Source organism: Seriola aureovittata, chromosome 5 (assembly GCF_021018895.1).
Source record: "Seriola aureovittata isolate HTS-2021-v1 ecotype China chromosome 5, ASM2101889v1, whole genome shotgun sequence".
NCBI classification, from domain to species: Eukaryota; Metazoa; Chordata; class Actinopteri; order Carangiformes; family Carangidae; genus Seriola; species Seriola aureovittata.
In genome coordinates this window covers 26,024,541-26,085,488 of record NC_079368.1, presented here as the reverse complement: position 1 = coordinate 26,085,488, position 60,948 = coordinate 26,024,541, and the positions used below count along the sequence as shown (strand labels likewise).

Here is a 60,948-nt window from a genome sequence, read left to right as displayed (position 1 = left end):
CCTCATGTGTATCTTTGTGCCTTTGAGGTTCCTCTCCCATCCTGCAGGTGGCACACTGGTGTTCATTTTCCTAACCACTTGATCAGGAAAGAAAAGGATGAGCAAAACAAATAAACTCAGCTCTAGCACATACAGAATAAGAGACAGCAGGTGAGGATTTAACAACTATAAAAATACAAATATGTTTATGCTTATGCTGAAAGGCAAAACAGCAGTGAGCACATAAACAGAAGAAAGCATAACAGGAAAATAAGAGAAGCTTTTTGGCAATCAACATCAACTGAAAAGTAAATCCAGTTTTCCCCAGCTGAGGACAGAGGTGTCTCTTTCACATTCAAGGAGAGGTATGCTGTTGCGTACTTGTGAACTTGTAGTTTTGCAGTAGTTTTGTGTCTTTGTGTAATTATGATGGTGGAGTATGTAAGAACATTTGGCCCAGAAGTGGAGAAATGTCTAAAATGCAGAAAAGTCAAGATGTCGCTGCCAAAAGAAAGATTCTAATTCATTCATTCATTCATTCAAAAAATTATCTTGAGCAAGTTTGTGTGTGTGTGTTATTCTTTATATCACACTGTGGGGGACCCAAAACCGGTAGCCACATTGTGGGGTGTGGCCTTCATTCTGGGGACCCTAAAACTGGTCCCCTCAGAATATTTTAAGCTTGGCCCATATCAGAGACTAAAATCAGGATATTTCGCCCTTTGCAGCATAGTTTTTGAGTATTATTTGTCTACTCATAAGTCCTCCAACTTTATGGAAGTACAATCCCATACTGCTGCTCATTTAAGTTGACATCATGGCTGCTATGTAGTTTTCACCAAGGCTGGAATACCAACCAAAGCGGGCAACTGCCCAGGGGCACCAAAAGCCCCAGATTCTATCAATATGATTTCTATAAGACCTGAACTGCTTTCGTTTATATTGTGCTGGAGTTTTTAGCAGCTGAAGAGTTAGAAAAAGAGAGTGAATATTGGATTTTACATTCAGAAACACAACTCCGATGAATGAATCTCTGTTACTCTGTGTCTACCAGATGTTTACAGGCTATAGGCAACTGTTTGTCAACGTGTTTACTATGACAGCTTCCTATGGTGATAAATTACATGTCAGTGAGCTTGTTGTGCTGCAAAAAAACATGTGGTTAAACAAAGTGAAGTATCATATGTTTCTTTCTTCAGAATGGGTGAGTCTGTCATGATCTGTTACTCAAGCAGCAAATGAACTGTGAAATGGAGAATGACCATTGAGACAAATAAATAAAATTAAATAAATACAGCATTATTAACACAAAGCATTAATCCGGTGATGCATCTCGCGTCACTACTATTTCCATTCAACGTCTCATCCATCCATCCATCCATCCATCCATCCATCCATCCATCCATCCATCCATCCGGGGGACTGTATATGACTCTATAGGCTTTTCCCGAGGGAGACCACTGGATGAATGCCAAAAGGGGGCGTTTGTATCATGCAGCCGGAGGGGCGGGACCAGAGGTGGGTGTGTGTCTCTCAGCTGATGCGCGTATCAACCGACCGACTCCATCATCAGCATCCGACGCTGACAGCGGTCGAAGACAGCATCCCTAATATTACCGACCCGCGGTAACATCGCAGGATAATTCAGAGCCCGGCCGACCAGGACTGACGTTGCTGTCTTGTGACAATATTGTTTACTGAAGCTGCCATCTTACAAACCGCCGAGCTGCAAAATAGTGAGTAGCCTTTGATGATGGATCGCCAGGATGCTACAATCGGTAAATCAAAGCTACTGCATGATTCGTCGTCAATGTCAATGACGCTGTGCATTTTAATTTAGCTTTATTTATTTCTTATTCAGCGAGGGTCGTGCGTTTGTTTTGTTTTGTTTTTTTTCTTCTTTTTTTCTTCTTCTTCTTCTTCTTCTTTTTGTCTCAGGCCTAGCGAGTAATTGTTTGGGAGCGCAGTCGATTCAGGGCTTGATGCGGATGCTGCTAAAGCCGCCCTTGCCGCCCAGGGATGCAGCGAAAAAGGGAGAGAGAGGGAGTCGTGAGGGGAGGGAAATGAGGCAGAGCAGTAGATAGATAGGCAGTGTATTTTACTACTACTACTATTCACCCGAGTGGAAGTAAACCTCTAGTAAATGGGCTGAGAAGGGGAGGTGCAATGGCATGACTGCATATTCTATCTATCTATCTATCTATCTATCTATCTATCTATCTATCTATCTATCTATCTATCTATCTATCTATGTATCTATAACAAACCAGGGTGATATGTTAGTGTAACATTTTGATGATGTGTATGTTCACGTGTGAGCAAGCTCTTAAATGCTTAACGTTGTAATTCAGTGTTATAGCCATGTAAACATCATAGCCTAGATATCTATTTTTGCAACCACACATGCTTCTTATTCTCGCACTTACATATGTACGTGTGTGTGTGTGTGTGTGTAGCAAGAGTTGCCACTTTATTAGGAATACCTAAATAAAACTAGTGTGGTCAGTTCTGACAGTGAGTGGTTCAGGTGGAGATGTAGCGGTTATATGGTCAGCAACCTAAACCAGTGGTTCTCAAAGTGGGGTCCCCCAGGGGTCCTTGAGGGGGTTCCTGGGGTTCCCCAGCAAAAAGGGGAGTAATTTATAATCACTGTAATTCAGCCCATAAGTAACACAATGACAGACTGCAGTTTATTAGGTACACCAAGCTAAGGAGGAAACTATTTTTGAGAAGTGTTGATTCAACTTTTTGGAGGGTGTTTTTTATGGTGCTGTTGAATTGTATTCCTTTATCCTGGGAGGTGGTTGTAATATTTTGTCCATACTGTAATTACAAACAATAAGGGTAGCCTAAATATTACAACTATTCTGTATAACCAGGGTCAGATAAACCTGCTAGGGAGCTGTGGGAGAAAATGAGCTGTGGGCCCCTGTTGAGCCCACAGTGCCCCAGAAACCAACCAGTATATCTCAACTGTCAGTTAGCCTGTGATTATTTGATTAAACACAGATTTAATTGTGCATGTGCTCCAGGGAACATAACAAATAGTATAGTAAATAGTAAAGATGCTGTAGTAGATTTTGATACAGGGTCCCTGTGTAAGAAAGAACCTCTAATGCAAGAACCATTAGGCATTTACCATTTCAGTTTTTATTGAGATTAGTGGTGTAGATGATCAAACTAAATTGCAGTTCATCAAATTAGCACAAAATAACTGACTCACAGACAACTCCTGGCCTTGAGTATAACACAATACAACAGCACAAAAACTACATCCTCAAAAATTAACATAAATAAATCAACTCTAAAAAAAATCTAAAAAAAAAAGAAAAGAATATTGTAACTGTTAAGAAGGTAAGCTTTATTGCAGGGCTGTTGTATTATATTTAATTAATTTTAGCCAGGTGTACCTGATAAACTGGCAACTGAGTGTAACTCAGAGGATGGGCACATTAGCAGGAATACTCATGCACTGTAGCCTCATGCAAACTGATACAGCAGCCCTGCAATAGATATTTCTTTTGATCCAGTTATTTTGTAAAGCAACCACACACACCACCAATGTCTACAGCTTCAAAATTTACCCTAGACTAATAACACTAATGTGTTAAACAACTCTAAAAGCATGGTTAGCGCTTGTCTTATCACCTGACATCTCAAAGTTTTAAGAGAATAGCTTATAAACCTGATATTGAACTATTACAGAAAATGACACATTACCTCTGTTTGGGGTCTCAGAGACTATGGTTTTTCATATATATATATATATATATACATGTATCCGTGATTGGTGTTTACAGAGCGCTAACCCTCCCAAATCCCAAACAAGTCAATCTGGATCTCTCTTATTAGAGCTTTATTATAGTTTGTTGATAAGAGTTAGACGGCAGGAGGTCTATAGACCCCAAACATATGTAATGTCATATCATATATGAATCACAAAATAGTTCTCTGTAATAACAATGTTTTATTCCCATATGTATTTATTATTTGTTGCAAGGCTGTAGTTTTGTATTGTATCAGGCATGTTATATGCAGGTGGTTCTTTATTTGTGCCCACAAAAAATTCAAACATGTAAACTCCTCCAGTTCTAAAAATGCTATTGGAAACAAAACTCAGTGTACTTAAGTTAAACTGCATAGGTGTGAGTGACCTCTTCATTCCTTATAACGGCACGGTTTTACACAATGAAACTCAAAAATAACTCACTGTTAACTACAGAAACAAAAAGTTACACCGTTTTGTTTCTATTGGCATCATTAAACTGGAGGACAGGTTTATTTTTTACACTTTATTTATACACGAGGTCGTCCAGACTTTATCTATCTGACCTTTTTCATTTTTATCATGGTGGGAGGACCACGCTGCCACTGTATGTGGGCTGGAATCTATTCTGCATTAGCTATTATTGTATAACTAGCCATTATGCAATTACAATATTGTATAACTCCTTTCGTTTTTCTGTGTTCCTCTAGTGTGTGTGCCCCCACTACCTGCATTAGGTTGTGATGACCCACACTACTTCCAAATGTATCTGTGACCCTCCCCAATCCTGACTCCTAACCTCTAATCCCTGACCTTTGACCCCCACTATGGGCAGTGTTGGCAGTGGGGTGGCAGGAGAGCAGGAGTTTGCCATGAAGTCTGTGGGCACGAGGACCACCCTGCCCCGTGCCCCTCCTCTCTCTCGCCGTTGCCCTGCCGACCGCAGCTGCAGCGCTGAACGGCTCCCCCGCCCCCCGGCGACTATATCAGACGGGACGGCTTCTAGCGATGAACGAGGGAGTGTTAGTATCGGGACTGGGACCTGTACTGGGACTGACCGGCCCACCGAAACAGCCTCCTCTACCAACACTGAATGTACCATGGCGGCCCCGTCCAACAACAACCAGTTGGAATGTGGCAATGGAGCGGGCAGGAGGGAGAGGGAGTGGGAGAGGGAGAGGCAGCGTGAAAGGGGGAGAGACAGGGACCGGGACCGAGACTGGGACCGAGAGAGGTTAGAGAGGGAACGAGAGAGGGAGAGGAACCGGGAGAGGGAGAGGGAACGAGTGGAGAGGGAGAGGCTGGAGCGAGAGAGGGAGCGGGAGAGGGAGAGAGCCAGGGAGAGGGAAAGAGAGAGAATCGAGAGGGAGAAGATAGAACGAGAGAGGGAGCGAGAGAGGGAAAGGGAGAGAGAGAGGGAACGGGAGAGGCTGGAGAACGAGAGGTTGGAGAGAGAGAGAGAGAGGGAGATGCAGGCTGCAGGTCTTGATGTTTGCGGGAACATTGTGGGCCGTGGAGGAAATGAGAAGAACAGCGTTGGCATGAACCAACACCAGCACAGAGAGATGGCAGCCGCCAGAGCCGACAGTGAAAACAATCCAGCCAGCCATAACCCTCCAAACCACAACCCGCCCAAGATCCTGCCAGTGTCGGGAAAACTGGAGCAGGTACCTCAAGATATAGGACCGTGGTTCCCAACCTGGGGATCACCATCCTGAAATGGGGATGTAAATCCAATCTAAGGGGTCACAAAATGATTAGTAGGAAAGTAGGAAATAGTGAAAACCAAAATACAAGCAAGAAGAAGTTTGGGAGCCACCAGGGTGGAATATGTATTTACATTTGAAACTTTTAAAGAGTAGGTCCTGATCTTTCAAGTCTGTCTTAGTTCAATAGGCATACTTACATGGATGTTGAAAGAATTCCTGTTCTCCATACTGGCCCTGAGGTGATCCCTTCCAATTCCAATTCAGATATAAATTACAAAAATTCACATTCCTTATTCTGTTGAAAAATGCTTCTTAAGTTTCAGCCAAAGTTATTGTGTGGCTTCAACAGTAGCAGAAGGGTTAGACGAAGTGTTTTTAGTCTATAATTTCCTCTAATCCCTCATCACAGTTCAGCAAGGAAACTGTCCAAACAAAGAGGGAATTTGATATGCTGACTCAGCAGTCTGAATTAGCCAAATCATTTTGGTACCTTCCAGAATTAGTCTTTTGTGTCTAATTCCCTCCTTTTCCAGAACAGTGTTTCCTTGCTGAGCTGTGATGGACGGCTAGTGACAACAAGAGGGAACTTTTTACTAAAAATACTATAACTTCGGAAGATACTGTCTTTATTCGGTTATCTCAGACTGCTGAAGTTACATATCAGCTTTGGCTGAACTTCAGAATGCAATTTTGCACAGAGGGAGAACCGTCAACCCCAGTCTCTTACACTGGAGGGTTTACTTCCTAGCCACTATGAGTAGGAGGAATGAATATAGCTACCAATAACAGATCATGGACAAGTCAGTATTGTATTAAGACACACTTGCAAAAATCTAAAAACAATCCTTTAAAAATGTGATTTATGCCATCTGCCACATACCTGTTTGCAATGATTAATGTGCCTCAAAAGATAAATCACATGCATCTCAAGCAGTTCCAAAAATATCATAACATGTGTTATTATGCTTAACACATCACAATGCTGAGTTTTATCACTGAAACTTTTACTGCAGTATCTTTCTCTTACTGTCTCTCTTTCCTCCCGTCCTCCATCTATTTCGCAGGCGATGCAGAACAACTCAGGCCTTGTTCGTCCCTCTGCCTTCAAGCCGGTGGTTCCCAAGAGCTTCCACTCCATGCAGAACCTGGTGGGCCAGGCAGGAGGGGCTGGGAGCGAGGGCAAGCCTGAGGCGAGGAGTGAAGGGTTCAGTGAGAGCAGAGGAGGCAGGAGAGGCAGGGACGGAGGAGGAGGAGAATCAGGAGAGGTCCCAGAGGCCCTGCTCCTGGACCAGGACAGCCCAGTGAGGGTGAGCAGAAGTGAGGGCGGGGGAAATGGTAATGAAGTGGTTCAGGGAGGGATGTCCGATTCAGGGAGAAACTCCCTGACCAGCCTGCCCACCTACACAGGCTCAGGGTCTGGTTGTGGGCCCCCGGCAGTCCTGGGGCCTCTCAGTGCTTCCACCAGCCACATCAACAGGTTGGGCATGGCTGGGGCAGCTGCAGGCCTGGACAAGCTGGAAAAGCCTGGCTACCAGGTATTGTCATCATCCATACTCACTCAGTCTGGTGCTTCATGCACATTGCTGTTATCGTCTTTAATGTACTGGGATGTGGTTCCTTTCCTCCAGAACGGGCTCAGCGCCTCAGACAGTGGCCGGTCCTCCTCGGGAAAGAGCTCCTCGTCCTATCAGAGGCTGAGCCACCTGAGCGATGCCCCCGCACCTCTACGCCCCTCCCCCTCCTCTGATGACATCATCCAGGACCTCGAGGACCGCTTGTGGGAGAAAGAGCAAGAGGTAAGACACCACTCAGAAATGTGTAGTTTGCTGCTGTTTTGTACTTAGGAGCACGTCCATCCACAGTATGCAGTTACATGTTACTTCATGCACCTGCCCACTTTGTAGCCCTTGTGTCAGGTGGAACATGAAAGTGAGCATTGTGGCACTTTGCTCTCAAAGGCTTCTCTGTGATCTGCGGTCTGGATTACACCTCATGTGCAAAAATGTCCAAAATCCAAATGTATAAAAGTAAATGTAAAACTCTGTACTTAAAACTGACATAATCACAGAAAATACATAATAATTTTGTTTTGACCAGAGTTGTTCATGAATGAAAATCCGGGGGGTGAATTATTTTCGCCACTGAACTGAACTAAACCAGTAAAAGAAAAAATGGGCAGTGTGGCAGACTCTCTGTATGGATAGATACCACAAGTGAGAATTATTTTTTTGTGTGACCCTTTAACATCATCAAACTTTGTTGTTCAGTTTTGGACGATAAACGTACTCTTAAGCATTCAACCAGCAAATAATGTGTATAAGTCAGAGAGCTTCAAGTTGCACTTTATTGTCACTTTTTGTCTTGTCAAACTGTTCTTGTGAAGCAAAGCTGTGGTATAGGATGAATAAAACCTTTCAGAGTTTGATTTTTATTTGCTTTAAATATCTGAGAAATAAATGCTTTACATTTTAAAAACTTTTCTGTACTATTTCTCAGTACTAAAAAAACATATGGCCTTCATACAGTTGGCTAGTTCTTCTTGGCAAACCTTTACCTTGGGCCGTATTTTTGGCTGCTTACTACAAAAGGCTAATTACTGATAATCCAACATTTAGTTATCCAAGTTGGATTTCTTCTACTTTTACTATTTAAATGGCTTCTTCTTTTCTACCAGGTGCAGCATATGCGCAGAAACCTGGACCAAAGTGAGGCAGCAATCATTCAGGTGTTTGAGGAGAAGCAACGTGTGTGGGAGCGACAGATGGACGAGCTCAGACAGAACTATGCTTCACGCCTGCAGCAGGTGAACTCACTACATACTTTCATCCAACAAAACAACAGCAAGGTGCCACTGCGCTTGTGTCCTAATGTAACCCGTGTGAAATCTTGGAAGAAAGTGGTCAAAAACTGATGTCTGGGTTAAATACACCACAGGTAGATGCAGGAAAAAAAGTTGGAAAACGTTGAAAAGTTTGATTTCATTCTTAAGACATTTTAAAAGTTTGAGAAATTGGGAGGTTAGTATCCTGTGTCTAAAGTGACATTCTCTGAGTGATCAAACAACAATTAAAAAGCCTTGTGTTATTTTAATATTTAATATTATTGAAATGGCTATTTGGTATTTAAATTGGTATTAAAGTATTTATTGGTATGTAAAGCAATATGGTCCACAAATGTACTTTTTCTGCATTACTTTATTTCCCAAAAAAATAAAAATAAAATATATATATACTTTAATATTTGAATCTATGATCATGTGATAAAATTGGCCAGATTCCTGAAATTATGTTACACCGAAAGCATCAAGTATGATGATGTGCTTTTTGAAGAAGCAGTGCTGACAAACACACGTGGATATGAAGAGGGATGTTTTGTGCTTCAGAACTGGTTTGAAAGACATTTAACTTTTATCTGTCCCAGATATTCAACACTTAGGGTTATGGAATCTCATGTCTTCAAGTACAAGAAGATGGGTCTGTACATATAAATTGTACATATAGATAGATACCATCAAAACATACACTGTACCTGTATGTTTCCTTTTTTTTGCAGGTTACGCGTCGTGCTCAGCGCTCCCAGACTGCCCTGCAGGCCCAGATCGGCCGTCTGTCCCAGGACAAGAGGAGGCTCCAGGAGGAGATGGCTGCTCTGTTGGCCCAGAGAGAGGAGCTGGAGAGGAAATGTCTGGATTACAGGAAGGAGCAGGCTGACATCTTGCCTCGTCTGGAGGAGACTAAGTGGGAGGTGAGATATCAGTATATGAGTTCTTGCGCTCAACTAGTTCAGTAAAACGTTATCAGGGTTGCATCATGGTCAACTGGATAGTGAAGCACTGAGTACAAGGGTATGTGTGAAGCTGCCAATTTCTGTACATTTGTGTGTACACACAACCCACTTGTATGCAGTGGGATAGGGAGTATATTTACTACAGCACTTAAATACTAAAAATAAATAAGTAAATACCAGTAACCCACTTGCTCATTCCTTATGCCACAGGTGTGTCAGAAGGCAGGAGAGATCTCACTGCTGAAGCAGCAGCTGAGGGAGAGTCAGGCTGAAGTGACCCAGCGAGCGGGAGAGATGGTGGCCCTGAGAGGCCAGCTGAAAGAGCTCAATGCCCAGCTGAGGGAGCGGGAGGAGGCCATGCTGGGCCTGAAGGACTCCTATAGCACCAAGAGTCTGGAGCTGGAGAAGTGTGAGGGAGAGCTGAGGAGGACTCTGTCAGAGGTAGGTCAATCACACTTTAGTTAGGACACAGGACTGGGGATTACAAATAACACCAACAGATGAATAATGTACAGAAGTTAACAATCCTCTAAAACAGTCTCCAAACATAATAAAAAAAAGCATTTACCATTTGTCAGGTTCTTCATCAGATTTCTGAATTAGCATTACAACCCAAACATAAGGCTTCAAGGTATCCCATAATTCAGTATAGACAGCACATAAAATCCCCTGTAAGTGTCTCTACTAAAACCCTGTCACCGTTTTTAAGTGAATGAAAACCAATCCCAGCCCAGTGTCTGAAAACTTTCACTATGTTTTATTCCACTCTAAATCACCAAATCTACACAGACAACTCTGATTCTTTTGACTTTTGGCAATATACATTTAAGATACATAAAGGATATTTGCTTTTCTAATCAGCCAGCCAAATTTGATGCCAATAACTGCCTTTTATATCTGGTTTGAAAATCTGATCTATGTTATCAGTGTAGAAATGTACATTAGTATTTACGGACAAAACATCATTCATGGTGAACAAGACCAGATTTAAAAAATGGTGATCATACATGACCCAAAAATGCAGGAAACGTACCACAAGCTGTGGGATCTAAGGCTTATTTAATTCTAGGTCTATGATGAAAATCTTGTGTAGCTGCAGGGAATGGTCGACTTTGTCAAAGGCTTTAGAAGGGGTCTACAAAAACAACAATACAATGTTGATTACAATCCAAAACAGAATTTACAGCAAGTGAGATTGCAGGATTGGGATTCTTACCACTTAATCTAGATTGTTGATCATTTAATCCTAGAAATCCTTCGAAGGGATTCCAAAAACTTGGCAAGGAGACTAGGACAAATTGGGGATTGGGCAACATTATATATTACAGCTGCAACAGTTTTTCTTTTGTACTGTATGAGCCCATAAGCAGCTTACAGACACTATATGTTGGACATTTTATTACTAAAGAGGCAGCAAGTTTAAGAGCAATACTCTTCTGATCAGTAGAATTTACAATTTATGCAATTATCAGATGCCATTTTTATCAGCGCACACAGACAGTGAGTTGTCATCTTCTACATTTAAAACTGAAATAAACTTTCCATGATAACTTATACCTATTCCTTTCCTCAGGTGTCCATCCTTAGAGAGAAGCTGGGTGTATTTGAGGCAGAGGTGCTTAGTTTAAAGCGTGCTCTGAATGAAGTGAGCAGAGGAGCAGAAGTTGTTGTGAGCCCTAACCTAGCTGCTGCAGGACTTTTGCCGCCATGGGGAGCTGTCCACTGCCCACGTAACCCCACTGAGCCCTCAACCAACTCCCTCACCCCCACCTCTGACACCCTGCTGAGTCTGCAGAGTGATGAGGCTAAAGCCCAAAGGCAGGAAGCCCAGAGACAGGAGAGGCAGCAACGTGAAGAAGCTCAATGGCGCGACGTGCAGCAGCGACAAGACGCCCACATGCAGCAGGACATCCAAATGCGTCAGGATGCCCAAAATCGGCCTGAGGCCCAACTCCGTCAGGAGGCCCAGCTTCGTCAGGAGGCTCACCTCCGGCATGAAGTTCAAATCCGTCAAGAGGCCCAACTGCGGCAAGAAGCGCAGCTGCGTCAAGAGGTGCAGCTCCGTCAGGAGGCCCAGCTACGCCAGGAGGCCCAGATCCGTCAGGAGGCCCAGCTTCGCCATGAGGCTCAAATGCGTCAAGAGGCCCAGCTACGTCATGAGGCACAACTCTGCCAGGAGGTACAACTGCGTCAGGATGCCCACCAGGCACAGCGGGAGGGTCACTGGGATGAAGCAGGGGAGCTGCGCAGGCAGCTAGAGCAGCTGCAGGCTGCATTACGGCTGGAGCGGCAGCAACGGGAACGTCAGGCCCTCAACTTTGACCAGGAACGACACACCTGGCAGGACGAGAAGGAACGGGTTTTGAAATACCAGGCACAGCTGCAGCTCAGCTATGTGGAAACACTGCAGAAGAACCAAGCTTTGGAAAAACGTATGAGCCAGTTGGGAGCCAAACCAACCACAACCTCCACCACCACCACTATTACAACTACCACCACCACCTCCCCCACCTCCTCCAGTTCTCCACCTCCACCACCAGCCCTCTCACCTCTGTCTCCTCAGCCCCCACCCTCTATTTCTGCCCCCATTGCCCTCACCCTGTCCCCTCCTTGTGAAGACCAGAAGGGCCCTCCTTCTCTCCACCAGCTTGCCCCTCCCTGGGCAGGACCCTCACGGCTTGAGAGGATAGAGTCCACTGAGATATAGAGACAGCTCCATGAAACGGTCACAAAATACTAAGTTTAATACACACACAGTGATAAGGCCTCTCACACAAAACCACTTGAGCATACAGTAGAAAATCATTTCAGTCTACAATAGAATAAATCAGTACAGTCTGACATACTTTTCAGAGCAACTATAGACACTAAACAGCAACAAAGGCCAACTGTAAAATCCAACATTATCAGTAACGAGCAGATCAACTTAACAGGAAAGTGAATCACAGTCAAGCTCTCAGTCATTTTTCAACTTTTTAAGCAGCCTTTCTCTCTCTAGTTGCACACAACTACATCATGCATAATCAGTGTTCATGAAAAGTGTGCCATACTGATGGATGGCAGAAACACATCTTGTTAAATGACAATTTTTAGATTACAGCACTACTACAGGGGTCATTTAATGCCCATGCTAGAAAAGGACCAAGACAATCAGGGATATTGTCAGAAATGATCAACAAGAATATTATGCGGTATTTATTCATTGTAAGTCTGTGTCACTGGTAATGTAAAAGTAGAATTAGTGGTCAGAGTGTGTGATGTTAACTTGCATTTTTGGCCAGAGAGCGCCTTACTCCATTCTTTCCAGCATGTATAAGAGAATAAATAATGCTTGGAATAGATGATAAAAAAATATCAAGAGTATGATTATTATTTTCAGTGCTTTAATTATAATATCAGCAAACCAGTTACACAACATCATTACACATGGTGGGACTATTTCATTTAGATCCCAGCGGATGTTGACATTAAAGGTCACACAGACTGATTCTTGGTTCATTTTTTAAGTCGTATCATGCACAGGGTCCAATATACATGACCCATTTAAACACATCATTAAGACCAACAGAGTTTATATTTTCTACAAATTGAATTAAATAGATATGTTTAGCAGATAATCAACCCAAGCTGGATATAGAATAAGTTTAAAGATGTGGGAGCTCCTGGTGCGCCTTCACTGCAGATTGTGTCTGCTGTGACTAAAAACGAACGCTAGAGGTCATTACAGAGCTTTCACAGCGTTACCCAACTCAAATTTCTTCTCATTGAGCTGCAAAGAGAATGTGAATGGAAGCACACAATTTGAATTTGGTTATTATGATAATTGTGTCATTCACTCTGTGCATTCACAGCCAAGAAATGTGAGAAAGCAGTTGGTATCCCCAAAGTTAAAAAAAAAAAAAAAAAAAACATTTTATAGAATGTATGATATACTAGAAAGAAATACTTATAATAGTTATAGATTGTAAATGTGTGTATGAGAGAGTGTATGTGCGCAAGCAGGTGTGTGCATGTGTGTAAACATATGAAAAGCTTCAGCTTATGAGATTGAGGAGAGAGGGACTAGTGGCAATACAGCAAGTGAAGATATATTAAGAGCAAAGGGATTTTCTTCAAGTACAGGAAAATGTACATCAAAGCTTGACGCAAGAGCAGTGAGGCTGAAATTTCAAACTGAGGGAGTCTGTATATCCTTGAAAATTCTACTTTCTTCTGTATAGTTCATTTAGACAAAGCAGAAGAGAAGGAAGTTTTAAAAAAAAAAAAAAAATCATAAAAGTGGGGAGTCTGCATCTTTAAAGGGAGCATTCAGGCTAACTGCACTATGTAGTGTCCTACACACAAGTTATGATGTACAGTAGATTCAGATGTGAATATCATGGCTTTTATATGTGTTGTTTATGCCAGCATACAAAGATGTTGCTCAAGAATATTAACTTATCTCTAAGGTATTACATAGTATTATCATCTTTATTACTGTTATTATATTATGGTGAACTGACAGAGAAAATATGTGCCATTTGAGCTTTCCTTTATGTGTTTTTTTTTAACTGTGTAGATAGCCTATTGGCCTACCATAATGGTGCAATCATAGCAACCCTGTCCAAAAATGATGTTCCTTTTGATGTAGGTGATAAATGTAGTTACAGTAATGCATTGTTGAGAGAACAAAATGCTACCGATTTTATACATGTTTCAATTTTATTGTTTGCATTTATGTTACTAGTACTGTTCTGGCTTGATTAAAACCACCCCTTTGTTAAAATTCAGCAGAACTAATAAAGATATGTGAATAATTCAGCACTTTTTGTCATTGAAAAAATTACTTGTCCTGTGGTTAAGAATCTGAAGATTTGATGATGAGTAAATCTCACGGGTTAACCTGATCAGTGGTGAAGAAGTATTCAGATATGGTACTTAAACTGATATGGAAGTAACTACACCACACTGTAGAAATATTTTTAACAAATTCATGTACTTTGGTAGATGTACTTTCCACCACTGGACCTGGCTGTATAAAATCTATAAACATATGCAACCTGTGAAGAGGGGGATGCAACATAGCAGTGTTTTATAGGGTCGCAAACCAAAAAGGTGTGGAACCATTATTCATACAGTATAAGGGTTACTGTTCTTACAAGTCTTCATAACATGTTCGACTAAAGGTATTTTAGGCTAATGAAGTATAATGAAGATAAAAAAAAAAGTGTAATCGTGAGTAAATACTTCCTCAAACCTGGGAGATCTGTGTTCTTCCCTGGGAACAGCATGTATTCTATTGGGGTGTCCTTGAAGTGTTGCAAGTGCCAGGGTTGCATCTTGTAAAGATGAGCCTCTAGTTGTGCAACAGATGGTCCGGCCCCCACAGAGCCCTGATCTCAACATCACAGTCAGTCTGGGATTACATGAAGAGACAGTTCTGTTTTATAGTCACAGCAAATATTGATTTAATTTAGTATGTTCTGTTTACTGCACTTTACATGAAGTTAACTGATGAACAATAAAACAAAGTAGCCTACTGTAGGCCTACATCTCCTTGGAGGATATGATGGACAAAATGCATTTGTAGATGTCTAAAACGTAATAAGAGATGTTACCTATTAAAACCTATTAAACATTAAAAGGCCGTTGACTTTGTAAGAACCACATAATGTCAGCGGACAAACAATTAAATTAAACTGATTCCTACCTCCTTTACTCAACACCGTCTACATACTATTGTATCATCCCTTGGACACTAACACGTTTCGCAATTAAAAATGTGAAGCATGTCCCTTCTCGGCTTCCTTAGTTTGGTCGGGTAGGCTAATGGTTAGCAACTATTAGCTATCCCTACAGTTGGCAAGAGGACCTGTATAAAGAGTCGAAACAGCAAGGTTTGTCAACGACCAGGCAAAGTGGGCTTCGTCAGCTGTTTAATTTATTTAGTCAACATTAGCGTCGTGAGTCTGGCTCGGCATTTGCAACGGTGAGCGTACTTGAATACACCTGTACTCCATAACATGCTGTTGGAGCGATACGTTCAGGTTAGCTTTGGAATATAAAACAAAATGTAGTTAACTTACACGTGAACAAAATATAGAGTACCTATATGTGATGTTCAAAACTTCCAACATCAGGGCCAAGAATATTCTTCTGTGGAGTGAACGGTAGTGTCCAGTATCGATCAGTTTGTTTGGTGAAATTTAACTGCCAGTAGTTTCCAGTAGCTGTATGAGAGATGAACCCATCATAGCACCTGTGTACTTGTGAAGTTAACTTAGTCTTAATCTTCCAGTTATTTTCTCTAATGGTTTAATTGTTTGGTCCATAACAACAACCCCGAATATAAAAACATCAAGTTATGGTCAGATATTACATGGAGAAGCAGCAAATGATCACATTTGAGAAGCTAGAACCTACTGCATCTGATTTGTTGTTCATTTTATGTTGACTAACTAACTGATTAATTAACTAAATGTTTCAGCAGGATAATTTATTTTCTATGTTTAACTGCCATGAATTTGCTTATTTTATAGTATTATAATTAACTGAACAGATGTCAAACGTAAGTGGAAGTCACTACATTACCTAATACAGTATGAACTAACCTCCTTGAACTGAACTCACCATTGAAAGTTGTTAATGAGAGGTGAGTCAGTCAATCTGTGAAGGTCATTTTGTAATGAGGTCAGAGATTCACTGAATGCTTCGCCTTAACATAAAAGCTGACCGTAAGGGAATTCTATAGCTCTGAAACCAGTTTGTGTCTTCGCAGGTTGAGAAGAATATGGTTGTGAATCTCTGTCTGCCACAGTTTTATACAACAGTCCATTGCAACAAGGTGCGATACATTTCATTGATCTATTGTGTAACTATACCTTCCCTCTGCTATTTTCTTTCTATTTCCAATGTATAATGCTTTCGTAACAGTTGTTATAGTTTTGGAGTACGAAACTGCTGCAACACCCAGGTGACATTTTACTAATGTTAGCAACAATTACTCACTTCAATCCATTCACAATTCAAGTCATGTCATGTCCAATACGTGATTGGACGAAAAGGAAGAATCAACGCACATGGACACGAAATAGAACAAGATGGAGGTGGAGGGAAAATATTTGAAAATAAAGAAGCAGGGGGACAAAGTGGAGTGTAGGAGGCTGAATCACAACCGACCTTGCTATGTTCTTATTGGTATTTGATAATCTGATCATGGTTGTATCTTCTTCCACACTTGGAATGAAAGATGTTCTTTTACTCTTTCAAGAGTTCTTGAATTATATTATCTCACTCCTTTTCTACCTCACCCTTTGTGCCATTCAGTCTCTCATATCATCACCTCTCCTTCCATGTGATGTTATACACAGTTTTCATTTCCAATGTAACAAGATCCTGAAACTTAAACTTTTCCCAGAATTGGTTATATTTCTGTTACAGATTGACAACATGTTGTTAATGACCACTTACAAATTTCAGTTACAATTAACATTGTTAAACCAATTTAACTGGACAGACTTGTGAGGTTTGATATGTCTTCCACCAGAAAAATCTGCACATGGTTTCTTAAAATGATGTTCACCATTCTGCTGACTTTTTGCTAGCATTTGAGAGCAGGTCAGGTGTGTATTCTGACATTTTTTTCATTGTGTCCTGTCTCATTGCCATGCACTATCCATTAAAGGCAAAAAAAAAAAAACTCTTTATAGATAATATTTGAAAATTATTTACTGTAGCTTCTCTCAATATCAAGCTTTCAGTAAAGATTATTTTTCCATTATCTCGCACCTGCAGCTGTGTGCAGATGGCTATGATGTCACAAATCTTGTGTCAGCTGACCCCGCTGTCCGGAGGCGTGGCTTCAAGCTGGAGTACTTTCTACGTCCACCTGTACAGGTAAGATGAAGCTGTCGTACTTTGGTTCAACTGTTCTCATAGTTCTCATCTAACTCTTGGCAAGAAATTGATTTAACACCTTAAAAGATAATTATATGTAGCCTAACATGAAAAGGTCAAAGTCTAACCTGTGCGGACAAATGTGGCCTCTTCTGAGGGTAACCACGTCCTTTTGATTTGAATAATTAAATCTTTGAAAAGAGAATTTGGGAATCTTCTTTTTTTTCTCATCTGTCTCTTCCACTTTGAGGCTGGTATGTGTCTGAAGCATGTGTCTGATCATCCTGTCTCACAAAGGGGGCTACACTCAATCTCATATTTTCAGAAAAATGACAAAAATTAATGGCATTGCAGTCTGCAGACATTAATGACTGTAATTGATAAATTAATGTCCACTTTTTTTGCTCCATTCCTTTCAGGTGACGTTGAAGTTTGGCTTCCAGGTGGAGCTCTGCAGGGTGGATGTGGAGCTGTGGCCCTGGGGTATGGACCGCGGACAGGCCTGCAAGAGGCTGGAGATCAGCACCAGCTCTGATTCACTTGCTTTGCAGAATTTTAGTCAAGGCCCCAAACAGGTTGATCAAAAGGAACAAATGCAGGTAAAGGACCAGAGTGAACAGAACAAAAATAAACGAGAATATGACAGTAAATCTTGCCAGAGTAATGGCCACCAGTGGAGTCTTCAGGCCCAACAATGGGGTGAAGAGACTCTAGATGGGCGTCAACATAAAGGGCATGCATACAAGAGGCAGATGGCCAAAGAGCACACTCAAACAAATGCTGAATCCAGCCAACCTGAGGCAGAGTTTAGACTGGTAGGTCGTTGTGAACTTAAAGAGGAAACCCAAGTCTGTTTTTCGCGTTCAAATTTTAGTCCCCGGCCTCCATTCCTCTCTCCACCCCCTCCACAACCTGCAAACTGTCGGCAAGAGGAGCTCTGGAGCCGGGGTCTGCTCTCGTTGGGCGCTGTGACGCAACTTCGTGTGACTGTGCCGTTTGGCGGTGCAGCATCTGCTTTGGGGCTCAAGGCTTTAACCGTGTGGGGACAGCCTGCTCGCTGCTGCCCTGCAGAAGACGTGGAGAGGATTAAAAGTGTCCATGAGGCCAGTGTAAGACAGCTGCCACGAACTGTATTTTTTGCCCCCTCTGTCAGACATATAAACCAACCACTGCAAGCAGCCACACCTCCAAGGTATGTTTGTGAAGCAATCTTTTTGTTTAATCCGATTCTTGTTGTAGATAAATTAAAGTATAAAATAACAAAAGTTATTAGTTTTCCTACAATGTTGATAATCATCTGCTGGCTTTTTGTCCGACTCCAGCAGTCTTTCCATCCCAGAAGAGTTCCTTGACCCAATAACCCAGGAGGTAATGACGCTGCCTATGCTGCTGCCCAGTGGTGTGTCAGTGGACAACACCACTCTGGAGGAGTACCAGAAGAGGGAGGCCACTTGGGGTCGTGCCCCGAATGACCCCTTCACTGGGGTCCCGTTCACTTCAAACTGCCAGCCTCTTCCTAACCCCCAACTGAAAACCCGCATCGATCACTTCCTCCTGCAGAGAGGGGATGTGAGGAGGGACGGGATGTTGGGGAGACAAGGCGAGGGAGAGAATCCACAAGCCTCAAGACTTATACCCTCCAAGGTAGACGGACAGTCCCAGAACTCTACGTGTATCAGCAAAAGCTCAATAAACAATACTTCTATTCAATATAATGCTGGAACTAGAAACACAAAGAGGACTGCACAGATAGAAGACACTGGATTAGGACATTCATCAGATAATGGGAATCATACAACTAACTCCCAGCCTCTTACTACAGATGGTGAATCAGAGTTAGATAGAAGGAAGAAACGAAGTCTAAGTGGAATTTCTAAAGAGTCAACAGAAGAGTTGACAACTGAGAAGCAATTACTACCTCAAACAAAAAGACCAAGAAATGCTGCAGTTTCAGGTGAGTATATTTTCTTTAAGAATAACATTTTACAACATATCTGTATTGTTTTCCATGCTTGCGTTTTATCTTTTTTTCCTGCTGACTTGTCAACATTTGCTCCTTCACTATTCCACTCCAGCCCCCAGCTGCAGCTCCCATGAGCAGCGTTTGTCAGCAAGCCTAGATGAAGCCCTTTTCTCTGCCCTGCAAGGCAGACCATCCTTCACCTCAAACTTGTCTCAGCAGAGACGGGTTGCTCCTGACTCTGAGCCAGTGAAAACCACACAGCAGTTCCAGAGTTCAGGCTCTCCGAGCGTCTGTACAGGTAGGATTGGTGTCAGTTTGGATTAATTCTGTTTGAATGGATTCAAATGGTGATGAATAACACTGAAAAAATGCAGAATCAATTAGCAAAAACACTGAACCAGGTCCCAATCCCACACCATCCAGCAAGACTCTCAACTGTGAGAAATGTGCACATTTCTGGTACTTTGTTAAGTGAACAAAATATTTCCTCTGTTTGCCTTGTGATCATTTCAACTAAAGATAAAATGATTGCTATCATAACATTTTAGAGTTGTGAAGTCTTTCCTTATGGTATGATAAACCACTGTCCACTGTTTCGGCATCTGATAAGCCGTCACACTAATGGATCTATTATCTAAACTATAATTATTTCATGTGTCACTGGTACCCCACACCACACGCCCCCACCTTTGCAGCTCTTTTGTGTTGTTTTAACTGCTGTCATAGCTTACTCAGTGGTTAGCCTAATGCTGCACTTCCTGTAAACAATATGGAATATAGGCTTCATAAAGTTTCAGAAAAAGTCCCTTTTGAAATTTCTCTGTTCATTTTTACACTAACAGAAACCTGGATTGGACAACATTTCAGTTAGAAGACATGTTTTTTCTGAACATAGTGCAAAGTGCAAGACACTTGACTCAATCATTGGTGAGAGGCATTCTGGGGTGCTGGAAATCAGGAGATCTAGTTGGTAGATAAGAGATAAGGGTAAGGTAAGAGAAGGGGATAAACCAAAGACTGAATTAATAACACATAAATGAAATGTACAGACAGACACAAAGTAATGACTTTATGACTGCGTGAGTCTTTAAAATAGGAAATTGTTATTTGTATAATGTTGAAATTAATATACATTTTTATTTGATTTTTTTTTTTCCTCACATTTGCTTTCTAGGTGAGAAGACATGCTCTGCGTGTTCCTGTTCAGTCTCTGCTTACTCCACGTCTGTATCATCCATCTATCGTCTAACCTGCAGTCACTTGCTCTGCCATGCCTGCCTGCGGAGGCATTCAAATCGGCTAAACTCAGTCACTGCAGTAACATCCAGTCACATCTTGTGTCCCGCCTGCCAAAGCCCTACCCCACGCAGTGACATCATACGTGTGCATCACTGACAGATGGAGTAAAAAGGCAAAGTTACGAACTTCAAAAGTCTGCCAGGAAATGAGGAGGTTTGCTCTCAAGGTGAAAACAGGGTTGTAATCCAGATGTGGTGTTCAAGTATTGTGACCGTGTTGAACTCAAAATGAAGAAAAAAACAATTAAAGTTGAAAGTTAAAATTCCTATTTATAGATTGTTTACTGGGTTTGATGCTGTTAACTCCTACTCTCATTATTTTGTAATATTTTGTATTAATTCTTATCCATGTGCGTTACCAAGCACTGAGGACTTCAAGTCTAGCACTGTGATATATTCCTTAGACTTGCCTTGGACCTGTGGCGTAACAAAATCAGATTATACAGACCAAACAGGTTTTTAATGCCCACAGCTGAAGAAAGGACATCAGTGAAAGGAAAGACCTTTTTTGTAAAATCTTGCATTTAAGAATGTGAAAAATATATATATAAATATATAAAAGTCTCGTCCTCATCTCTTCCACCCCCTCTTCCCATCTTAGCCTTTTCATTCAGCATTGAAGTTTAGTTGCAGCCTTGGTTCAGCCGCCTTTGTGGAGACCCTGGATGTGTTGAGGAAGCACAAAGAAAAAGGTTGAGGGACAGAAGTACTGGGAGCAACAGGCCAGAAGAATTAATCTCCAATCGAGTCCATCCAAGGCTGTGTGGTCATTGTGCAGAAACAGACGGGGTCTTGCTTAGCTCAGCTGACGTCCTGATGCCATGTCCTTACCTCAGACCCCTCCCTTCTATCTTTCTTCACTTCATTCACCACTTTACACTCTTTACACTCACTACACTCTTGCTTAGGTTAAGAGGGTAAAAACAGGCAGAAAATGTAATGATGAGGAATTATTGGATCTGACTATGTACAAATTTTTTATTATGTTTTTGGTGTGTTAATATTAAAATGTATCTGCTTCCATGAATTCCCACAGTGGCAAATGTTCATCAGGTAGCATTAAAAGGTTTAGTGTTAGGAAAGAAAATGACAATTTTTCCTGGCTGAGACTACATGTCCTCCTGAGTGTCCTTGCCCACATATTCGCTTTCTGCCTCTTAACACTTCACCCTGACCGCCTCGTGCAAGTGTGTTGTGTGCACAAAAGGGCTAAACAGAGCAAAGTCAGGAAAAACAGTTTTTATTGGGCTTTACAATCACAAACGGCATAATTTAAATGTTGGTCTCCCTGACAACATCAACCTTAACCAAGGTCATGATCCTGTATCCGCCCAATAAACAAAGACTGGAATCAGTTCTGCATGTGAAATCGGGACATGAGCTTCACTGTTTCAGCTACAAGTATGAGATAAATCACTTAAATGATACACAATCAGACTGTGTGTTTGGGTGTCTTTTCTGCTTTATACATGGTACAGGTAATGTAAAAGAAAATATTAATCCACCCTCAAACTAATTTTATTTCATTTCTTGTATTAAAAAAAAAAAAAAAAAAAAAAAGATTTAATACAGGAATCAGGAGTTTCTTCCTATATGTTAAAGGAACTGTTTTTAGATCATTTCTTATTTCATGTTGTTGAGGAGTGCAGTAATGCATAATAAGAACACATTTTGTGTTTATTAAATGACAGGACTTGAATGCTCTGTTGCTAATTAAAGAACTCCTTCACACTTTCACCTTCTGCCTCTGATGCTCAGTTTTACCATTTATCACTTACTTGTTAATCAGCATCACAGCAGCTAATAGGTGAGATAAAACCCTAAGCATGCAACAAGACACTAAACAGAATAATAAGATGAAAATATTTATGTTTATTGCAAATGCTAATCCTGTTATGCTCATTTATAGTTTTAAATCACGCCAGGGGGATAATTTGTGTGGTCTAGAGGTTGTCATGATGCTGGCACAGTTTCCGTCAGGTGACAAAAGTTAAAAAATGTCTGCTATACAGTGATGAGCAGTGACTAGTTTCACAGCTGATCTGTACATGATCATCATGAGATGTACTTCATTAGTGCGCTTATTGCAGTAAATCTAATTAGTTGTCCACAATTTCCAATTAAGCTAGTTGTTGATGTGCCTTTTTTTTTTTAATGTGCGCCTGCCCTCCCGCCTTCAGAAAAGTTATTTCAAATAAGTGTGGCGCAGTGCTGAATACAGAAAGAGCATCTTCTGCTGCCATTGTTGTGTTCTTGTGTACATTTGTTAGATGGCACACATCTGATGCAGAGCCATATCCGCAGCGACCCCTCGCGCGCCGGTGGCCTTCGGGCGCGCGTGCGTGTGGAGAGCAGAACGCTACACGACACTGACGTCAGATGCGGGTGTCAGTCGCTTTGTCTGATCCATGTCCGCCCGCTTATAAGTGAGGAATCGACCGGGACATCGGTCAGACATCAACCCCCACCCTAAACAGGCGGAGGCGCTCATCCAAAAACCAGCAACGATGCCTCACTCCTTGTTCCCGCTGTGCGTCCTGGGACTCCTTGCCCTCTCCTCCGCCTGTTACATCCAGAACTGCCCCCGAGGAGGGAAACGAGCGCTGCCGGAGACGGGGATCAGACAGGTGAGGACCATTATCCTCTCTGCTTTCTTTTGGGATATCACCTTTGACTTTCTCAGATTTCTTAGATTGGAAATTTCTAAAGTTGCCTTTTAGCCTATTCTAGCCTATATATATAAAGTAATTTAGCTTTAAAGTAATTTCAAAATATAAAATAAATGATTGTATAAATGTAATATCAGTGGTTTAGGGGGTTGGGTTCATATGTGTAAATAACAACCCATACATTTTACACACTAAAAACTAAACAAACTGGTAAGAAACAGTTTTATTATGGATAAAATTCAATTATGATAGTAATAACAATGTTGTATAATTGTATAAGGTATGTTAAGGACAAGGTTTTTCCAAAAGATAAAAACTGCAGCAAATTGAGCTTTTTAGGAGCGTAAAATAAGACAAACATATTCACTTTAAATATATATATATATATATATATATATATATATATATATATATATATATATATATATATATGATAAACATATGTATAATCTTATAAGAGAAACAAAAACTGCCTGGTGTTATGCATTGCAAGTTTTTTTTAATTTCTTCTTTTCTCATGATTTCTGGTGTGGAAGCAACTTAAGAGACACATTAGAAATATATGCAAACACTAAAGTGAGATGAACAGACACAGTATTTTCAGAATCAGCTTTTTGGCTAATACCATGCCCATTACCATGTTGATTGAATGTGAGGGAAGAGGAAGTATTCTCTGAGAATTAAGAAAAAGACAATGAAATTAAATGCCAAAATGAGTATTCCTGCAGTCAGACAACCTATCAACAGAAGAGTTTGACTGGACAATGCCAAAGTAAATGTCACAAAAAAAGTGACTGGATTAAAGCACCTGATTATGCTTAAATCTATTAATTTCTCCTCCAGTGCATGTCTTGTGGCCCCAGTGACAGGGGCCGCTGCTTCGGCCCCAATATCTGCTGCGGGGAGGGCCTTGGCTGCCTGCTGGGCTCCCCAGAAACAGCTCACTGCATGGAGGAAAACTACCTGCTCACCCCCTGTCAGGCCGGAGGGAGACCCTGTGGATCTGAAGGAGGACACTGTGCTGCTTCAGGACTCTGCTGTAGCTCAGGTGCAGTCTGCTCTGATTGTATCTGTTTGTCATGGTTAATGGAGTTAATAGGTCTAATATAGTATGAACTAGTCTATACCCAGTGTCGATAAAGTTCCTTTCCTTTCTTTTCTTTTCCTTTCCTTTCCTTTCCTCTCCTCTTTTCTCCTCTCCTCTCCTCTCCTCTCCTCTCCTCTCCTCTCCTCTCTCTTCTCAGAGAGCTGTGCGGTGGACTCTGACTGCCTGAGGGAGACCGAGGCCTCAGATCCAGCCCACGGCTCTGCAGGGAGCTCACCTGCAGAGCTGCTGCTCCGCCTGCTGCACGTGGCCAGCAGAGGACAGACTGAGTACTGACACTGTATCCGTGGAGGTTCCTCTGCTCCTCAGGTTCTGGAGGTGCAACAGAAATGCAGATCATCTCTGTTCCACTATCAACCTTGAGATTCAAACCTTGAACCAATAAAATACCAAGTCAAACTTTGTTCTCTCTTAAACCTTTCTGCTATGCTGATGCTGTCAAGACGGTTTGCCGTCACAGATAGAGATCTATCTTCAACTCGTTTACTGATTGGCTACTTCTATCCAAATCCGGGGGTCAAGGAATCATAGTAACCGATATGAAACATTAGATTTCATGTTTGTTTCCACCCTAGAAATGTATATACTAATGCACATACTGTAAACAATGTTTGATCTATATGAAGGAAATTAGACACCTCAGTGCTCCAGTTCCAATGAGTGAGTTTTAGAAGAAAACACTGTAAATAAGTCAGAGACTGGAGATAAACGTTGCTATGGACATCCATGTGTAACAGCTGAATGATAATGCTTGAGCAACTACTTCTTGTGTATTAGAAATGGTATTGTACGTTGAAAATGGAAAAAACAATACAGACTGTATCACTGCCAAAATGAGCTTCTGTTATCTGTTCTCATTATCCCCAGGCTCAAAAATAATTACACCTTTAACTGATGACTCACTGAAACTTTACCCACCACCTGTGTGTGTGTGTGTGCGTGTGTGTGTGTGTGTGTGTGTGTGTGTGTGTGTGTGTGTGTGTGTGTGAGAGAGAGAGAAAATGTGTAAATGAAAGTGAGTAAGTGTGTAAGGAATGTATCCCAACACAGATAACTTTTGTTTTCCCAGAAGACACAATCTGTTTGGATGCCACCATTTAATTTGCAGCAAACTATATCGAATGTTAATACTGATACAGTATGAGGGTCAAGTAGGGACAACAAAGCTTGGGCTTTTTGATGCTTAAAGTCACGTTGATGTCAAAGGTGATTGTTGTAAATCATTTATTGACTGATCCATATCCCACCTTAGTTGTTGCGCCAATAAAATAAATTGACAGTGTCAGCGGCCCTTTTATTCATCTCCTTCAAGCACACAACCTTCTCTGTTGTGTATCAACATGTCTAATCGGTGTAGACAAAGGAAAGTGAATTCCAGTCATCATTATCATTTTGTGTGATGATTGAAAGCTGATGCCTCTGCCAGGACTGATGGCAGGTTTGCCTGTGATGTCCTTCCGATTCGTTTGGGACAGGATCCCAGGACCTCCCAGATTTTGACAGTTGACTGTTAGTTGTTGTGACATCAATAACCTTTATGTTAATTATTCAGTCATAAATCTTGATGATTGCATTCCCTTTCCTTTCACTTTCAAAATCAATCACTGCACCCTTTATAATTTTTCATTTCCAGTTAATGTTGCAGCAGTGATGTAGACTGTAAATGAATATAAATACACATGATCACCTGGTAGACTCAAACATAATATGTAGACTTCAGTCCTGCTAGCACTGACCACTTTGGGCCCAGAATGGCACATTTCTATCTCAACAACTATTTGATGGATTGCCATGAAATTGAGTAAAGACATCTGTGGTTCCTAGAGGACGAATCCTAATGACTCTGGTCATTCCAACCTTTCCTTCTATTTTTGAATTTTACAGAGATGCGTTTATATATAACTACAGGATGGAATGCCATAATATTCAATACAGATATTTAGTTCCCAGAGGATTTATCCAACAGACTTTGATAACTCCCTGACTTTTCCTCATTCACCACCTGCACGTTCACATTTGTGGTTTTAAGTTAAAAGTCTCAACAGGTATTACATGGATTATCATGAAATTTGTTACACATATTCATACCCATCTCAGGATTAACTGTATATCTTTATTTATCCCTTAACTTTCGGCATAGCACCCTCACCGGATTTTAATTTGTCCTTTGGTTGCAAAGCTAAAATTAGCTATTTTGTGTACCACAGTGTCTAGCCAGGGCTGTGGACTCCTGGTTTTATGAATGGGAACGTGCTGGTCTGTCTGTCAAAATCAGCTTAGCAACAAGAAGGCAGATTTCTTCTTTTCCTTCATACAAAATCCAATATTAAAACATTTAAATGGATAAAGCAAGCTGTCGGTTTTTAATTTTGATAAAGCTTCCAGTGTAGTCAAACCAGACCACAGTAGCTTGTTTTAAAGACCAAAACTTTAAAGATAGAAAGAAAGAAAGAAAGAAAGAAAGAATGAAGACAAATGACACAAAACAACCTGTACTACTTGCTCAGACAGGAGGAAGTCTTGTGGATGGAAGGTTTTACATTTAGTGTTGCATGCTCAAAATGGAAAACCAAACATCACACAGAGACGGTTTTGATTTGTCTGCTGTCACGTGTGAAATAAGGAGAGCCAGAACCCAATTGCAGATTCAAAAAAGGAACAGAGTTTATTTACAAAAACTGAAAATCACCAAAGGGGAAAAAATTAACCGAGGACCACTCAAGCGCCTGCTGAGGGAAAAACAACACAAGAACAATAACACAAAAAACCACGAGGGGCAAAAAACTCAGGAATAAACTAAAGTTGTCCAGGAGTAAAAAAATACTCACCAGCACACTAGAAATAACACTGGAAACACTTGAGCGGGAGGCTAGGCAGGTTCTTGTGAATCATTGTGGGGAACAGCAGGCATACAAGTGAATCATGTGGCACAGGAGAATGTTTGGGAGAGACTTAAATAATCAGGCTGATTGCAAGGAATCAGGAACAGGTGAGGGCGATGAGGCTGCTGCCGAGAACCGGCCCCGCCGATGGAGGGCTCAATAACACAGAAATAAATAAAAAACCAAACCATAACAGTCTGCTACCACATCACCAACTTTCTCAGTTACAAAATAAACAGCGATGAAGTCAGTCTGTCCTTTGCTTTACCAGAAAAACTCCCTTGAGGGGAAGTTAGATTTTTTTTTTTCATTTTTTGTGATCTTGTATCTTTGCACGCTCAGTGAAATTGCACAACATGCAACAAATGTTAGAAAGCCACACCTGAGCACACAATGCATGAGAAATGTTTTTTCGACCGCAGTGTTAAGTCAACATAATATCTTGTCAACAGATTCAACATCGATTCAACATCGCTTCATTTATGTCAATTAAGCCTTTATCAGTATCTGCAATGTTTTGCTCTTCAAGAATTTGTTGCCAAAAGTCAGATTTAATTTTGCCATCATTGGTAAATTCTTCTTGGTATTTTTTTTTTCTGTTCAAAGGTTAGGGCCATCATCAGAACTCTGTACTAATATAAATGAATGAATATAAAATGTGATACGTCTTATTTCTTTCATTTTTACGTTGATGTTTGACTGAGCTGCAACACCTGCATCACTTTGCTTAAGCAACCTCAATGAAGTTTCAATATGACCTCAATTGTTCAACTGTGACCTTGATTCTATCTTTCATTACTCTGGGTGTGGAATTTTCAATCGGTGTCAATCTGTCAAATAAGGTCCTGTGAAAAGTGTGGTTATTAAACCTGTCGGAGCCTGTCCGAGTGGAACATACCTGTACAACAAACTCACCCGGCACCAACGGTTTGAACAAACATTTCAGTACATTCTATGTTACTTCATCATCACTCTTTTAAAACGTGAGGTTCGTGTGATGCCTCTGTTTCTCGGTGGGTGAGTAAACAGGCGTGTGTTTGTGTGTGGGTGTGTGTGTGTTTAGTGCCAGTATTTAAGCAGCAAGGACAGACTTCCTCTGCTCATTTTCTCTGCCATCATGGATCTGCATGTTGCGTTGGTGACCGTCTGTCTGTGTGCTTTGGCCATCACCTCCACTGAAGGTAAGGACCCTTCTCTCTGACTCTGACAAATTCACATGTTAAACCAAGAAAACACTTGTATTGAATCAGTTTTATGTGTTTATAAGACATGTTCGTGCATTTACATAAGTGTATATTTTTGGAAAAGTGCAGGCTCCATATGGTGCAAACAAATAAAAATAAAAACATATTACATATATATATTTATGTTCATTTTGCATGTGTTGTAGGAAAAGCAGAGGGTGTAGATAATAGTAACCAACCGGTTGGTTTATTATTCCCCTTCTAGCTGCTTTTTTCATGTCATTTAATCTCAGCATGTTAACTTTCAACTCATGCTTGCGATCTATTGCTTTCCAACATTCTCACCACAGCTCTTAATCTCACATTGTAGCTGGCATCCCAAAATGCTGTGTCAAAACAAGGACCATCAATAGATATATGCTGTTGAGGGTGGAAAGGTCGTATGAACAGCTAAGCACCGGCGCCTGTGACATCCCTGCACTGATGTAAGTGGTGAGGATCAACAATGAGCCTCAGTGATTATGGAGTTATCACATGCTTCATTATGATTATTCATTCATATCTTTATTCATACATCATGTATGCAGTCTGAACTTGGTAAAAAAAAGTCTGTACATGAGCTAATACCTTTACTGTTACTTCCAGTTACATATGCATGCTTTACATTTTTACCATCATCTGTAACTGAAACATATTTTCTTTCTCTGTGTGTGTCCACAGACTTTACATAAAGGGCAGTAAGAAACCCATATGCGCTCCTCTCAAGCTGAAGGCAATTCTGGAAAGGATCCATGGAGGAAGAAAAAGAACAATCTAAAAACAGCTTTCTGAGATGATGAGATGGATTGAAAAATCTCTTCCCAATATACCTGTGTGTCACGTTTTCTAAAGCTGGTGTTTTCAAGAGATTGTGTCATACAGAGGATCTCTTGGCGGTTTATTTTCATCGATTATGTGGAGGGCACTGTTTTGTAATTCATGTTGCTGGTTTTAATCTTTATTTCGTAATATTTTCGTAAATATTGTCATGTAAACTGAGATGTGGAGAAAAATATGAAATATGAAAAATAAGAGCGATCACCTATATATGGAACTTTATATCAGTGAGGAATCTGAATATTATAGTAGATTAATCTTGGGAATGTAACTCTACGTTTTTATAGAAATGAAAGTAAAATCGACTTGGACATTTCCTTGTTCGGTCTTGTCCTCTGATGATGACGAATCCCAGATCAGATCGAAAGGCATCACACCCGATGTCAAGTATTGTGAAGAAGTGAAAAGCAACATTTACATAATCCAAGACTGAAAGAAATTAGCAGGAATTGTGCACAAATGCAGACATTAAAAAAGGAGGATTTGGACCGGAAACTAGTCTTCTGTTTCTCCTTAGGCAGCATCCAATGCTTTCCCGGTTTTTATTAGTCAGTTGCCTTTATGCAAATCCCTATTGTAATTCCTGCAACTACGGCAGTTACACAGTATACTGATTCTGTGGTCATTTTGGGGTCAGGTGACATCTTATCAAAATCCAAAAGTGCCAAAGTAAAAGTCAAATAAAAGATATGTTGATGAAGAGGCAAAATAAAAAATAAATAATAAGGTATAGACCTGCTATATAAAAAGGTCCTCTGGGATAACTTCTGTTATGCCATATAAACAAAATTTGACTTGACTTGACTTGACGTGACTAAATAAACTTGGCTGAACATGAATTCACTGGTTCACTGCTCCATTCACAATCACGTCATCAAGCTATATATCAGGTTAAGGCCTAAGGCATTAGACTGTTATGATAATTAATAACTCATCCAGTCATAAAGGCAAAAAAACACCTACAGCAGATCACTGTAATCTGCCTTTCAGTCATTCCAGCTTTTAAACGTACAACCTTTTTCATACTCGAGTCAGAGCAAGTTCCTCCAGTGGCAGTTTGTCAGTGAGCTCTGTTCTTCTACCACACAAATATAATTTTAATTTCCTTCATCAGAGACATGAGGTTAAATCCAAACAGCTGAAAAGACTATTAGACTCCATGACATCAGCTACTGTGTAAGAAAAGATATTGAGGAAACAAACGAGATGGTTTCAGATGGGCCCACAGAAAAAGTCATCGTTACACACTCAAAAAAACATCTCACAGCTATTTACCTTTTGCCCTCCTGTCGGCAGCCTAATCATCTGTCTTCATAATTCTCTGCTCACTGATTCATCAGCTCACAAACTGCCAGAAACATTTGGCAGAGGCTCATCTCGCCTCAGGGGGCAGTAAAGCTGATCAAAGACGGATCATTTTTGCTCAAACAGTCAAAGTGAGGCAGGTAAAGCTGAAGGAGACATTGTGCATGTGGTCACCCGCCACTGTGTCAGGTCCAGATGTTTTCTCTTACACTGTGAAGACTTCACTATTCAATAGCACCCTCTAGTGGAAATACTGACAGGACAGAGAAACAAGTGTGCTAATAAAGTTCTGTTCAACCCTAAGTCTGACAGTTGAGTCTAAACTAATCCCCCGCAGATTCCTCAGGGATGCCAAAGTGAGTGTGTTCATAAACAGTAGCGCCCTGGCAGTAGAATAGCAAATGTTTGTCTAGTGATGTACTTGGCACAGCTATCAGGCAACTGCAGAAGCCCACGCAGAGCAGCACCACAATCTGGATACAGTACTTCCTCCTTAAACACTGCTCAGGAAACTGGCCCCAAAATTAAACTCAATCCTTCTGGCTTTAGTAAAGCTCATCTTGGCTGTCAGAGACTTTGTCACGGCACTTGACTCTAGTAAATGCCTCACTGAGGATCAGCAAGAATCACTGTGAAGTAGCTGTCATATACAGAATGAGGTGTTTGACTTTCAGCATGTTGGAGTCTCAGACTTTGTTTTGTTAAACCATGCATACAGATATCGATCTCACATTTCTATTGATGACTGACTATGGGTGATGTCTTCTTCAACAGAGTGTTTTCTTATCAGCATATTCACCTCAACTCATTTTTTTTCGACAGGCAGATCTGTTGAGCAACAGCTTACAATAAAATTTCTGCTCGGACTGCTGACTACATTCAAGTAAAGCATTTTGTCTTGCAATCAGCAGATTTATGGGTGCAGCGTACTCCAGCAGACAGTTTGACAGAACGTGCTTTGCCCACTTGCCTATGGAAGCGTGACAACTATTCTTTGTCTGATAGTGTTTAACTTGGCATAGTCATCAGAGAGCTGTTCAGACTAAAGCTGAGCAGAAATGTGCTGCACAAATGTCATTATATGAGTAACGGTCTACTAGTCTAGTCTTGTCTACTCTACTAAAGATATAAAAACATAAAGTTATGTGTCTGTTGGAATACAGTTAGTGGGTTTGTTTCTGCCATTAATGCTCTTTTAAAGGCTTCACATTGTAGAAAGCGACATTTCTTTTTTATTATAAAAAAGTGCTATATAAATGATTTGAAAGTATCAAAGTGCTCAGTCCACAGATAAATGTACACAGCACGTATTCAGAAACTGTGAACCGTCATGACTTCCATAATTTTGTGATGTCACAACTATACAGTCACCACTCTCAGCTATGTCCCTTGTAAGGCCCACCTGGATTTATCATCCAACCTCATAGGATTAGGTCTTTCTGTGTGTTTACCTGAAATATGCTATATTTATATATTATATTTTGATACTTAAAAATAAAAAATATAAATAAATATTTCTTATTATGGATATAAAAACTTGTAAAATATGGGACCTTTAATATTTGTTTTTAACAGAAAATAACTGTGCGTTATATATGCTAAGCTTTGTTTAAAACGCAACCAAACCTCGACAGAAGTTTGTATTTGTAAGCTGCAAATCACATAAGGTACTTTGTACAACATTATACATAATGGGAAACAGCAGTTGATTATTTTTTGTAATATCTTATTTTACATACGAACATGTGAGTAACTAATATGATACATTTGCTGCAGTTTAAACTACCCGTCAGTGTTTTATTTGCATCACCTGGATCACACAACAGTGAAATTTTATCTACACATTAATGAATGACTTATTTTAGACTACGAGTCCATTCTTCAAAACAAATACTTTTACTTTGAAAATGCATATACAGTTTTACTGATATCCCATTGTCTAACACTGTATCGTACTGTATAAATCCATATAAAATTTGAATGCAGGCCTTTTACTTGTTATCAAAACTTATGTGTAATACTATATGTAATATTTGCTCATTATGATTTTGTTTCTATTTTTACTTAATATTATATCAAAATATTCCATCACTGAAATTCTGCAAAATGCATTCCAAATAAATAATAATACATCTTACCAACTTAGTGCTTTATTTTGAAACTATAAACTCTAAAACGTATGCTTCAATTATTCTATGTTAATGTATTTTATATTATTTTATTGCACCATTAAGTAGTAATTAGGCTTAATAACCTCTAAAGAAAAAGGGAAAACACTAGTTTTACTTCCCTTCTGAATTATGTAATGTGCGGGGACCGCCCACCTGTCCCCTCTTCCTGTGTGGGCGTTGACAAGTGGTTGACAGGAAACACCAGCAAAACTTGCCGTTAAACCAGGAATTACTTCGCCACAGAAAAATAAAGTATTTTTCTAAACTATTAGGTGTTATATAGTGGCTCATAATGTCCGCCAATGCCTTTCAAGAAACTGTTGAACACTCTGGACTGCACAAGTTCCTCTCTGCTGTGTTTTACGCCGGCAGCTCCCTTCTGATCACGGTGGTGAACAAAACCGTGCTGACGAGCTTCAGGTAGGTGGCGCTTTGTCGTCAGCAAATCAATCATACAGTGTCAATTCATCGGACTAACCTACGTCCTCCTCTCACTCTTCTACTGTGTATGTGTTGGCTTTGCAGGTTTCCCTCCTACATGTGTCTGGGAATTGGCCAGGTAAGATGTGCAGGTGTGGATGTTTGTTTCTCTCCGTTTCTCTGTGTGTCACAATAACCCACACTCATGGTCACTCTGCTGCTTTCAGATGATCGTCACTGTTGTTGTGCTTTATGCTGCCAAAAAGACCAAAACAGTCCAGTTTCAAGATTTTGACAGAAGTGTTCCCTTAAAAGTAAGCATTTTTAATTGTTCATCATTCATCCTTAATTAATTATATTCTATTTCCCATTATTCATCATTATACCCTATATTTTCTTGCCAGATATTCCCTCTTCCTTTGCTGTATGTTGGAAACCATATAACAGGCCTGGCAAGCACCAAAAAGCTCAGGTTTAACCAGTTTAGTTGTTATTTAATTTTTGCCGATTTGGGTCCTTGCATTTCCTAGTGCTCATTCCTGTGGTCTTTCCAAAAACATATTGTCTTTTACAGTTTACCCATGTTCACTGTATTACGGAAATTCACCATATTGATGACAATGATCTTGGAAGTATATATACTAAGGTAAGACTGTCTGATCTGAACTCTTACATAGAATGATTTATAATGAGTTTATCAGTTGCTAAGTGTGCTTGATCGGTACTTTGACACATGCCCATGGATGAATTACTGGGCCAGAACATCTGTTTGAAGTGACTGTTAACATTTCTTGTTGAGAACTCACAAAGAGAGACAGAAAGTGACCAAAAAGATGTGTCCTTGAGACTGTTGCCCTTATTTATATGTAGAATGGGTGGAGGGCTTTTTACATTGTCTTCTAATTCCTCCATGCACACGGCCTCTTCCTGTCCACTGTTTGGTTTTGATCTGAATCTTTCACTGTTCCTTTTTTCAGAAAAACATTTCCAAAACGCCTTGTGTACAGTGTTGTTGCCATAGTTCTTGGTGCCATGATTGCTGCAAGGTATGTTTTTTTTTTTTTTTTTTTTTTTGGATTTGTTTATAGATTGTTTTAAGAACTGAACCATGTGCAGATAAAACACCTGTGCTTTCCCTCCATCTTTTTCTCTCCTTTAGTTCTGACCTGGCCTTCGATATGGAGGGCTACACCTTCATCCTGTTCAATGATGCCTTCACTGCTGCCAGCAGTGTGTACACCAAGAAGAAACTTGGGACTGAGGTAACATCCCCTGTACAATCTGTAGATATGGAGATGATTTAAACTGTATATTACTGGTAGTTTCAGTTAAACAGTTAAATGTCTGTGTAGTTGTGGTTAACTGTTTTATTTACTGATGAAAACGGACAAGAACCAGACAAATTGTGAGGTTATAGCAGAATGTATTACTGCACAGCCATCCTGCCAAACAAGGGAGGCGTTTAAACTTGTCTCCTCTGTACTGAAAACTTTAAATACTTGATGGATGGATTGAGTGGTCACATTTTTATTATACATCTATAACCTTGTTGCGAAATAATGGGTTTGGATGGATTTTTAACTTTGGTATTATAAGGTGATGTCTGTAAGTTTGTTCATCCACCCTTTGAGTAAACAGGATCTTGCTCTCCACAGTTGCATATACACTATATGTACTTACAAAAAAATAACAGGACAACAGCTGTCAGCCACGTATTTTAAAACCGCCACCTTTTTTGTTTACTTTTATGATTTTAGATAGTGACAGTTGTTGACTCATTTGGAAGTGAAATGTAAAGAATTATTAACACTTTCAAATATTTGATTTTCGTAACATTATATCTAATATTTTCCCCTTTTTTTTATAAGGGCCTTGGCAAGTATGGCGTCTTATTTTACAATGCTCTGATCATTGTTATCCCCACTCTCTTGGCAAGTGCATTAACTGGAGATTTACATGAGGTACATATGGTAACTGTAATCTCCTATATTCTTTCTGGGTGTTTGTGGATGCTTTTCCTGCCTGACTGCCTTGTATGTTCTGATCCACAGGCAGTCATATTTGAGGACTGGGTTAAAGCCACATTTATTGTTTGTTTCCTCATGTCCTGCTTCCTGGGGTATGTCACTAAAATTCACTTCAAACTGTTCAATTACTCTCCAAAAACACTCTGATATTCTAAAAATCCTACTTACATACGTAGCTTTTACATTACTGCCTCAGCCTATCCAGTTTCTTAAGACTCAGTTCTGTTTTTTTCAGGTTTGTTTTGATGTATTCCATAGTCCTGTGCAGCTATTATAACTCTGCACTTACTACGACAGTGGTGGGGGCAATAAAGGTAAGAACACGCTGATATGAATACTATTTTTAGACTCAAAAGCACACATTACGTGTCTCCACCAAGGTCGGCCAACCCTCCAAATTGATTATTTTAATGATAGTAACTTTATTTTTGACCCATGATGATGATTTATATTGGGTTTTTGTTTGTTTTAGACGTTTTGCTAAGCAACAGACATGAAACCATACATAACTAAAATAAATAACTATCTTTAACTGTGTCATTATTTCATATCTGCGCTTTTTCTGGAAACAAAATCATCACTGACTTAAAACAAAATTTTCTCCAGAATGTTGCTGTTGCATATATTGGCATATTTGTGGGTGGAGACTATCTGTTCTCTTGGACTAACTTCCTAGGCCTCAGCATTTGGTAAGATTTTTTTGTTCATTCCAGTTTTATATTTATTTAATGTCTTATATTTATATAAATTTTTTTTTTTTTTTATATAACAGTTTGCTACCGACATATGTTGTTAAATGTCTGCACCGGAAAACTGAGAGGTTTGATGTGACCAAACGATCAAATATATGCAGCCACAACATTTCTTTACACGTTTACATTTCTTGTTTCATAAGAGCAGCATTGTGAAATGAATTTCCATGTCTATATCCAGAGTCCAATCCTGAGCAAAACAATTGTGTACAGTCAGACATTTCCAGAGAGATCAGTTTAGTTAATGTGTTATCAGTGACTAAAATTCAAATACGCCTGTTGTTTTTGTTATAACAGGGACCTTTGAATTAAAACTACAAAAAATTGTCTTGGTACATTCGCCGTCAGTCACTCTAACATCTAAGTGGTATTTTCCATAGCTCAACAATTCATTGCTTTTATCTTTTGCTTTGCAGTATGTCAGGTGGACTAGTGTATTCATATTTCACCTTTAGCAGCAAATCACCTGGATGTATCACAGAAGGAGCACACGAGCTGAAGATTCATATTACAGAAGATTCAACTGGGAAGCACTTGACCAGTTGAATGGACAATATTTTAGCATCCACCACTTGGTGGCACTGTTCTGCTTCATATTGAAGCATAATGTTGCTGTAACACTTTTATATTTATTTCAACTCAATGAATTGATATCCCTGGATACATCACTGGTGCTATCTATTTAATTCCACTATTAAATCATGAATGTACACATTGACAAGACGAGCACATACATTCTGCGTCAGGGTTCAGTGAATGTTTATTGAAGACCAACAATTACAACAACAGTGTGGACAGTCTGTCAGAGAATTCTTACCTTTAAAATGTGTAATAAAATATCTACCAAGCAAGCAGGATCACTCTATGCATGTCACAAACAGGAAAACTGTTGGAGGATGTTAGCAGAGGGGGGAAAACTGAAACTAAAATTCAACTTCAAAGCTCTTGTGCACACTCAATATTCTAACAAACACAATGTGTATATATTAAATGCCATAATCTTTCTCAGACCACAAAATAGGCTAAGGGTTAAAAAAAATGCTTCAAAATATACTATAACTGGGTACAATAAATCATTTGGTGTTTTGATTATCAACAATTAACAATTTGCCTTCCAGTTTCACTGCAACTCCACAAGGGTAATTTATAAATCAAACAGATTCAAACATGACAGCTCGAGTGACAGAGTGACATGGTTGTTGATGCAGGTTTCCCCAAAACAACCAGAAGCAGGGCAGTTATGAGAGATGTCATACAGTGTTGAAGGATGTAGTGTTGCGTGTAAAAAAAAAAAAAAAAAAACTAAGAAAGAAATTGAGAAAAAAAAACAAACAAAACCCAGCACTACACAAATCAGTTTATGAAAAACAGGTGCCATTTCCTGGACACACAGAACAGATCTAATCTTCAGTGCATTGCAAGCTTAATCCAAAACTTAATAGTGGGTGTAAGTGCTTCATCAAAATCAATGGGATGTCTAAATTTATGCGACAAACTTTGAAATTGGAATATTTCCCTTTATGCATGAAATGATTCTAGTGCTCTCAAACATATGAACAAAATGTTAGCCAGACAAAAAAATATATATGGTGAAATAAATACCTCATAATTTAAACTCTGAAATGAGATGACATAGATGCACCACACACTGCAATGATGCTATGCCTGTATTATAACTGGTCTGCCACCTTTTAATATAAGAGGTGACTGACATTCATTGACAAACGTCTCCTGTCTGGGTGGAAAACAACTTTTGGCCTGCAGGCTTTACACACATTCTTTGTATCTATGAGGAAACTGTTTGGAAATGGAAATATGACATGTCCTGAAAGGTAATCCGGACCTTTATCCATTGTAGAATATTCAGAGCACAGTAGGTAATTGGCTCGGTAATGTCAGGCAGATATGGTTATGTATAAATAAAGACAAATTGCAAGGCTGTAAAAGTTTGGATTTTTGGAAAAACTTGTGCCTCACCAGACCTCTGGATTAGGCTTGCAATGATCACCTCTCATTCGCATGTTAGAATTACCATGTCACATGTCAGTACTGATCTAGCTCTCCTGACTCCTTTTCCTTGACTCCTCTTTTTTCTTATCCTCCCTTGTGTCCACCTTTGCTCACTGTTTTTTTTTTGTTTGTTTTTTTAGAGAGAGCTGTACTGGTGAGGCTAAAACTATCTGAAACTTTCTGAGTCAATTTCTACCACCACTCCTGTCAAGAGTGGCAGTTAAATTGTGCTTTACACGGCTGGAGATGAAACCTGGGAGCATGGTGAGAGGTCATCTGACAGTCAGAATGTAACTTAACATTTCCTATGTTTTGACCAAACCCTGTATCATTCTGTCCATCTGAGCTTAATCCATATATACATTAGTCATACACACTCTCTTACACTCACAACATACTTAAAAAACTCGTTACCATCAAAGTGCAAACAAAACAAATTAAAAACATAACAGGTACTCTTTCTTTGCCTGTAGAAGACAGAAGAAAGAAAGACATTCTTCATATAGTCAAATCTACAATTATAGCAGCCTAAAAGAATAAAATGGAAGCTGAATAAGGTGCTTTAGCTTGTGCCTTCCTGGTGCTGTGAGGGGGATTAGATGATACTGTGCATAACACTGATCTCAGGCCAACTCTGTCTCAAAGTCTGGTTTCACAACTCGATAGAACAAACTAAACTTCGATCTGTGTTTCTGAACGATTTTTCGTAGCTACAGCACATATCGCAGGAAGGCGGGTTGGGAATGGAGATATGAGGGGAAGGGAATGGGAGTCCAGGATCAGGAAGTGGGTCGGTGTTCAGGCAGACAGGTTGTTGGCCAGCTCAATGAGCGCCAGAGCACCGTGGAGACGCTCTCGTTGCTCCTGGAGGCGGCGCTTGGCGGCACCTCCCTGGCTTCCCTTCTCTTCCTCTGCGGTGTCTTCCTCTTCCCCGTTCTCTTCATCAGATTGGAGAAACTCCATGGGATCCTGCTGCTCCTGGTCCTCTGCTCTTGCCTTGCCCTGTGGCTTCACCTTGGTGGTTGTAGGTGCACGCTGCTCTCGGGTTCGCCAGTACCTGCACAAACAGAGAAGATTATATTAACATACAATGTAAGCAGAAAATGACATGAAATGTTTGATATCTCAAAGCTCTCCCTCTGCATGCTTTATAAAACTATGGCTCAGTCCACCTGTTCAAGAGGGACAGTATGTGCAGGCTTCACTTACTTTGCCAGCCACTCTGCCACAGCCTTGTTATCCACAGACTGGGCCTTCCCCAGGCCCTCCTTTGGTTCCTCCCTCTTCAGGCGGGAGAAAGGATGCTTGGGGCAGTGACGATTGGCATGGGTGAACCGATTGCCACATCCTGTAGAGAAAGCAACAAGTATGAATAAATGCAGTAAGACATTAAAGGTCCCAAATATTAAACTAAGTCTTAAAGATTTTAGAAAAGCCAAGATGTGTATTGCATGACCCTTTTTGTGGTTTATTGTTGTCAGGAACACACATGTATCAAGGCTGTAAGAATGGATTGGTTGTTTTTCTTAAGTGACGGAATAATAGTGAATAAATCTTATTGTTGTTATGAGTCAGATAATTCTAGTGCTGATTTGCAGCTACTACACTTGTACTATAACACACAGTTACACTGTTAGTTCCGTGTTTCTCAGGTACTTTCCAAATGCTTCAAATATAACAGCCGGTTAAACAGCCAGTCTGTCACAGTAACTGAGCCACATTTTATACAATGGAAAGTACCGTAAAAAGTGAAAGTTTGACTTTGTTGTTTGGAAGAAAAATATTGCGTAAAATCACTGTACAGCTCTTTTCTAAAAACCCACCTTTTTCTGAGCAAACAAAGGGTTTTTCCCCGGTGTGCAGCCGCTGGTGCGTCTTCAGCTGACCGCTCTGGACAAATGCCTTCCCGCAGTTTGGGTAGTCACAGAGATAGGGCCTCTCTCCTGGGGGGCAAAAGAGGATATTGTTAAGGTAACAGCACTGTTATGGTTATACAAGTCTAAAGTTATTAGATAGTGCTGCTTATATGATACACACATGCACAATTTCCAAATGTGAACACTAAAGGCTTAAAAAATGTAGAATATGTTGATTAATGGTGGATCACATAATTCTGCCCCCTCCTAGTCAGCGTGCTACTGTTACATTTGCTTAGACAGGTGTTTACATGATCTTCCCTTCTTCTGGTAGTGTAGGAAAGGGCATTAGGCAATGACAACAACTCCACCTTTCCTCAAGCCACCTGTTTGCCTTGCTGTCTCTCTCACCTGTGTGTGTCCTCTTGTGAGCCTGGAGAGACTTCTCTCTTGGAAATACTCGGTTGCAGATGTTACAGCGGATACGGCTGGATGAGGTCTCTCCCTCGCTTATCAGCTCGCGGACAGTGTCAGCCCGTGGACGGCCTCTGCGGATACCATCCTGACAGCAAGAATGCACAGAATTTTTTTTTTTTAACCTTGGCTTAATTGCAACCTTAACAACACTTTTTTTTCATTTTGGCAGAACAGCAGCCATAAGCAGAGCATGATTTGACAATATGAGTACAAAATGCTTTCACACTTCATGACCTGATAAATCTACAACATATGAATCAAGTTAGGAGAGCATCATTTAAACTGCCACATTATGTTCATACTGCTTTTATTACGTATATGCATAGTTTTACCACTGATTTGTATATGATGCAATATGAAATCAATCATAATTTCCTCCGATGGGCTCACGTGTCACATTGTAGCACGTTTGACCAGTACAAATCATTCACATCCGGTTACATTTTTGGCGCGCTACAATGCGTCATGTATAAGCAGCTGCTCCTGATTCAGGAAGTAACGGGGGTTTAAAATCCACCATGTCACACCCTAATGCGCGGGCGTTTTTTTTAAATGACTCTCCATCTCGGCCATATTAAGGCTGTGGCAAAACATAATTTCCCCGCTTTAAGTAGTCCCATCTTTAACAATGAACTTATATTTATCTCTATACTGTATTAATCATCTATGACCACTTACTTTGGAATGGTTTGTGTTTTAAAAGATGTCCGTATCATCATGCATGCCCTCTATCTCACAACAATAAATGTTATCACTAGTAGTTACACATATATTAAGTGTTGTTCTACGTTACAAATGTTGTTATAAGTGAAGTGCATAAGTGTTGTCAGCAACCTCGAACTATAGAGGAGTGACTTCAGCCTTTCAGCTCTGCTCAGTCTGGACAAAATGACTGTCCTGCCACGTTGTAAGCAGAGTCATAATGATTAAAATAAGCTTTGTACCTTCATCTGGTCAGGTGAGGGAGCCGTGTCCGCTTCTCTGGCCGTCTGGGTCCCGGTAGGAGACGAAGCCCCGCTCACTGAGCCCGGGCTCAGGGTCACATTGTGGGCGTTCTCCCCCCATTTCCACGGATACACCATGAAGTCGCTAAAACCGGGGCTTGTCGGCGTAAGGGCTTCCGCTTTTCTGGGTTTGATCGGGGTGGTCTTGATGACGGACACCAAAACTCTTTTGGGTGAGTCGTTGCAGAAAATAACATGCGGGTGCTTGTTATCGGCCATCGTGTGGATGTCAAAATGTCGGTGTTAGTCTCAAAAGCAAGCGAAGAAACTGTAAAAGTTTGAACTCTAAATGATTGCTTCTTTAAAAAAAAAAAAAAAAAAATCAGCTGGTAAAAGTCATGAATCGTGCGGCTTTTCAATCTGGAGTGAATATGTCCTTCATTTCCAAAGAGGAATAAAAAAAAATCTTGAATCCGCTCTTCGCAACAAAGTATCCTCTGAAGATACAGTCAGATATGAAGATGATTGTAAGTTTCCTTCTTGTCGCAGCGGGTCGTCTGAACTGACCTGTGTGCGCCCACAGAAGCGTTGTCCCGCGTTGGAAATCGCGCCTGAGGAGCTGGCCAATCGACTGTAGGGATCTCATCCCACGTGTCAAAAGAAACCAATGGCTGCCAACGTCTATGTAGTAAGCCAAAACGGCAATGGCAGAACAGAAAGCGTTGATTGGTCACGACGTTTTTGTCCAATGAGATTTAAACACTTAATGCGCGCACTCGCACGGTGACATCAAGATTGGCCAATGAAGACGAGCGCTCTGCAGGTTCGGCCACTACGGAGCCAATGAGAGAGAAGAGCGGTAATTTTACACCGCCGATGAATAGACCATTCCCGCGCTGAGGAGTCTGTTTATGTTATTACATTTTTGGTCAATTTAAAGGGAAAGGAAACGGTGGCTCAGAGGCGCCAAAGTTACGTAATCATTATAGGGCGGAATTACTTGAACAAAGGGTGTACTGTGTGACTTAAAAGAAATAGAAACTAAGGGCTATTTGAAAATGTGTTTGTGTTAAATTAGTGTACAACATCATGGTGGTTATTCCGTTCAGTATCATCTGATTTTTTTATATGCTTGAGAATAGTAAGATGCACAAAGGAAGGCTACAGGACATGTGTCTGTTGAAGAAAACTATCAAACGTATATAAAAGTTTTTTGTCATTCATACAGATAGATCTAAAGATCCAGATGCAAGACAAACAGGATTTTCATTCGCCATTCCAGCTGAACGAGTTGCTGTTAAAAGAAGAACATCAGATTACTTAGTAGTGTAACTGAAACAGATTGAACAGGTAAACTAGACATGTTATTTTATCAAGTCCAGCATAACTATCAGTAGTCATGCTCATCCCAGAGGGGACTGGACGTAATAAATGAAACAGCAGTCAGAACCAAACATATGAATGTATCATGTGGGATCCAGCTCACAGGGAAGGTTGGACATGAAATTGCAGATACACTAAGGAGGCAGTCAAACAGGAAGATAGCATGAAAATGTATTTTACCAAAGCAAAAGGTAGGCCATAATAACGAGCAACATAATGAAAGACTGAAAACATAACATAAAGGTAAAAACATGCCTATAGGACCTAATTTCTTGGAGCCCATACACTACTCTCTTTGTAGTATATCAGAATCACTTTATTAATCCCCTGCAGGAAATTGTTATGTTGCAGTGCTCCATTCCACATATACAAAATATAATAAAATAATAATGAAGATATAACCCACAATATTAAAAATATATTTAAAACATAATAATAAATATACCCTGTCAGTAATAAACAGTATATACATAGTTAATATTTACACGCTATTTACAGTAACAGTGAATTTGTTCTGATTGAATTATGTCCAGAATTGTAATTGGATCGGATATTTCCTGATATGCATTAATACTGTCACACTGATACGAAGTTTAAAAGAATCCCCCAACCCTTCTGTATGTTGAGATGGTGTAGGTTGACATCACAGACTTGAACTTTCCACTCTGACCACTAGATGAAGCTAAATTTCATTGTGTAAAATATATCCTGACTCATCCTGCTGGTGAGAATGACACAGCTTAATCAGGTTTGAGGTATGTTTATCTAATTTTACACTTGGAATACATGGATCTGAGCATTCAGAGACCAATTCAGATGGAAAGGAAGTAAATTAATTTCGTTATTTGTACTATAGACATCTACACAGTTTAGCGCAAGCTGCACAGTTTATAAAGGCCATGCGAATATGAAGACTTAAATGGAATATCCTTCAGATTTTGCAATGACCTGGAAAAGTTAATGCTACTAAATGATCACAGATTCCCAAGCACAACTGAGATAATTACTTGCTCAAATGTCTGTTTAAATGAAAGCAGACATACTTGATTACTCATAAAGTAGCCTACACATGGGCCTTCAGGAAGCTGCTCGATGGGTGTGTAGAAAGCTTCACCTTAGAGTTAATATAACTATTACAGTCACAAATAATATAATATGTTGAAAATAAAATAAATTTTCTAGTAAAGTAAGATACTGGTAAAAGGAAACAGGAGGGAATAATTAGTTTGAGATCTTTTGCTTTGGATAGAAAAACATTGATTTACCTTAGTTACACTGGTAGCAACAGTGTTTTGTGTTTTGTTTGTGTTTTGTCAAGAGCTGGCTCCAGCAGTGGAAACCCTGTGTTATTTCACAATTGTACTATTTGTGTTTTTGTATAATGTCCAAATGTTAATGGTATAAAAACTTAAATCACAAAAAAGTCTTACTACCACCAACTATGTTCAGACAAACAAACTGGATTTTTGCCTGGTCAGACAAATAAGCTTTGTCACTGAACTTATAGGAAGACAGGTCTAATGACTTGTTTCTACTTTTAGCTAAGTCAGGGCTAACACAACATGCTAATGCAGCTAGCTGAGCTACAGCAGCGAGCACAAAATAGAAACCTAGCTATTGAGCTATAAAATTAAATTAGCAGAATTTAGTCAGAGCTAACGTAAACTTGAACAGAAACCTGTCAAGATAAGTTAATAAAACAGTTTACTGTCAGACCGAAATACTAGAATTTGGGGTTTTTATTGTCAAACAAAATACTAGTTTCGCTGTCATTACCTCAGATGCCAGCTTTAAGTAGTAACAGCCAACATTAGTGAATGTTAAAATTAGCTAAACCTCCTCTGAGAAAATGTGAAACCACTAACACTGGCACTAACACTGAACCATTGTGTTTTTGTTTTGTTTTTAATTGAGCTTTTTATGGATAAACTAAGGTTAATTACTTTTAATAGGAAACAATATACAATTTAATTTTTAATGTAGCTAATCTAGTATCTTAAAATTAAGCGAGGGGCAGTCATTTACCCTCCAAGATGGAAATATAATGCAATTTTTTTTTTTGTCTAGAATAAGTTTTTTTTTTTTTTTTTAATAAACTCCTTTTGAGTTCAGTCCCTGTGCCAATATTCGAGTAGCACTTCCTGACTAAGCAGAGAATAATCCACCTGCATTGGTGGAGGATTTGGGCCAAGTCTATGCAATGAATATTGATTAGTTCATAGCCTATTGATGAGCACAGGGGCGTGGCGTCGTTTGACTCCACACGTGCAAACATTTAAAAGTGTGGACAAACTCTTTGGGGCGTTTGTTGGATGTTCACAGTGGAAGCTGTTGTACCTGGACAGGAAAACGGTGGATACTTGAGTTTTATTCTTGCTGTTAAGCATTGAGAGTGTGAGGAGGGAGTTGTCTTTTGAACGCTGCCTTTTTTTCGTGGTACCACAGGCTAAAAAATGCTGCCGGACGCCTACGGTTGCGTTGTGGCGAACAGGTTCGGGAATCTTCTGGATGACGAAGCGGATCCGTTCGACTTGATCAACGAGGTGGAAACGGAGAAGGAGAAAAAGAAGAAGAAGAAGAAGAAGGACGATGATAAGAAAGGAAAGCAGAAGAAACCCGGGCAAAGGGAATCTCAGAAGGACAGACGCCTCCCCATCGCGTCGGATGGTCAAGAACCAGTTCCAGGTGGGCGCCACACGCTCGGCTGCATTGTCGTTACACACCCCGAATCCAAACGATTCTGGCAGCTGCTAGTATTTCTAGATTGCATAGTCCAGCCAAGTGGCCGGTTTGCTTAGGCTTTGTCAGCTGCTGATGGTGCAAGGTCAGCGAGGCTGTTGAAGCACATGGGTTTCAGGTGGCTGTGTTGCCAAATGATTTTATAACATTTAAAACTGTAGCCTATGTAAACGGATGCTTTAACCCCAGACATGAGAATGAACTATCTACTGATTCGATGAAAAATAAATCTACAAACATATTAAAAACTGTAAGGTTATATATGTGCAGTCTTCCCCTTTTTACTATTACAAAAGGACCGGACTTTTGGTTTCCCCCTTGTTTTCCAGCAGTGGTTTGATACACCTGTTTCATTGCAGAATAGAGGTTGTAAGCAGGAGACTGGAAATGTTTTTATAATCAAGGTTGGGACCTAAGGGAGATTCAAATATCCAGCCAGCACTTTTTGTTGTACTGTAGACTGTAATAAGTGGCCTTTATTGATGAGTGGCTGTCCTCAGTCCGTAAGCAGCAGCAGCAGCAGCAGCAGCCGCAGCAGACACGTCCTCGGCCAGTGATTGAGAGTGGAGATGGCAGAGAGGAGGCCCAGAGGGGCATGAAGAGGGCTGCCGTTGCGGAGCGTAGGGCCAACCAAGAGGCGTACCCACAGGAGTTTTCAACCTCTAAGTATGTGTTCTAATACAAGCACATGCACTCTGTTTATTCAGCACCACCACCGATTTTTAAAAATTAAATCAAGATATTTGATTAGTTTAAAATGTTATTTTGACTTACTTCACACATGAACTCCTTATACCCATTCCCACCTAACTAAGTAATGTTATTTGAAACAACGCTTCAACTTTTGAAAGAAGAAATGACAAATTCTTCTTAACAATAAAATGACAAGTTCATAAGTGATGAAAAACACCCTTGCTCTATTCAATACACACTTTGCTGCCACAGTCTTGCTTGGTCTGATATGCAGAAACTTATGAACACAATACTCAAAATAATCAGACCCAACCAGTGACCAGTGCCTAGAAGAAGACTCTACCACCTGGCTTGGAGACATAGGCGCTGTCGCAGAAATAAAGTTTTTATGTGTGTTCCTCAGGCCTTCCTATTATGCAGACACTGACTCCAGAGGCAGAGGGGGGATCAGAGGTAGGAGAGGAGCAAGAGGTGGTGGATACACAAGGAACCAGGACAGCTTCAACTTGAGGGGCAAGAGAGAATATGATCGACACAATGGAACGTAAGCATTTTTGTTCATGTAGCAGTTTGGGAAAAAAAGCTTATGCCCTTGTTGATTTCTCTCATAGTGGTGTATTAACAACTTTTCAAACATTCATTGCAGAGGCATATCTCCTGAGGAAAAGAGAGGAGGCAGAGGACCCTGGAACTGGGGCTGTGTTGAAGAAGCTGCAAGGTAAGTGAACTTTTTATTATTAACATGGAGATGACAACTTTTAAACTTGGGCACAATAGAGAGGCATTTCTGCTTTTGTTCTTGTACCTTTTGTGAAGTGAATTAATGGAGGTGACGTCTGACACTCCGGTCAAATCTGAGGAGCCCCAAATACCTGCAGATGAAGAGAATCAGAATCGGTGAGTGACGCACATAAGTACCTTGCTTAAAAACAACCACATCATCTGGCTCAATGACAAATTCATCTGTCAAGAGTGACAGCTGACCAGTCTCTAAGTGCGTAACAATTAGACAATCTAAAATGTGGGGGTAGTTTCTACAAACTGTTTTTTAAAATCAATAAACTGATAAAGAGAAGGGGAAAAAAATATAGCCAGTCTACTTTAAGACCTGATGTTATACAGAACACGTTAAGGGTTTTCTTTAACTTTTGCTTATTGAACCCTAGAACAACATGCAGTGTTGATCACATTTGTAACCGTGCAAAAGCTCCTAAAGTTTAGGATGAAACAAAAGCAAATTTCTGTGAAAAGTTTAGTCTGTATTTAATATAGACTTTATAAAAATGGCAAGAAATCTGCCTGCTTTAATATTTTTCAAAGATACATTTATTGTTTATGATGATCAAGTTGGAACAGTGTTTCCAAAATGGATTTTGCCATCTTTGCAGTGACACATTTAATATATCCCTCGGCTCCCAAAGAAATGCCACAAGCTTTTTTTGCTCATAAGATTTTTTTTTTTTAATTATTCTTTAATGAAAAACAAACCTAAAAATCTCTTCATTTGTAAGTGGACTGACAGAATTAATTTGTCCCCAACTATGATAGAACAATGGAAGAGGAGGACGGAGAGATGGTGGTCCAGGTTGCTATGGAGATGACCCTCGACGAGTGGAAGGCCGTGCAGGAGATGAGTCGTCCCAAGGCAGAGTTTAATATCCGCAAAGCCGAGAACAAGATTCCCTCCAAAGCCAAGGTCATCCACCAGTCAAATCACCTGGAGGTGAGAATGTAAAGCACATAATAGAATCTCCTCACAAGAAAACACTGAAACCCTTTTTTATGAAAGTCGAGCCATGATTAAAGCAATACAGACTCAGGTCCTTCAGGAATGTGTAAACTAGTCAAATGGTGAGCGGCGCTGAGGTTTTCTTTCCTATGATTAGCACTTTGCAACCTAAAAATCATCAGGAAATTGCAGACCGGACAGGTGGTTAATGGAGATCTTGAGTTTTGTTGTACCTGTCAGGTTCAACTGTCTTTCGGACTATATTTAGTGTTTGCCTCCAACCTTCAGAACCTCAAGGAGACTCTGGAGGACATGGAGGACGACGGCAACTTTCTCCGTAGGTCTGTGAATGACATCACCTCCCTTCTGGACATCAATTTTGGGAGTCTTGGACGCCCCACTCGTGGGGGTCGGGGAAGGGGAGCACGAGGTGGTCCGACCAGTCGCCCAGAGAGACCTAAACCCATATTGGAGAGGGTATGTTCTCCACTCTCAGCTAAGGAGATAAATGTGTGTATGTGTGTGTGTGTGTGTGTGTGTGTATATATATACACACACACACACACACACACACACACACACACACACACACACACACACACACACACACACACACACACACACACACACACACACACACACACACAAAATATTAGGAAAAAGACTTGATATTGGATAAATATGCATAATCTGATTAGAGTTGGTAATGTCTGTTTTTTCATTAGGAGGATGATCTGGCCCCTAACCCAGATGACCCAGAGGACTTCCCAGCACTACCAACAGGAAGATAATTGAGTACATTTCTCTTCATTTACCTCCTGTGAGGAAAATTAGTTGCACTAAACACGATCAAAATCACTGTTTTCATGTTTCTGCTGTTCTTAAGATTTGGGGTTCTATTGCACTGAAGGCACTGTTCAGCATTTGACTCCTGGAGAATAAATGCTTCTGCAAGTTTATCTTGGAGCTGTTGAAGTTTTTTTAAATTTTTTTTTATAAAAACACTGGGACTATTATAACAAAACAAATGAGGAATGTGAAACATTTCTTTGGCATTGTAGGCTATAATACAACTGTCCTCAGCTGGGCAAAAGGAGTGTCTTACTGTGAAACCAATGGACAAACAGCCAGAAACTACATGGGAGTAAAATTTTATTTAAAATGTCCAATTTTATGTGCTTAAAGCAAATGTCTTTAGTGGATTATGAACATGAGTTAGACAAGGCCCCTTTAGGACCATTGACTTATTTCATAGCATGATTCCAACATAGTACAAAAATATTTACAAAATACAAACTGAGTATATCAAATGTTGACATATTTACAGTCTTGAATTACAGTAGCTGAAAAGCTTCACAAGTAAATGACAGAAATAAAAGACAAGCCAGATATTGAATGGCAGTACAAATGTGCACAGTACTGTATCGTGTAATGGAATTCTTGCCAATGGAGACTTGATGTTTCATCTACATCCATGGCTAAACGCACCTTTGTGCCTTTGACCTTGGGCGGCCAAGAGCAGGTTTTTATGACAAACTTCTGACCAAATCCATCTCCAGATCTTTATAACTGAATGTGAATCATCTCTTATAAACCAGAATATCTGTTGCACAGTGCTCATTTTGGAGGAAATCTCTTGGATTCACACATTCACATGCCGGTCTGATGGATGTGGTTCAATCTGATGTTTGCTAGTGCATGCTTCAATAAGTAAGAACAACCAGGCAATGATTAAAACTATCACTTTGTTTCATGATGCTGTTTTAAAAATATAAAACCCAAAGTGCCTTACGGGTAAAATAACTTGTAATCAAACAATCTATAAATCATTGAAATGTCACATCACGTTGGTTAAGTTTGTTCCAACCGTTTTCTCAAAATTAAAAAAACAAAGTAGTATAGCTGTATATAAGTTGGATTTCATGTATATTTCTTCAAGATGTCTAGATCCACAGGCTCATCGAAGTAGAGGAGCTCTAGCTTTGGGTATGGAGTGACTATAAAAGGAAAGAAAAAGAGTGCATTAGTACAGAGAATTATTTTACTGATTTACATAGCACTGTCAACATTTTTCCATTCATGCAATTGGTGTATATTCACATGGATTACAGATATGCCTACAAGAATGCGTAATAATAAATAATTCCAAAAGATGCCAAATTATACCATTTACGATACATTATGTAACAGAAAGTGAAAAGGAGATAGATACCATAGCCTGGAAAATCGAATTGATTTCAAAGAGCTGCGAGCTTTACGTCCTCGGGAGACAGTGCGTCTGTTACATGTAGGAAATGAAAACGAAAGAGGAAGGAAAGAACACTGCAGATTAGCACCAGTAAAAGATGCAGAAATAGCTACAGACTGGTGACAACAGGCCAGAGGCAGAAGACACAGTGAGCAGCAGAGTCCAGAGAAGCTATAGCCAGTCATACTCTGAAATCCACTATTCTAAGAGAACATGCAAGGAAAGCTTTTGAAAGGAACAGCATGAGACTGAGGCAGGAGTTTAACCTGACACTGGTACATAAAGCAGGGACAGATTCACTATATATATAGTGTTAGTACAATATCTGGGTAAAGAAGAACCATAGCTGGGTTGCATCATCATCTTCCAGACAACCAGCTTAGTTAGGTATCTGAAATGAACTTTGTTGTACAATTTAGATGTAACCCTAGTATGAATAAAACTGTAACTGATTAACAATAAGTATAAGCTGTAAAAGCAATATTTAAAAGATTCAATAAAATGTATTTTTTGATGTTACATTTCATCTCTTTGACAATGATTGGTTTATGTTTTATCATCTTAGGATTTATGCTGTAAAACAAACTTAGACTTTGGCAAGTTTCCATGACTTTGTAGGAAAAGTTATTTTTTTCTGTTTATTTAAAAAAAAAAAAAAAAAAAAAATCAAATTAGCATTTAGGTTAATGAGATCAATTAAGTCTGATTCCTGTCTTTCTTCAAGTAAAAGTAAGTCATTTCCCTCCCAATGACCTCAAACACATTGCCCTCCAGACATTTGGATTCATCTGAGCTATCAGATCAAAATGTTTAAAAGATCTAAATTTAATTTAGCAATTCCTAACTACATAAAACATCTGAAAAGAATTTGTGGCGGAACCACAATTTGGTTATGTTTAAACATTTAATAATTGTTGATGCATCCCAGCCTAAGTACTTTAAGTGATTATGACACAACCCCTGTCTTGAGCATTAAGAGGGGAAAGAGGGAGAGTGCTGAGCCTCTGGACTTTGGCTGGATTTACACAGGCACAAATGATCTGATCCGATCTGATCTGATCATCCCATGGCTGCCAAAACCAGGGAAAAATCACTTTAAGCATGATTTTTCTTGTTTGGGCAGTAGAGATGAGATCTGCTCTTCATAAAAAAAAAAAAAACTTGTTAAAAAATAGTTTGTTTGTGTGCAAATGCAGCCAAAGTCTCCATATGGCTCAGAGTGAGTCTGTGGGAGCTTGCCTGCAGGTGGATCTGTGCCATGTTTAAGTTGATGAGAGCGCCTGTGTTGGCTGTGGCACTGGCTGTGTCTCTATGGCTGCCACATGGCTCACAACACATTGGGTCCCTGTCGCCAGTCACTACATGCAAGTTGCCTAGGGACCTGACCAGTCTGGTGTGGCACAGGGAGCTGGCAGAGAGAGGGGGAAGCTGTTAATTTACTCCACAAGGATCCACGAGTGGCTATAGCCTCTTGGTTGCTTTTCAGCTGTGTCTACTCCACATAAAAAACACAATACGATGTACTTGTTACTGCAACAACACAGCAGTTCTTGACAATGTGTTGGGAAAATAATTGAAATAACACAAGTCCAACATTGAGGCCATAATTGGTGCTTATAAGTCTTGTGTTGTTAGTGTAGTTTTTTTTCAATAAACATTTTAAGAATATAAAATTGTTGATTTGAGTCCACTTGATACATTTTAAGAGCTTTCAACAGCACAGACAAAAAAAAAGGATATTTTCTATTTGGTTAAGTAAAAATTTCTGTTAGTTCTCAGGCTGCTCTTATTATAAATCTGGACTATCAGAGTAAATGAGTGCTCAGTGTCAAATCCAGCCACTGACCTTCCTCCTACTCCGTTGCCTGGCAGTGAGGTTCTGGTCCTCTTCCTGCTGTCTGAGTGGTCAGACAGAGCCAGGGGGTTGACACTGGTCTTACAGCCCTGAACACTGCCGTGCAAGATGACCCTGCTGAGAGGAGAGATAGGTGACATAAAAGATGAGTCTCAGCCATATTTTGCATCAATGTGACGGTGTGCGGGTCACTGTACATGTGCATTGAATATATTACCTTAGGGACTGTGATGATGACCTGGTGTGAATCTTATTCTCTTCCTGTCTGTGAAAACACAAGTAACATGACAGTAAAAATGTGATTAAACTTTATATAATCAAGAGAAATGAGAGGAGGAAAAGACTGTATGGAGATGGGCAAGAAGGCTTTATTTCAATTAAATTTATAGCTTTAGACCTAGGCACAGATCATTATTGCAGCTTCAGCAGCCAAGTTAGTAAAGCCAAGTAAGTACCAGTAGAAGCCAAGGGGTGGCACCAAACGACTTAGAGGGACCTGATTTGACTTTTTACAGAGCTATTATTGTCATCAGCTTAACTGTCTGAGGGGTTTTGATTTTGGCAGTTGGCAGTTCAATCAACATAATAACCAGCAAAGCATGATGTTTAAAGATGAAAGGATGATGGGAGCAGTTTATGGTACAAAATCGTTATGTACTGAAAAATGGTGACAAGGACAAGGCAGGAGCCTTTGATGATTCAGATTTTTAAAAAGTGGCTCTTGCTCATCAGCTCAACGTTTACTGTGCTCACAGAAAGGTAACAAGAGGATGATTTAAACAACTTTCTGATTGGGTTGGGAATTAAAGAGAGACAGGGGGCTCACTTACAGCATTCTCAGTTAGAGCTCCAGAACGGGGCAGGACAGGTTTTTTGGGGGCTGACGGGCGGTAGAACTCATTGAAATCCTAACCCGTCTATACAGAAATGCAGGATGGAAGAAGGGAAGCCATACACAATCCACCACAGGGCAAGGCTACACAGGGAGGAGAGCAGCATGGCTACCAGCCATCTGAAAGGAGGACAAATCCAACAACAAGAGCAAACGGAAAAAAAGGGGAAAAAAAGGAAGGAGAGACAAGAGACGTCCGGGCAGGACACAAAGCCTCTGATGTTCTGCTTTTCCACTGGGACTGGATTAGATGAAATATCTTTCATAGAGTTTTGCATCCAGCACTGCCAGTCAGCAAGTTTTTGTTTTTTATTCTTTACTTGCTCTGATGTGTTAGCAGATTGCCATATACTTAGAAACCAATTGATATGGGAGTTTTGAATTAGATTTTGATATTTGTGAAATTAAAAAAAGCTAACACACTGGCAAATATTGCATTTACACAAAACATTTCTGACAGTAAGGATAAATTAGATATTTAAGAGTTGTGACAAATATACATTGTAGTATGTCATTTTACAGTTGACAACAAACTTTACTGATTGTGAGATGACCCTAATAGTACCTATAAGATGACATAAAATCTTCTTAAATAAATAAGCAGTATCTATAATCAGTAGCTCTAATTGTTAGTTGATAAAATCATAAAAAATGGTCAGTTCCTACAAAAATTAAAGTATCCATTATCAAATTTTGTTCCACAATAACAGACCATTTAAAAATAAACCTGGCAGAAGCAAAAAATCTGAGGGAGTAAACAAAGCTCAGATGCGTTTTTTTTACTGATCCAGTCACAAAAAGCAATGGAAAAACAACAGGCATTTGACAATGAACCCGGCCCAACATTAATTACGTTAGACGAACACAGATTGAACACAGAGGCATGTCCATGCGTGCATGTCCAAGGGTTTCATGCCTGCTGCCATGCGTGAAAAAGGCAGAAAAGATGAAGAAAAGTTTTCATATAATTGTTGTTCTTGCTGGAATTTAACATGCACCTCAATATTACATAATAAAACAAACAGTGGAGCCAGACGGTGAAGTTCAGCTGCATGTTAGATGTTTGTCTAGCAACTCATTCATTTATAAAGGCATATATGGCCTGAAGTGCAAGCAAATCTCTCTTCTGTCTCAACTCCCTCCTGATAACCTATAAGAATCCATTTTCATCCCTCTACCTCCTCCGAAGCTCACATATGATGTTTTAGTCCTTTATATTAGAATGCAGATCAGGAGCAATTTATCATTCCAACAATGCCTTTTAAAGTCGCTGATTAAACTCATAAAACACCTCAGTCAAAGATGATCCTAACACAAACTTACTACTGGCAATTTCCAAAAACACCTACAACTTAAGGGTTGAGCAGACAAGTTAGCTACTTTACCAAACAAGGATATACCTACTGCCGAAAAAACAACAAGGACCAAGTTTCCCTTACTGAATTTTTTTCTCGATAAGTGGCAAGTCAGTAGTGCAAGCCATGCACTAAAACATTTAATTCAACTAATCCAGATCTCATGTAAAACCGTGATTAGTTGAATAATTGGTGCTGTTGTTAACAAGTACAGCAGGCTCAACTTGAGACCTTTGCTGTAACTCAGAGGATATCTCAGATAAGCAGAACAGCTCAGTGTGTCTATGAGGCAGACAATGAAAGGCGTGTCAATGTAATGCATCCATTAAGTGCATATCCACTTCACACCGTAGTCATCCAAAGAAAGAAAGAAAAAAAAAAAAAAAAAAGAACAACATCAAGTCAGCCATACCGTTAGCCATACCAGTCACTGGCATAGCAACCATTTCTACAGGAAGAGGATGTCAGCTAGAAAGGAAGTGACGTGCACTTACCTCCATCATACAAAACCTCACATCCTCTCTCTGTTTTTCCTCTCCCCCACTCTTTCTCTGCCTCTCTGCTATTTTTTGAACGGCAGGCAACACATCGGCCACACCGTACCCATGAGGCTGCAGCAGAACACTACCACCTGCCTGACATGGGACAACAAAAGCCAAAGCCATATGGGTACATTGGCAGAGGCCAGTCAACCATCCTCAACCTTGCTGACACCCAACCTTCCACGGTTTGATTTACATAGGCACAAATGATGTAGACTTTATTTAAACAGGGTAGTAAAAAAATCTATTAGGGTTCCTTCTGTGTAGATAACTGTAAAGCATTAGCACTTTATCACCTTCTGATGGAACACAGGGCTTCCATAGAGCTGGCTAGTCACATGTTACAGTTGTCTAGCTGTACTCTTATGCTTGTTACACACAAATATACTAGAAACAAAATCTAAATCGCTGTGTTTGCAAAGGCATAATAAGTTTGCAACATGCCACAGTGACTCATTTTAATCTTTAAAGACTTTTTGTGTTAAAGTGAAACTCCATGCTTGTTCCTCTTTCGTTTGACATTTCCAATATGAATCAGATTCAGATTTCACAACTGCTAAGCTGTGATTGCACCGCTATCACTGCATAGCATGGACTTACAGAGAATTAGAGACATCGTCTTTTGTATTAACCACGGATTTACATGCTTCCATGTCCGGTGTGGAGTGTCATTAAATGATTGGTTCTAAGTTGCAGTGACCCATCATTCCATTGGCTGGCAGTTCAAAGTTGTTCACGGTCAGTTCCAATGTTGTTCTGCATTCATCCAGAATTGATTAGACACTACTGCAATGCAATAATGTCTGTTTTTGAATCATAATGTTAATCAAATTCTAAAAATCAAAACTATCAAAATGCAACTATCAGAAAATCTTCTCTTGACTAAATGAGTGGCCCAATTACCTCAAGGACAATGTGACATGATAACCCAGTGACTAGCAAGCTCTAAATTGATTTGGCCTATATATTTTTCTCCTCAACTCTGAGAATTATTTTTAAGCTATTGACTGAAGAAGACAATTTACAGATTATCAATCCTGCAATAAAACAAAACCCATAGATTATATCGGTAACTTCCACATCTTTTGTGCCTCTCTAAATCCAGCCCTCAACAAAATGTTTTCTGGAAGATTGTGTATCAGACGCCAATCCAACCCTCCAACCAACTGGGTCACTCACTCCATCTATTTGACCTACTTCTTCCTCGACTTATTGTTCACCCTCACAACTTACTGATTATAGATGATAACTGAATCACTCATATTACACTTGATCTGCATGTGATGACATTTAATCCGAAAAACCAGAAGGGGACACAAAAAAAAAAAAGTTATTTAAAAAAAGCTGCCTAGGTCATTAACTCATAAATTACAATATTAGAACGAAATTGCCATGGTATGGGTAAGGGAGAGCAGCCCTAACAGATTTGCCATACCTAAAACCTGACACGAAAAGACAGCTGACTACCCTGAATAAACAGTCGGGAAAGGAGAAAGTTCATTAAATGAAATGATAAAAAAACAAAAACCTACAAGGTCACTCACTACCTGGTCATTATGAAATCCTAATTTTTCCAAATCATATGTTACTCATGATTTGAAAAACACTACTGTATACACGTAATGAACCGACGGACTGACACGAAGAGGCATCGCTCAGTTTACAGTACTACAACACGTCAGTGTGATGCATGATGACACTTGCAGGCTGCTTGGGTACTTACGATAGTGAACCTGAAGATGATCTGGCCTGCCTCTTGCTCTTCAGGGCTCGCAGTTTATCACCCTGTGTAAGGCCATTTCTCTCCTCTTCATCATTATACTGCAAAACAACGCAATGAGTAGATAAAGCAGTGTGTTCTTGTGGTTCGTTGGTTTTTTCCACTTATGGAAGTACTGTCAAAAATGATGAAAGCATGACAGGAGCATCATTTCAAAACTCACCAGTTCCATTTCTTCCTTCTTGGCTGCCCTGTTCTTGTTGCTCCCATTGATGGTTATGTCATCCACTCCAGACAGGATTCTGGTTACAGCCATCTTGCCATTCTCTTGTTCATTTAGCATCTTCTCCCGGAAAACATCTCCCTCAGCCCATAGACTGTTCTGCTTCCTAATGTACAAAAGTTCCACAAACCACAAGATAAACTTGTTATTCTTGCAGAAGATTTCTCAGATCAAATCTGCCCTCACATGGAGGTCCAATTATACAGAAGTCTACAATATAATTACCAGTTTTTTTTTCTTAATTAGCATCTTACTATAAGTGTTATGAACACATGATTTTCTGACAAAGTTAACAGCTTTGATAATGTCACCGAAGAGACCCGTTTACTACATTTGTGACAGTCAAACTGTTCATAAAGTAGAGGTGGTGAGTGAGTGTCGGAGTGAGCAAGAGAGGGTAGTCTGTATGTGATGGTGACGCTGGCAAGTGGAGCAGGGAGACTTACGTTAGGAGTACATGTGCAAGTAGCAGCCTATTGTATGTAGAGTTTAGGCTGCTTGTCAGAAAATAAATGCTACAACTCAGCAAGACCAAAGCCAGGTTCCTTTGTTTTGCTTACCACTTGCACAGAACAATGCTGACAGAGTGCACATATAGGAAACAGGGGAAAACAATGATTAGACGAGGTACTAAAGCCTGAGCAGCAGGCTCAGCTGTGGAAAGCGTGGTGGCACACTGTCCTGACAGATATTACATACAGCGCTGTTGAGCGCAGGGGACATTCCTTCACTGTGACATCCAGAGGTAATAAAACCTATGGATGCTATTTCCTGAACTTTAGCTCTGTTTGGTGCTTAACCCGGGCACGAATATTCTGCTTCAGTCGACACTTACTCTTCAACGAAGTTCTGCTGAGGCCCAATGATGGACCCTGGTCGGCAGATCCGTATCCAGGCAATGGCCTCTGCAGCAGTCAGGCGGTAATGTTTCATCATATAGCAGCCAATCAGAGTGCCGGTCCTCCCCAGACCAGCTGAAAAAAAGAAAAGTGGCGTGGCATGTCATTAAATTGTGTAATAACAAAACACTGTGGACAGTTTATACAGCCACAGGCATGGTACAAGTGCCATGCACCAACCACAATCAGCCAGAATAGTTTGATCTAGCAATGTTTCTTTCAGTGTGAATGTGGGTTAGAAATCGTACCTTTGCAGTGGACAGCTATGGCTCCTTCTGAGTTCTCACAGATGTTGAGAAATTTCCTGACGATAGAGTCGTTCGGTGTACTCCCGTCCACAAAGAAAAGGTCATGATGCTCAAAGCCAGAATCAGTAAAACGCCTGGCGTCATACATCTTTTTGTTGAGGCGGATGATACTGGTGATGCTGTGGTTCCTAAAGTAAGGAATGTAGGCCTCAGGAGCGTGCAGAGGATACCCTGAGGTAAAAAAAAAAAAAGCAGTCTGGTGAGTTTCAGAGTGAGTGTCAGAGCAAAGTCAGAAACAATTCTGTGGTGGACTTTTCAAATACCATTCTCTATTTTGCTTTTTGGATGAGGCCCACTGAATGCAAGGAACTTTCCTGGAATTATCCAGTTCAAGTCTCCATTTTCTGCCCTCTCATAGTGCTCATATTCCTCCACATCAAAGTTAGAGAAGTCCAGCCAGCCGTACTGCAGAGCCTGAAAGATGGTTGAAAGGGAGTTAATTTCATTAGGTGCATGACACAGCAAGAAAGAGAAATAAACAAATCTTAAAATGAGCTACCTTATAAACAGCACGAAGGCAATCTAGGATGTTCAGATTGTACATGCAGGTTCCAAACGAAGCATCTCTGTGAAACATAAATTATATGTCCATCTTTATCAGCACAACATACTAAAGATACATTTTTTTCTTATTAAAAAAAAAATTCTGGCCAGAATGCAGATTGCTATCTCATTTGTGATACTCTCAATTGCTTTTCATCTCCCTCACTGGTCTTGTTTATAGCTTAACACTTCTCTTACTTTTTTCTTTTACCATTTTATAATCACAGAGAGAGTAAGAGAACAGAATGGCCCTTGAGCATTCTAGGTCTTGTAATCTTGAAACCATGTCCTTGTGTTGCACTTGTGTCTGAACAATAGGGGAAAACGAACATTGTTATTTTGTTATGGATGATATTCACTTTAATATTTTTAAAGTTACATATCATTTTTAAAAGTTAAAACACTGCAAAAAAGCAGATGCAGCAATCTTTCACCAACAACTCTTCTTAAAGGTTTATTGTATCTTTTTTACTCAGTTTTACAATATAATCCATATGCTTTTTAGCTTGTTTTACCATATATGCTAATCACATCAGTTTGCTTTTAGAATGACTGATTGGTCATTCAATGAGCTGTCTAGCAGGCTACTTTGTGTTTTTAAAAGTAAGTTACTATTAACTATTTGTCTTTGCAAATGGCCTTTAAAAAGCAAAACGTGTGATTGACCAATGTAAATAATGATGTTGTCTTCAGCCACGGATGTGGCACACCCTTAGTTCCTTGGAAAAGAACAAGTTAAATGTGAAATATATATGGTGAATTGGTACCTGAATGGCATGTATGTTGAATTCCTTGACACCAGCAGACTGTAGGCCTCCTCTGGCATCATGTTTAGGTGCATTACCTTCAAATACAAACATCTAATCAGCAAGTGGCTCTTGTATTAAATGCAAATGCAATTTCAATCTGTGATTATCAGATTTATATAGATGCAATATAATTTCTCAAGCTTTATGTAATGTGGTTTGTACACTACTTACAGCATATGAGCCTATTAGGTAGGCAGCATTGGCTTGTTTCTTTTGGTCTCCACAGGTGTAAAATATTATCTTCTTCCTTGAGAGTGTAATGGACTGTGGAAATATTATAAAAAACAAACAGTTTGAGCTGATATATGATGCCTTATTTATATAATATATAACATTACAAGTAGACATTACATGAGCACATCTACTTTATTTTATTATTTGTTTTTCCACCCTGGGTATGTCACACTAAACATGGTATTTTTTGGCTGCACGGCTGCAGGGGTAAGAGAACCTACAGTGATGGAGGAAAATTTAAATTGTAAATGGCAAAGGAATTTAACTCTTAAATGACTTGATTAGGAAACTGCTAGATGGTGAAAGCCAATCAACAGAATTTGTTAGCTAAGAAAAAGGTTGGGCAATCACCACATAAGACAATTATGTTCTAGAGCTGTGGAGAGGCTGAATCATCTGTGTCCAAACTTCAGCTGCCAAATCTGTGCCCAACAGTCTTCGAGATCACGTCATGTGCCAAATCCAGACAAACTGCCTCGACAAACAGGAAAAGTTGCAACACAACTTGTGTTGATACAAACAAAGATTATTTGGAAAATAAATTTGACTCTAAAAAGTTGTCAGGTCCTGCTAATTGACATGCAAAAAACTACAACCCTATTTAATTTTGCCAACCTACTGCAGGTTGTAGTATATATTGATTAACCTGGGTTTGCTTCTCATTCTCTTTTCCAGGAAGTGCAATTCAGAGCAGTGGTTTACTTTACCTTGAGCTTCTTTGTCAGCTTGCAACAGAAGCGATAAAACATAGCCAGGTTAAGGGGACCAAAGTCCGCATAGAAGCTGAGAGAGAGGGAGAGAGAGACAAAAAAGAAGAAATAGTGTGTCAGAGTGGCTATTTATGCAACCAGCTACGGTCTCTAGGGAAGTTTCGCTAGATAGAATCAGCTACCTCAGACTGGCACAGTAAAAACACTGACAGAGTAAAGACTATATTTGGAAGCATTTGATGCTGGAGTGGGTCAGAACAGGACAAAAAGAGCTAAAGACAAGAGGTCTTTTTTTTGTACCACTGGCACAAAAAAATTACTTGGAAAGGTCAGTAATGTTCTCTCCTGTGGCCTGTCTCAGAACAGCTCACTACAACCTCTGAAACGGCAACTGCAGCTGTGGTGCTTTTTTTGTTTTATTTACCTTTAATTTTTAATGCTGTTGTGGTTACTTAGGTTTCTTCCAACAGTAAAAAGGGCAGTGCACCAAAATATCCTTAAATCTCATGTACTAAAATAACCAATCTGAATATACTGCGTAAGTTCACACTAATGGCTTCTGCACTCAAAGCTAAACCGAGATTCACTGTATTTTGAATTAGTTATGTGCAAGCCTGCTGGCACAAGCACTAATGGTGGAGATCTTTTAGATGACTGCGGTGAAAACACAAGGTTTGGGTAGTGTCTTTTACTGCATGCAAGTAAGTGCAACTGAAAGGCACAAGAAACAACGCAATAAGCAGCAAACTAAGTCTGTCGAAAATGCAAAGTTGGGACTAATAACTTACTTCTCATAGGCCAGCTCTTCGTCTATGCAGAAACAATGTCTTTCAGCTGTGCTCTTGATCTTCTGCTGAAGTATGGCGAAATATAGTTGATCTGGATGGGGTGGGGGGAGGTGGGGGCACAAAAATGAAGCAGTTACTTGCTTTTGTCATGCATATATACTTCT

At 40.0% G+C, this 60,948-nt stretch overlaps 8 protein-coding genes across 23 annotated transcripts in view; 6 read left to right on the top strand and 2 right to left on the bottom strand.

The window, feature by feature from the left end:
• Positions 1-1,518: 1,518 nt before the first annotated feature.
• On the top strand, positions 1,519-14,040 carry lzts3b (leucine zipper, putative tumor suppressor family member 3b). 5 transcript variants are annotated; one of them, XM_056377151.1, is made up of 8 exons: positions 1,519-1,757; positions 4,456-5,412; positions 6,519-6,761; positions 7,083-7,250; positions 8,129-8,257; positions 9,007-9,198; positions 9,451-9,681; positions 10,814-14,040. In XM_056377151.1, the coding sequence occupies exons 2-8, from the start codon at positions 4,573-4,575 to the stop codon at positions 11,945-11,947; spliced, it is 2,937 nt and encodes a 978-aa protein (XP_056233126.1). In that variant the 5' UTR covers positions 1,519-1,757; positions 4,456-4,572; the 3' UTR covers positions 11,948-14,040. The 5 variants fall into 5 exon arrangements, with proteins under 5 accessions (XP_056233126.1, XP_056233125.1, XP_056233123.1 ...); XM_056377150.1 differs by having other exon boundaries at positions 1,520-1,715; positions 4,581-5,412; positions 6,519-6,989; XM_056377148.1 differs by having other exon boundaries at positions 1,520-1,715; positions 6,519-6,989.
• A 1,004-nt stretch (positions 14,041-15,044) lies between these two features.
• Positions 15,045-21,813, top strand: ubox5 (U-box domain containing 5). 4 transcript variants are annotated; one of them, XR_008827942.1, is made up of 8 exons: positions 15,062-15,208; positions 15,998-16,063; positions 17,014-17,115; positions 17,535-18,307; positions 18,438-19,069; positions 19,191-19,376; positions 20,253-20,543; positions 20,978-21,813. XR_008827942.1 is itself a non-coding variant. In XM_056377230.1 (7 exons), exons 2-7 carry the CDS (start codon positions 16,010-16,012, stop codon positions 20,471-20,473), a joined length of 1,968 nt encoding a protein of 655 aa, XP_056233205.1. In that variant the 5' UTR covers positions 15,045-15,208; positions 15,998-16,009; the 3' UTR covers positions 20,474-21,813. The 4 variants fall into 4 exon arrangements, 3 of the variants coding, with proteins under 3 accessions (XP_056233205.1, XP_056233207.1, XP_056233206.1); XM_056377230.1 differs by having other exon boundaries at positions 15,045-15,208; positions 20,253-21,813; XM_056377232.1 differs by having other exon boundaries at positions 18,441-19,069; positions 20,253-21,813.
• Positions 21,814-22,795: 982 nt separating this feature from the next.
• avp (arginine vasopressin) lies at positions 22,796-24,987 on the top strand. The gene is made up of 3 exons (XM_056377233.1): positions 22,796-23,003; positions 23,889-24,093; positions 24,290-24,987. The coding sequence occupies exons 1-3, from the start codon at positions 22,884-22,886 to the stop codon at positions 24,424-24,426; spliced, it is 462 nt and encodes a 153-aa protein (XP_056233208.1). The 5' UTR covers positions 22,796-22,883; the 3' UTR covers positions 24,427-24,987.
• A 3,162-nt stretch (positions 24,988-28,149) lies between these two features.
• On the top strand, positions 28,150-30,986 carry ccl27b (chemokine (C-C motif) ligand 27b). Its single transcript, XM_056376908.1, has 3 exons — positions 28,150-28,213; positions 28,587-28,701; positions 28,937-30,986. The coding sequence occupies exons 1-3, from the start codon at positions 28,150-28,152 to the stop codon at positions 29,031-29,033; spliced, it is 276 nt and encodes a 91-aa protein (XP_056232883.1). The 3' UTR covers positions 29,034-30,986.
• A 1,766-nt stretch (positions 30,987-32,752) lies between these two features.
• slc35d2 (solute carrier family 35 member D2) lies at positions 32,753-36,488 on the top strand. The gene is made up of 12 exons (XM_056375717.1): positions 32,753-32,988; positions 33,094-33,127; positions 33,216-33,302; positions 33,393-33,460; positions 33,563-33,634; positions 33,966-34,034; positions 34,148-34,250; positions 34,857-34,949; positions 35,040-35,107; positions 35,251-35,329; positions 35,622-35,704; positions 36,184-36,488. Exons 1-12 carry the CDS (start codon positions 32,861-32,863, stop codon positions 36,311-36,313), a joined length of 1,014 nt encoding a protein of 337 aa, XP_056231692.1. The 5' UTR covers positions 32,753-32,860; the 3' UTR covers positions 36,314-36,488.
• A 21-nt stretch (positions 36,489-36,509) lies between these two features.
• znf367 (zinc finger protein 367) lies at positions 36,510-41,829 on the bottom strand. The gene is made up of 5 exons (XM_056375718.1): positions 41,055-41,829; positions 40,045-40,195; positions 39,601-39,720; positions 38,987-39,125; positions 36,510-38,834 (listed from the first exon to the last, which is right to left on the bottom strand). Exons 1-5 carry the CDS (start codon positions 41,331-41,333, stop codon positions 38,576-38,578), a joined length of 948 nt encoding a protein of 315 aa, XP_056231693.1. The 5' UTR covers positions 41,334-41,829; the 3' UTR covers positions 36,510-38,575.
• Positions 41,830-44,678: 2,849 nt separating this feature from the next.
• Positions 44,679-48,557, top strand: LOC130169208 (intracellular hyaluronan-binding protein 4-like). Its single transcript, XM_056375716.1, has 9 exons — positions 44,679-44,789; positions 44,883-45,122; positions 45,677-45,842; positions 46,273-46,413; positions 46,516-46,587; positions 46,686-46,766; positions 47,418-47,592; positions 47,887-48,075; positions 48,324-48,557. The coding sequence occupies exons 2-9, from the start codon at positions 44,891-44,893 to the stop codon at positions 48,387-48,389; spliced, it is 1,122 nt and encodes a 373-aa protein (XP_056231691.1). The 5' UTR covers positions 44,679-44,789; positions 44,883-44,890; the 3' UTR covers positions 48,390-48,557.
• A 176-nt stretch (positions 48,558-48,733) lies between these two features.
• The window catches only part of cdc14b (cell division cycle 14B), a 13,635-nt gene continuing 1,420 nt past the window's right edge, over positions 48,734-60,948 (bottom strand). For 2 of the 9 annotated variants that reach the window (XM_056375708.1, XM_056375711.1), the window contains exons 2-16: positions 60,785-60,875; positions 59,994-60,069; positions 59,224-59,316; positions 59,011-59,087; positions 58,200-58,266; positions 57,964-58,114; positions 57,641-57,871; positions 57,329-57,467; positions 56,434-56,599; positions 56,214-56,311; positions 51,919-51,966; positions 51,693-51,818; positions 51,086-51,254; positions 49,811-49,876; positions 48,734-49,595 (exon numbers count right to left, since the gene is read on the bottom strand). In XM_056375708.1, coding sequence (XP_056231683.1) covers positions 49,853-49,876; positions 51,086-51,254; positions 51,693-51,818; positions 51,919-51,966; positions 56,214-56,311; positions 56,434-56,599; positions 57,329-57,467; positions 57,641-57,871; positions 57,964-58,114; positions 58,200-58,266; positions 59,011-59,087; positions 59,224-59,316; positions 59,994-60,069; positions 60,785-60,875 — 1,556 coding nt within the window. In that variant the 3' untranslated portion in view covers positions 48,734-49,595; positions 49,811-49,852. The other 7 variants (XM_056375709.1, XM_056375714.1, XM_056375710.1 and 4 more) reach the window with 7 other exon arrangements.

Bases quoted from the DNA above. Each gene is read 5' to 3' on its own strand.
- lzts3b (XM_056377148.1), top strand. From the start codon at position 4,573: ATGGGCAGTGTTGGCAGTGGGGTGGCAGGAGAGCAGGAGTTTGCCATG. The intron at 5,413-6,518 runs GTACCTCAAGAT...TCTATTTCGCAG, and splicing joins TGTCGGGAAAACTGGAGCAG to GCGATGCAGAACAACTCAGG. The intron at 8,258-9,006 runs GTGAACTCACTA...TTTTTTTTGCAG, and splicing joins ATGCTTCACGCCTGCAGCAG to GTTACGCGTCGTGCTCAGCG.
- ubox5 (XM_056377230.1), top strand. From the start codon at position 16,010: ATGGTTGTGAATCTCTGTCTGCCACAGTTTTATACAACAGTCCATTGC. The intron at 16,064-17,013 runs GTGCGATACATT...TCGCACCTGCAG, and splicing joins CAACAGTCCATTGCAACAAG to CTGTGTGCAGATGGCTATGA. The intron at 17,116-17,534 runs GTAAGATGAAGC...CATTCCTTTCAG, and splicing joins TTCTACGTCCACCTGTACAG to GTGACGTTGAAGTTTGGCTT.
- avp (XM_056377233.1), top strand. From the start codon at position 22,884: ATGCCTCACTCCTTGTTCCCGCTGTGCGTCCTGGGACTCCTTGCCCTC. The intron at 23,004-23,888 runs GTGAGGACCATT...TTTCTCCTCCAG, and splicing joins CGGAGACGGGGATCAGACAG to TGCATGTCTTGTGGCCCCAG. The intron at 24,094-24,289 runs GTGCAGTCTGCT...CTCTCTTCTCAG, and splicing joins AGGACTCTGCTGTAGCTCAG to AGAGCTGTGCGGTGGACTCT.
- ccl27b (XM_056376908.1), top strand. From the start codon at position 28,150: ATGGATCTGCATGTTGCGTTGGTGACCGTCTGTCTGTGTGCTTTGGCC. The intron at 28,214-28,586 runs GTAAGGACCCTT...CTCACATTGTAG, and splicing joins GGCCATCACCTCCACTGAAG to CTGGCATCCCAAAATGCTGT. The intron at 28,702-28,936 runs GTAAGTGGTGAG...GTGTGTCCACAG, and splicing joins TGTGACATCCCTGCACTGAT to ACTTTACATAAAGGGCAGTA.
- slc35d2 (XM_056375717.1), top strand. From the start codon at position 32,861: ATGTCCGCCAATGCCTTTCAAGAAACTGTTGAACACTCTGGACTGCAC. The intron at 32,989-33,093 runs GTAGGTGGCGCT...TTGGCTTTGCAG, and splicing joins ACCGTGCTGACGAGCTTCAG to GTTTCCCTCCTACATGTGTC. The intron at 35,705-36,183 runs GTAAGATTTTTT...TTTGCTTTGCAG, and splicing joins TTCCTAGGCCTCAGCATTTG to TATGTCAGGTGGACTAGTGT.
- znf367 (XM_056375718.1), bottom strand. From the start codon at position 41,333: ATGGCCGATAACAAGCACCCGCATGTTATTTTCTGCAACGACTCACCC. The intron at 40,196-41,054 runs GTACAAAGCTTA...TCTTGCTGTCAG, and splicing joins CCTCACCTGACCAGATGAAG to GATGGTATCCGCAGAGGCCG. The intron at 39,126-39,600 runs GTGGGTTTTTAG...CTTTCTCTACAG, and splicing joins CTTTGTTTGCTCAGAAAAAG to GATGTGGCAATCGGTTCACC.
- LOC130169208 (XM_056375716.1), top strand. From the start codon at position 44,891: ATGCTGCCGGACGCCTACGGTTGCGTTGTGGCGAACAGGTTCGGGAAT. The intron at 46,767-47,417 runs GTGAGTGACGCA...CAACTATGATAG, and splicing joins GATGAAGAGAATCAGAATCG to AACAATGGAAGAGGAGGACG. The intron at 47,593-47,886 runs GTGAGAATGTAA...TCCAACCTTCAG, and splicing joins ACCAGTCAAATCACCTGGAG to AACCTCAAGGAGACTCTGGA.